The following is a 61,290-nucleotide window of genomic DNA, read 5'->3' on the forward strand; positions in this document are numbered from 1 at the left end:
AGATATACCTGAGAAATTTTCAGCTCCTTCCTTGCACTTTAGATTTTATTGTAACTGCGCATTGAATGGTGTAAATTAAAACATTAATTTAGAGGCATATAACAAGAACTGTTCAAGTCTCCTTTTATTTGTACTTTTATTTGCTCTATCCAAGAATATTTCTTGAATACGTCTCTTTAAAAGGAACTGTTAATATTATTAAAATTATTTTTTTTAAAGTCTTTTTAAACTGATTCTTTTAGTACAAGTGAATGTTAGTGTACTGAACACTGGTCCACAAGGCATTTTCTCAGGTGCTCAGCCGACTAGTCACAAATAGGGCATGGGACTCAGGAATCGGGAGCAAGGAGTGAAGGGTTATTCGAATAACCCAGGAGGTAGAATTGTGTTAGAATGTGAAGTGTGGTCTAGTAAACATAGTTACATAGCTGAAAAGAGACTTGCGTCCATCAAGTTCAGCCTTCCTCACATTTGTGTTTTGCTGTTGATCCAAAAGAAGGCAAAAAACCAAAACAGTTTGAAGCAGTTCCAATTTTGCAACAAATTAGGGGGAAAAAATCCTTCTTGACCCTAGAATGGCAGTCAGATTAATCCTTGTATCAAGAAGCTATTACCCTACATTGAAAAAGTATATCCCTGAATATTCTGTTTTTGCAAGTATGCATCTAGTTGCTGTTTGCACATCTGTATGGACTCTGATAAAACCACTTCTTCGGGCAGAGAATTCCAAATCCTTATTGTTCTTGCAGTAAAAAAGCATGTTTTTTTTTTTGCCTTAGACAAAATCTTCTTTCTTCCATTGTTATTGGTAGAAGTGGAATGTAGGGGGCATTATGAAAAAATATAAAAAATATATATTTTTATATTTATTTCTTCTATTTACAGAGATAGGTATAGTAACACTATTTGTAATATACAGGTCTTTGCAAGATGCTATAGCAGTCCATCTTCCCTCCGCCCCCGTCCTTGCTACCTTGCTATTAGAATGCAGCAGTAAAGTAGAATGTTTACTGTGTAGGAAGAGGAGTTGCTATATGTAGTCCTTCTGCAAAAATGCAGAGGGATAGGGTGGAGCCTTTGCAGATAAATATTTTTTTCCACATTTGGACAAAATTTATATTATATATATATATATTTGTGGTTAGGGAAAAAGGCACAGAAAGAGTGTAAGTCAGTTGTGGTGTGCTGAAACCAACGTTCGGGTAGGCCTGTAAATAAAGAGGGCCCACGAAGATGTAATGTTTAAAGGGACACTATAGTCACCTGAACAACTTTAGCTTAATGAAGCAGTTTTGGTGTATAGAACATGCCCCTGCAGCCTCACTGCTCAATCCTCTGCCATTTAGGAGTTAAATCCCTTTGTTTATGAACCCTAGTCACACCTCCCTGCATGTGACTTGCACAGCCTTCCATAAACACTTCCTGTAAAGAGAGACCTTTTTAGGCTTTCTTTATTGCAAGTTCTGTTTAATTAAGATTTTCTTATCCCCTGCTATGTTAATAGCTTGCTAGACCCTGCAAGAGCCTCCTGTATGTGATTAAAGTTAAATTTAGAGATTGAGATACAATTATTTAAGGTAAATTACATCTGTTTGAAAGTGAAACCAGTTTTTTTTCATGCAGGCTCTGTCAATCATAGCCAGGGGAGGTGTTGCTAGGGCTGCATAAACAGAAACAAAATGATTTAACTCCTAAATGACAGTGAATTGAGCAGTGAAATTGCAGGGGAATGACCTATACACTAAAACTGCTTTATTTAGCTAAAGTAATTTAGGTGACTATAGTGTTCCTTTAATAAAGGGAGCAGTGCGTGGAATGAACCAAACGATGATGGCCCCATGGGCGGGGTTCCCTGTGTATAAATAGGCTAGGTAACCCCTTCCACAATTCCAGACTCTGCCTTAACATTTGTTGTCAGGGGAAAATGCTGAGAGTGTAAGGTGGTTGTGGTGAAAGTTGGTTGTGGTTTGCCGAAACCGACATTCGTGTAGACCTGTAAATAAAGAGGGCAAAAAGGTTTTACGATGCAACACTTTAGTATATATATGTTACATTACATAACTAGATCCTTAAATGCTCGTCTTAGTTCCCTCTCTGGTAGAGGAATATATTTGTTATATGCATTGGATTTCCATCTTCCTAGTCTTTTAATTATGTGTACAGGGACATTCTTACTAGATTCTGAGGCTGCCAACTCAAAAGAATGGCCTTAAACCGATTTAGGGTCACAGTCAAGTCTTACAAATTGGCTGTGACTGACGTATAAGATATAAATTTTGATGCTGTGGGTGGGTTTCCATGTAACATTAATAGAGGTGTATTCACAAGATGGCCTGTAAGTGAATGGCAAAACTGTTTGAGTATTTTCACTTGGCACCATTTATTGTCGGTAGGATATGGCTGTATGTCTGTAGGTGGTCCGATTTCATTTCTTATCGACCCGTGCAGGGTAAGGGTATAATGGTCCCCTGATTTTTTTTAAGATATATAACATTGTGCAGAAAGTATAAATGGATTGTACTTTTTTGTAGTTTGTAAACCTGGAATCTGGCCCTCACCGAGGATGTGCGCAGTCATTTGCAGGTTATGAGATATATATCTAATAGTTCAATACACAAAATCCAATACTGTCAAATAAATTCCTTCTTCCATACAGTTTAATTATCGTGGAGCTCAGATTAATTGAGCTAGAGCGGTGACAAGTAGACCATTATTCCAATATTTTGATCATTCTAGTGGAAACAGTGTCACCTAGTGGAAAAGTACTGATATTATTTATGGCCAACAAATGCTATAGAGCTCTGCAAGAAGATGGGTAGATTTGTTTAGCAGTATTTGCTTAGCAGTGATGTGATAAAAGACTTTTAAAAGCTTTGGCTAAATAGGCCACATACGCAAAGTGTCTTCGCCGTAGTTGAGCGCTGGAGCCTGGAGATTTTGCAAATCAGCTGTCAACTCATTTCAAACATCTCTCATGAGTTATTCATACATTATGGGATTTGTCAGAAATTTACCAAGGAATCAAACAAGCCAAGACCACCAAGCTAAAGCGATCCTAGGGAAGGAAGAGGAGGTGGTGTGATGGGCGCCACGGGGAAAGAACTTGGGCATTCGCTGTTGAAAACATTTTAACACCATACCATAAGGCAAGATGATGGCCAGGTCCTCCAAGCCCCTTAAAAGGAAACTACAGTGCCAGTAAAATAAAGTTGTTTTCCTGGCACTTTAGCTCCCTAAATGAAAAATCCCTTCTGTCACTTACCTGATTATAGCACCGATGTCCCTTGGCGCTGGTTCATGCGCCGCCTCTGTTTCTCCCCTGCCAACGTCAGCCGGCGGGGGGACGTAATGCGCATGCATCAAGCATGGAAGCTCACTGAGCAGGACCCTTAACCCCTCTGTTCCTGTGCGTCCAACTTGTCTGATTACAATTACGTGTCTGTTAGTCCACCCATTGTACAGCGCTATGGAATTTGCTGGCACTTTATAAATAATAATAATAATAATAATAATAATAATTAGGACTTACCCCATAGCAAAAAATTATGCAATGCTTTCCTATAGGGTTTCAGGTGACGCTGGATGTCTGGTAGACAGCCACTAGAGGTGGAGTTAACCCTGGCAGGTAATTATTGCAGTTTATTAAATACCGCTGCAGGGTTATGGGACCTGGGACACTGCACCCATACCACTTCAAGGAGCTGAAGTGGTCTGGGTGCTTATAGTGAAACATAGTAACATAGAAACATAGAATGTGACGGCAGATAAGCGCCATTCAGTCTATCTAGTCTGCCCAATTTTCTAAATACTTTCATTAGCCTCTTATATCTAGGATGCCTATCCCACGCATGCTTAAACATCTTCACTGTGTTAACCTCTACCACTTCAGCTGGAAGGCTATTCCATGCATCCATTAGTGTCCCTTTAACAACTTCTGTGAGATCAAATTCATTGAATAAGAATCAGAAGGTAAATCTGGAACACATTGATTTATTCGACTGTAGATTAAAATAAATGTATTTTGTTTGTACCAGCTGAAAATAAATTGTGCACAAGTCTTGTCATTATGCCTTAGTCAATTAAAGGCAAACAGGATGTGTCACAAGGAAAATAAATTATCTTTTCACCATAGGTGACTATAGTGTTCCTTTAATAAATATTGTGCAGAACCTCTAAGTGCCATGCTTGTATCTTGTACGGATTGTTGTCAATATGCTTGTCATGGCTATTGTGGCTTCACACGGTGTTATCCTTGCACAACAAAAAAAAAATATATATATTTATAAATTACGTCTGTTGTCAGCGCACACTGCACGCAAACAGATGTAGAATCTTCCACTTCCAGGCACAGAGTCTGCAATGGGAAGCTAGCTTTCCTCTTTTACCTTATCTGCCACATTGTGCTCCCTCCTGCCTCCCTCTGTGCAGCATTGGTTATTTAATTTTTTTTTAAAGATCGGTGTAAAAGGACAGCTCCATGTCCTCGAACCTGTACGGGGTCTTGCCCCTTATTGCATTCATGATGGCAGCCTTGTCCTGGCAGTTCTGAAATTCGACCAGTAGATCGCTGGTAGTTGAGGACGTGTCTGTTGGTGGCTTTGGAAGTTGGAACATGCCTTCGAGTATTATGAATTTAGCTTGTTTGGGAGGCAATACAACGGAGAAGAGCTTGCGTAGTAAATGTGGCATTTCTGCCGCGGTGACGCTGTCAGCGAGGCCCCTTATCTTAAGGTGTTTCCAACGCCTTTTATCCTCCATTGCTGCTACTTGATGGCTCAGGGTGGCATGTTCCGAAGCAAGATCTCTGTCCTGCTGCTGGAGCTCCAGGACTTTTGATGTGTGTGTTTTAGAGGTTTGTTCAACTGTGTTCAGGCGTGCATTGAATCTCCTGACATCCTCTCTGACCTGTGATATCTCCGTGGAGAGGTTTTGACGGAGGTCTGCCAGGAGGATGGTTAGTATTTCTGTTGTGACAGGGGAGGGTAACCCCACTGGTGGTTGTGTGGTTTTGGGTGGCCCCTTGTACCTCAAATCTTCGATATTGTGGAGAGAGTAGACCTTCGAGAAAGGTCCACCACCATTTCAGGCCTCACCGCGCCATGCGGCATTCTCAGCAAGTCTCCAATATTGGGGGTTAAGCTTGGCTGATCCGGTCTGTTTTTTTTTTGTCTTGCACCCCGTAGCATGAGTGCTCCCTCGGGTCAGGTAAGCGGCAGATTGTGCTCCATTTTTTGTGTTTTTTTTAGGCTTTTTAGTGCCAAGCCGACGGAGCTCTGTTTTCATGCGGCCGACCTCCTGCCTTTAAATATTTTATATATGACGAGTGTGTACTCGTTTTTTTTTTCACTTTACAAAAAGTGCAGATTTCAATAGAAATTGTCACTTTTATAAATTTACCTTTTTGCACCCTCCCCATCGTCAATCAGACAAGAGGTCCTGTTACTTCCTGGTTTGTTTAGCTCAGTGGAACTAACTCAAGAAGCAGCAATTGTTCAGAGCACCTGCCTTGCAAAGACTTCTCATTGAGCTGCATTGGGAAGACAGTGATTGGACAGCCACAGAAAGTGTGGGAAAGAAAGGGAGGGCTTGCTAAAGGCTGCCAAGTGGTGTTTTGTTCCAAATCAATTTATAAAAATGTCAAAAGAGAAATCTTAACTTTTACGAATTGGTGCAAACATTTAGCTCAGGAGCTTTACAGGCATGGAGTGTTTATAGTAAATTGTTTGGGATACAAAGTAAATTTCTAATTTTAGACCAAAATAGGAAAAAAGAATTTGGAATTTGGAATTTAGAATGATTTCCTAACAATTCACACTTAATAGTGAAACAATTATCTAGTGGTTAGGCTAGAAGTGCTCTAGTGAATGAAACAACAGTGAGTGAGAGCCAGGGCCGGCGCTTCCTATAAGGTGAACTAGGCAGCCGCCTAGAGCGCCATATAGGAGGGGGCGCCCTGCGCCCCCATCGCCGGCCCTTTAAATGTTGCAGCCGCCTGAGCGCTCTATAGAGAGCGCTCAGGCGGCTGCCGCACTGCCTCACCTCCCCTGTAGCGTGGCCGAGCTCCTCTCTGGTCCGCAACCCGGCCGGACTGACAGGAAGTGCACACTTAGTGTGCACTTCCTATTAGTCCAGCCGGGTACAGGAAACAGAAACTCCTGTACCGCGGACCAGAGAGGAGCTCGGCCACGCTACAGGAAGGGGAGGTGAGGTTAGGAGGAGAACTGGGGGAGCGGGGGGTTAAAAGAACTGGGGGAGGGGTTAAGAAGAACTGGGGGGGGTAAGAAGAACGAGGGGAGGGGGGTAAGAAGAAGAGGGAAGGTGGGGGAGTAAGAAGGAAACAAGGGAGGGGGGAGTAAGAAGAAAACAAGGGAGGGGGGAGTAAGAAGAAAACAAGGGAGGGGGAGTAAGAAGAAAGGGGGGAAGGGGAGTAAGAAGAAGACAAGTGGAGGGGAGGAGTAAGAAGAAGAGGGGAGGGGGGAGTAAGAAGAAAGGGGGAGGTGGGAGTAAAAAGAAAGGGGGGAGGGGGGGTAAGAAGAAGAGGGGAGGGGGGAGTAAGAAGAACACAGGGAGGGGGAGTAAGAAGAACACAGGGAGGGGGGTGAGGAGAGGGGGAGGCGAGAAGAACACAGGGAGGGGGGAGTGAGAAGAACACAGGGAGGGGGGGTGAGGTGAGAAGAACACAGGGAGGGGGGAGTGAGAAGAACACAGGGAGAGGGGGGTGAGGAGAAGGGGAGGTGAGGAGAACACGGGGGTAGGTGAGAAGAGACGGGGGTAGGTGAGAAGAACACAGGAGAGGGGGTGAGGAGAAGTGGAGATGAGGAGAAGGGGAGGTGAGGAAAACACAGGGAAGGTGGGTGGGTGTGAGAAGAGACCCCCAGGGGAGGGTGAAGGGAGAGGAGAGACCACTAAGGGGCAGGGGAGAACTCTAAGGGACAGAAGGGAGAGCTCTTTCACACTACACGCACACACACACAATGCATCCCTATACATACACAGAAACACACAATGCATCCCTTACACACACATGCAAACACACACACACACTGCTTCTCTTACATACACACAGAAACAATGCATTTCTTACACACACTCAATGCACACACTTACAGACACACACCTTGCATCCCTTATGCATACAAACACAGATTCACACAATGGATCCCTTACACACAACCACAAACACACACTGCTTCCACTACACACAAACACACTGCATCACCTACACAAACTGGTATGCCTATACACTACATTCCATAAGCACACACATTAGATCCTCTACAATAACACATAACACATCCCCTACACACTACACTCCCTGTGAGCGAATTTAATGGGTGGAACATATAGGTGGACTTATGGGTGGGCCTTATGGGAATACTCACCGTCAGGCCCTGGGGCCCAGACCTTGAGCTGCTTCCTGTTCTCCCAGAACATTGAATTTTGTGACCGCAGTTACAAACAGCCTCCAGAGATCCGGTTCTACACCAGACCAGTGGAGCGAAACTGCAGCCAGAGCCCATCACCATCTTCATCTGGTTGCAAGTAGGCAATCTAGAATATTATTAGTGACACTAATCTCTAATTAACCTCACATTAAAGGGACACTATAGTCCCCAGAACCACTGCAGCTTAATGAAGTGGTTCCGGTGTCTATAGCGTGTCCCTGCAGGCTTTTTAATGTAAACACAGTGTGCAGCACTGGCGTTAGTTCATATGGCAGATCATATGGGTGGGGCATTGTGATGTCACATGGGGGGGCGGCAAATTTTTCTTTTGCCTAGGGCGGCAAAAATCCTTGAGAGCCCTCAGTGAGTGACACTAATAGTGAGTGAGAGCCCTCAGTGAATGACACTAACAGTGAGTGAGAGCCCTCAGTGAGTGACACTAACAGCGAGTGAGTGCCCTCAGTGAGTAAAACTAACAGTGAGTGAGAGCCCTCAGTGAGTGACACTAACAGCGAGTGAGTGCCCTCAGTGAGTGACACTAACAGCGAGTGAGTGCCCTCAGTGAGTGACACTAACAGTGAGTGAGAGCCCTCAGTGAATGATACTAACAGTGAGTGAGAGTACCCTCAGTGAGTGACACTAACAGTGAGTGAGAGTACCTTCAGTGAGTGACACTAACAGCGAGTGAGTGCCCTCAGTGAGTGACACTAACAGTGAGTGAGAGTACCTTCAGTGATTGACACTAACAGCGAGTGAGTGCCCTCAGTGAGTGACACTAACAGTGAGTGAGAGCCCTCAGTGAGTGACACTAACAGTGAGTGAGAGCCCTCAGTGAGTGACACTAACAGTGAGTGAGAGCCCTCAGTGAGTGACACTAACAGTGAGTGAGAGTACTTTCAGTGAGTGACACTAACAGTGAGTGAGAGCCCTCAGCGAGTGACACTAACAGCGAGTGAGTGCCCTCAGGAAGTGACACTAACAGTGAGTGAGAGTGGCCCCTCCAGTGAGTGTCAGCCCCAGAGCTGGGGAGGTTGTTGTTTCCGGGGGGAGCGGTTTCAGTGTGACACTGCCGCACTGTTTGCAGGAACGTTCAATGCGGCTCTGGTTTCCGGGCGGAGCTCACAGCCGGTCCCAGCAAGATGGCGGCGCAGCAGGAGGAAGCGGTGCGAGAGTTCATGTTAGTGACCGGGTCTGAGGAGGAGAGAGCCCGCTTCTTCATGGAGTCCGCGGGGTGGGACCTGCAGGTACCGGGGGCTGGAGGCGGGGTGGACGGGCTCTGGGAGGGAGAGGGACTCGGCGGGAGATCATGGATGGGAACGCAGAGTCATCCTGCCTGGTCCATCCCAGAGAGCAGCCCAACCGCACCCAACCCGGGACACAGCCACCCGGGACACAGCCACCTCCCCCCCCCCCCACCTGGGACACAGCCACCTCCCCCCCCCCCCACCTGGGACACAGCCACCTCCCCCCCCCCCCCCCCCACCTGGGACACAGCCACGTCCCCCCACCTGGGACACAGCCACCTCCCCCCCCCACCTGGGACACAGCCACCTCCCCCCCCCCCCCCCCCACCTGGGACACAGCCACCTCCCCCCCCCCCCCCCCACCTGGGACACAGCCACCTCCCCCCCCCCACCTGGGACACAGCCACCTCCCCCCCCCCCACCTGGGACACAGCCACCTCCCCCCCCCCACCTGGGACACAGCCACCTCCCCCCCCCACCTGGGACACAGCCACCTCCCCCCCCCCCAACCTGGGACACAGCCACCTCTCCCCCCCCCCCCCACCTGGGACACAGCCACCTCCCCCCCCCCCCCACCTGGGACACAGCCACCTCCCCCCCCCCCCCCACCTGGGACACAGCCACCTCCCCCCCCCCCACCTGGGACACAGCCACCTCCCCCCCCCCCCCACCTGGGACACAGCCACCTCCCCCCCCCCCACCTGGGACACAGCCACCTCCCCCCCCCCCCCCACCTGGGACACAGCCACCTCCCCCCCCCACCTGGGACACAGCCACCTCCCCCCCCCTCCACCTGGGACACAGCCACCTCCCCCCCCCCACCTGGGACACAGCCACCTCCCCCCCCCCACCTGGGACACAGCCACCTCCCCCCCCCTCCACCTGGGACACAGCCACCTCCCCCCCCCACCTGGGACACAGCCACCTCCCCCCCCCCCCACCTGGGACACAGCCACCTCCCCCCCCCCCCACCTGGGACACAGCCACCTCCCCCCCCCCCCCCACCTGGGACACAGCCACCTCCCCCCCCCCCCCCACCTGGGACACAGCCACCTCCCCCCCCCCCCACCTGGGACACAGCCACCTCCCCCCCCCCCACCTGGGACACAGCCACCCGGGACACAGCCACCTCCCCCCCCACCCGGGACACAGCCACCCGGGACACAGCCACCTCCCCCCCCACCCGGGACACAGCCACCCGGGACACAGCCACCTGGGACACAGCCCCCCCACCTGGGACACAGCCCCCCCCCCCCACCCGGGACACAGCCACCTGGGACACAGCCCCCCCACCCGGGACACAGCCCCCCCCCCCACCCGGGACACAGCCACCTGGGACACAGCCCCCCCACCCGGGACACAGCCCCCCCCCCCACCCGGGACACATCCACAGCACTCCCACTGTCACCTCCTCCATCAGGGACACATCCACAGCACTTCCACTGTCACATCCCTCACCAGGGACACATCCACAGCACTCCCACTGTCACATCCCTCACCAGGGACACATCCACTGGGACTCCCTCTTCCACCTTCCCCATCAGGTACACATCCACAGTACTCCCTCTGTCACCTCTCCCATCAGGGACACATCCACAGCTCTCCCTTTGTCACCTCCCCCACTAGGGACACATCCACAGCACTCCCACTGTCACCACACCCACCCGGGACACATCCACAGCACTCCCACTGTCACCTCCCCCACCCGGGACACATCCACAGCACTCCCACTGTCACCTCCCCCACCCGGGACACATCCACAGCACTCCCACTGTCACCTCTCCAATGCGGGACACATCCACAGCACTCCCTCTGTCACCTCCTCCATCAGGGACGCATCCGCAGCACTCCCTCTTCCACCTTCCCCATCAGGTACACATCCACAGTACTCCCTCTGTCACCTCTCCCATCAGGGACACATCCACAGCTCTCCCTTTGTCACCTCCTCCACCCGGGACACATTCACAGCACTCCCACTGTCACCTCCTCCAAACGGAACACATCCACAGTGTTCCCACTGTCACCTCCCCCACTAGCGACGCATCCACAGTGTTCCCACTGTCACCTCCCCCACTAGGGACGCATCCACAGTGTTCCCACTGTCACCTCCCCCACTAGGGACGCATCCACAGTGTTCCCACTGTCACCTCCCCCACTAGGGACGCATCCACAGTGTTCCCACTGTCACCTCCCCCACTAGGGACGCATCCACAGTGTTCCCACTGTCACCTCCCCCACTAGGGACGCATCCACAGTGTTCCCACTGTCACCTCCCCCACTAGGGACGCATCCACAGTGTTCCCACTGTCACCTCCCCCACTAGGGACGCATCCACAGTGTTCCCACTGTCACCTCCCCCACTAGGGACGCATCCACAGTGTTCCCACTGTCACCTCCCCCACTAGGGACGCATCCACAGTGTTCCCACTGTCACCTCCCCCACTAGGGACGCATCCACAGTGTTCCCACTGTCACCTCCCCCACTAGGGACGCATCCACAGTGTTCCCACTGTCACCTCCCCCACTAGGGACGCATCCACAGTGTTCCCACTGTCACCTCCCCCACTAGGGAGGCATCCACAGTGTTCCCACTGTCACCTCCCCCACTAGGGAGGCATCCACAGTGTTCCCACTGTCACCTCCCCCACTAGGGAGGCATCCACAGTGTTCCCACTGTCACCTCCCCCACTAGGGACGCATCCACAGTGTTCCCACTGTCACCTCCCCCACTAGGGACGCATCCACAGTGTTCCCACTGTCACCTCCCCCACTAGGGACGCATCCACAGTGTTCCCACTGTCACCTCCCCCACTAGGGACGCATCCACAGTGTTCCCACTGTCACCTCCCCCACTAGGGACGCATCCACAGTGTTCCCACTGTCACCTCCCCCACTAGGGACGCATCCACAGTGTTCCCACTGTCACCTCCCCCACTAGGGACGCATCCACAGTGTTCCCACTGTCACCTCCCCCACTAGGGACGCATCCACAGTGTTCCCACTGTCACCTCCCCCACTAGGGACGCATCCACAGTGTTCCCTCTGTCACCTCCCCCACTAGGGACGCATCCACAGTGTTCCCACTGTCACCTCCCCCACTAGGGACGCATCCACAGTGTTCCCACTGTCACCTCCCCCACTAGGGACGCATCCACAGTGTTCCCACTGTCACCTCCCCCACTAGGGACGCATCCACAGTGTTCCCACTGTCACCTCCCCCACTAGGGACGCATCCACAGTGTTCCCACTGTCACCTCCCCCACTAGGGACGCATCCACAGTGTTCCCACTGTCACCTCCCCCACTAGGGACGCATCCACAGTGTTCCCACTGTCACCTCCCCCACTAGGGACGCATCCACAGTGTTCCCACTGTCACCTCCCCCACTAGGGACGCATCCACAGTGTTCCCACTGTCACCTCCCCCACTAGGGACGCATCCACAGTGTTCCCACTGTCACCTCCCCCACTAGGGACGCATCCACAGTGTTCCCACTGTCACCTCCCCCACTAGGGACGCATCCACAGTGTTCCCACTGTCACCTCCCCCACTAGGGACGCATCCACAGTGTTCCCACTGTCACCTCCCCCACTAGGGACGCATCCACAGTGTTCCCACTGTCACCTCCCCCACTAGGGACGCATCCACAGTGTTCCCACTGTCACCTCCCCCACTAGGGACGCATCCACAGTGTTCCCACTGTCACCTCCCCCACTAGGGACGCATCCACAGTGTTCCCTCTGTCACCTCCCCCACTAGGGACGCATCCACAGTGTTCCCTCTGTCACCTCCCCCACTAGGGACGCATCCACAGTGTTCCCACTGTCACCTCCCCCACTAGGGACGCATCCACAGTGTTCCCACTGTCACCTCCCCCACTAGGGACGCATCCACAGTGTTCCCACTGTCACCTCCCCCATCTTGGACACATCCACAGCACTCCTACTGTCACCTCCCCCACCCGGACACATCCACAGCACTCCTACTGTCACCTCCCCCACTCGGGCACATCCACAGCACTCCCACTGTCATCCCTCACCCGGGACACATCCACAGCACTCCCACTGTCACCTCCCCCACCAGGGACACATACACAGCACTGTCACACTCACAGGAGACACATACTCAGCACTCCCACTGTCAAACATGAGACACATTCACAGCGCATCTGAAGTCACGTCACAGCAACATCAGCACTGTCATACCCACCTGAGACACAGCCAGAGCACTCCAACTGTCACACCCACCTGAAATACAACTCTTGCAATGTCACATCAACTGACACTCTGGATGAGGGATACATAACCTACATGTCCCTTAAGGTCTAACGCTGGCCACGTTTCCTTTTATAGTTGGCTTTGGCCAGTTTCTATGAAGATGGGGGTGATGATGACATCATGACATTACCGCAGCCTCCCCCTGGTTCCACCTCTCGAGGTTCTGGTCCTGGGTAAGAATTATAAAAACTTGCAATACATTTTGATCAATGGAGTACATTCATTTCTGCTTCCATGTATAGATTTTATTTGGGAATCGTGTTGTTTGTAAATTACTGTATGTCGATAAACCATGGTTGATTTATAAATACCACTATACACATCAGTGGTGAAAATTACCTTAGTGAGCAATTTTTCTATGATAATACAATATTTACTGCCCCATTTATTAGATGTATCCTAATGTTAGAGAGGTCTCCTTTGCCATGAGAAAGGCAATACTGCTATAGTGGACAGCTTCATCAAGCCTTACAAACATGATGAGTCTGAGCGAATGCAGCAGACTCGCCAAGACCCGGTGATTTAAAAAAAACAATTAATTGTATCTGTGTTTACAATTTGAGCGTCATTAAATGGTTTAACTGTTGTCTCTTTATTCAAACCTGTGCAACATCATTACAGCTCCATTGAGGATGCTTAAACCACAACTCTCATCTTCCTTGCTAAGTTTATTCAGCCAGAGAGTGATAGGATTTATAGAATACAACATTTCTGTTGCCCTTGTTATTATAACAGAATATCCTCAAGGGTTACAGAACAGGAAATCTCAATGCACCCGACCTAAAATGATGTTTAATATTCTACATTTGCTTTTTAGATAGATCAGTTTTGTAAGTGAATCTGTATATGTGCGAGCATGCTGCTGTGCTTTATATGTGATGGGAGCTCGCAGAATGAATGATAATTCATAGTAATAGTACTCTCCTTGATCTGATTTCTTGTATCACAGTGATCACAGGGTGACTTCATTCAGAGACTTGGTTCATGCCCAGGAAGAGGAAGAGGAGGAAGATGAAGGCCAGAGGTCAGTGTCCATGTATTGCATGTCCTTTACTGATATCAAAAGCAGTGTTTTCACTTGGATGATTGGTATGTTAGAATAACTAATCATGCCAAGGCTGAACAGTAATTAGGGTGCTGTATAATTCAAAAAAAATTTTTTAAAGCAATTTGGTTTGTTTAATTTGTAAACCAAACACAATTGCACAGAAAATTAATAACATGTACCTATTGGCTACAGTTTGTATGATAGAGGAAGATTTGTAAGTCTGCACTAGTACATTTGCTGTGACCTACATGAGATCCACCTACACTGTATGATAATGTCCACTTGTAACGTGTGTGTGTGTTCTTTAGTGAAGGTTTGTATTCACTTCCATATTCCTGACTTTTCCACCTATCTCATATGCATTAGACAGTATGTGTTTGCACACTAGGTGTGTCATAGAAATCTGACATATGTTGAATAGACCAGTTTGTTTTACTTCAGATTTCAGTCCTGTCTGTTGTTGATGTACACATCTGACCTTCGTGGCGATCGGATGCATATGAGCAGTCACAAACGCACTCATTGACTGAAGCTTACCTATCTCCCTATCCCCACATAAGTCCCACATAAATAATCTGTTTTGTGTAAAAGCATGGTGTGGAGCTGGTGGGAATATGATTTATTAGAGGTCCCTTCATCTTTCTCAGATACTGCATGTGAAATCTTAGCTCACCTTTAACGAAATATAAAAGGTACATAATGCTACAATCACTCCGGTCCACTCTACAAACAGATATCTGCAAATTTACCGCGGTCCTCCTTAAGGAACTCAAATATCTAGGTGACCAGATGGCACATCTAGATGGCCAAATGGGAGGTTTGTGTTGCTCACAATGAGCTCATCGACTGTCGTACAGGGAGAGGACTACCTTCTATCTTATCTGGCGGCTCACACCATGTATGCCAAAAGATGACTGATGCCTAGACAGGGCACACAGGCTGCCAAAAGGGCCAAAAGATACAATAGTTTGTCTTCACGGTTATCAAATTAAAAAGGCCTTGATGGTGGCTACTATAAAATTAAAAGCATTTCCTGAATCGTTTCAGACTCTCTCACTGTGTGCCGACCATTCGGCATCCACTTTGTCAAGGAGGAGGGAATTTGACAATATACCTCCGGTCTCCTATTGCTGGGGTTATGCCACCAAATTGCTAATTGGAGGAACGGAGTCCTACATTCGATAAACACCTCAGCTGAGGTTAGAAAGGCTTTGGGACTAAAACAGGAAATGCCAACATCACCTCCATCCCCAGCAGGCTCATCGCAAAAGACACTTGCTGCCAAATTGTCATCCACTTCATCGCCCCACAGGGATTTGTCCAACAGTGATGTTTTATTCAATTACACTGATGCTTCATTCTATAAAACCAACCTTGGCAAAATGCAAGCCCTGCCTATCAAACTGGAAATATGCAGGTCTCCTAAAAGGCAGTGTTTACATGAAAATGCCTGCAGGGACTGACTATAGTAACCAAAATAACTACATAACTAGTTGTTCTGGTGACTACAGTGTCCCTTTAAAGGCTACCATAGAGTCCTGGAGCAACTCTCTTGGATGGGAAGAATAAACTCCTTCAAAATGTAAATCCCACAGATTATACTGTACTATTTCTGAGCAATACATTTAGTCACCCCAACTGTTATCAAACAATATCAAGCACTGGTAAAGTTATATATGGAGGAAGCGCCTTCCCCGGGTGTCCCACATTAACTGCTGGCACCCCAAACACTTGACATACTTGACATACACAAATACTACATGGCTACTGCTATAGCTAAAACAATAGATATGTTTCAAACCCCCGTAGCTCGTCTGTGGTCACAAAACAAAAAGGATTATATGTACTCTATTGATCTGATCCAAATTTTAAGGCTACATTTAGCCGATGACGAGAAGGAGGAGGAGAGCCCCCCCGCCCGGCGCTGGAGAATGAGCTAAATTTAACCCCTTCCTCACCCTAGAGCCCGGCGGGAGGGGGACCCCGAGTATGTTTTCCTGGCACTATAGTGGTCCTTTAAGGCTTCTATCTCCAGTTTAACCCATTGTATCCTGGAATAAATACCAGAGTAAGGGCCATGGAGGGCCCCTCCAGAGTGAAACCCTTCCCAAAAATATTAAAACATACAACCTACTCCTTAGTGGTAAATACATACCTCAGTCATAAATATTCTACTCCGACACAAACTCCAATGTGTAAACCTCAAATGCTGTAACAATTTTGAAAAACTATTTCTAATACAAGGCCAATGTGCACATGTTCTTAGCATCATTACACTGAGGCATAAAACATAAATATGTGTTACATTGGGAAAAGGAAATAAATAGAAATGTTAAGCTGGAATCTTGGTCTAGACTCTAGAGCAGGAATAGGCAACCTTCGGCACTCCAGATGTTTTGGACTACACCTACCATGATGCTTTACCAACATTATAGCTGTAAACGCATTGTGGGAGACGTAGTCCACAACATCTGGAGTGCCGAAGGTTGCCTACCCCTGCTCTAGAGCTTTAAATTACATCCATTATACCTTAAGAAATCCACACATCTCCCAGAAATTCATGTAGGCCTCTCTAGACTTTAAACCACCAGGAAATTTAGGTTGTGTAGTAACCTAGGCAGGATCTCGCATATGTGGCAAAAATTGTTTCTTGAGTGAAGTGCACCTATTCACAACATCAACGCAAAGATTGTCCTCCGACTCCCATGTTTCCTTTTCCGTTTCCGCTTTTATCAATCTCTTTACAACCAGCTACTGAATTTTAGTTTTAGAACAGTTTGTCTTCTTACCTGCTGTACCCTGGGCACGGCTTCCTACCTCCTCTACACAGTGAGAGGGCTCTCTTGAGCTAAGCTCTGCAGTGAGTGCTAATTGAGCTTGCCAGCTGATGGTCTTCAGCCAATGAGCTAAGCCCTGCACTTGCAGGTCTTAAGTCAGTGAAGAGAACCTTTGCTCTTACTGAGCAGTAGTGGAGGTAGGGTGTGAAGCAACATTTAAAAATTCAAACTGTTCTTAAACTGTTTGAATCCTTACAATAGAGAGGGTGACAGGGCACTCCTGGCCCCTTAAAGGGATACTATAGTGCCAGGAATACAAAGCCGTATTCCTGGCAATATCGCTCGCCCTGCCTCCCACCTCCCTTGCCCCCCCTCCCGAGTTAAAGGGTGAAAATCACTTTGTTTACTTATCTGATCCCAGCGCCAATGTCCCTCGGCGCTTGATTGACAATTGCCAAGCTCGCATTTGACCTTCTCATAGGAAAACATTGAATCAATGCTTTCCTATGGGGAAAAATCTGACACTGGCTGTCCTCATGCAGAGCGTGACTACGTCCAGCGTCAGATACCGGACCAATGATCCGTTTGGATGCAGGAAGCACCTGTGGGCAGACTTAGAGCTGCAATGTAAACATTGCAATTTCTCTGGAACTGAATGTTTTACATTGCAGCACTAAGTGCAAACGGGTCACAGCACCCAGACTACTTTAACGAGCTGAAATGGTCTGGGTGTCTATAGTGTCCCTTTAACCACTTCAGCAAACTCTTGTAGTTATGGTGCACTTCAGCAAACTGTTGTAGTAATGGTGCGTGGAATGTTCCTTTAAGATGCATTGTTTAAAATTACATTTTCCTTCCAAAATTGAATCATTTTCTTATATGTGGCATAGATAAAAATTACAAAGTGCCTTGCTTTACCATCAAATTACTCAGTCTAGGTTTCTGTGTGACTAGCTTGCAGGTTTCATAATTGGAGTATCTCGTACACTGAGCTCCTTTAGCATCTGCACATCCCTTGCTCCCCAGTGCAACTCTCTGCTGACGTGTAAATCCAGTCCATGCAGAGAGTTCCTAAGGGCACATAAAACCATACCTTAACAGAATACTTTATTCAGACGTACATGGCTCACGTCCAAAGCCTGCAAACATTTCACACAAAAATCTATTGCCGTAATGAATCTGGGGTTTTAGAGAACAAGTTTCAGTTTCTTTTCTACATGTTGAACAATAATTCTGTTTTGAAGAGAACAGTTATTCAGGGGGATTTTGTGCTTTCCAGGAATGTGATAGTGTCATCTTTCTGGTAATAATAATTAAAGAGCTCTCTGAAATAAATGCAATAAAAGTATATTTCCCAATATTCTCCTAAAATGAAATGTTTTACGGACAAGCTAATATTTATTCAACAAAAAGTCTTAGTGGGGAAGAAAATGTAGTTGTCTAATTTAAGAGAACATTTTGTAATAAGTACGTTTTATTTACATTAAATTATTGTAGGGTTTTAGGGGAAGGGGAAACAGGCTTGCAGTCAATGGTGATAATCATAAGAGGTTAAAGTTAAAATGTTTAGACACATAATACTTTTTTGTGTATTTATCTTATATTGGGATGTTTCCTAAGGCTGTGATTTAACACGCACTGCTCCTGGACTTGTATTTAGAAGATCTCATATTATTTGTGTCTTACCTGTGCCTTTGGTGCTGGCTAGTCGGGCTGCATTATGCTGGCTGCCTTTTAAGCCCACTTTCTAGTTAATTTCCACATTGGTTTGATCTGAGATGTACAAAGTCATGTGGGTTTGATCTCTTGCAGGTTTTATGCAGGAGGTTCAGAAAGGAGTGGACAACAGATTGTCGGACCACCTAAAAAGAAGAGCCCCAATGAACTGGTAGAAGACTTGTTCAAAGGTGCCAAAGAGCATGGAGCGGTGGCTGTGGACCGAGCTACAAAGAGTCCAGGAGAAAGCAGCAAATCATTGGTGAGCAAAGACTCATGGAAGGGGCTTAAAGAGGCAGTCTGAGAACCCAAGCCAATACATTTCAATGCCCAGTGTACTTACCATTGTCCAGTTCTAGGTCAAACCGGTTGTTGTTTTTTTCGCAGTATGACCAAAACTGAGGGACTCCAGTTCCCCTGTACACTGGAATACGGGTGTACAGTGCCGATTGGCTAATATAACCATAACAATGACATCAGTATGTAGTGGTTCTGGTGCTTAGGCTGCTTCTTTAAAGCATGCAACAAAGACCGATTGTGGCATTTATTTCAGACCCGTAAGCCAGAAATCAGTGGTGGCATTGATCAGAATACGATGTAATAACATTAAAGGGGAGCTGTCACTGGTGGAAAATACACCAATGAGTAAAACATTGAAAATTGCCTATAACTTGTGTTAACATACTTTTATTTTAAATATGTATTAACAATTCAGCAACTGGTATAACAATGTAGCTTAGTCCTGGCATTCAGCAACTGGTATAACAATGTAGCTTAGTCCTGGCATGGCCAGGGCACACATTGCTTGCTGAGTGAGGAGGAGAAACCGAAATATTGTTTTTCTCCTCCTCTTCAGTTGATCTCTGTGCTAAATTAACAGGTTCAGAGTTTATAAGCGTGATTGACAATCACTGTTGTCTGTAAATCTATTCATAAACAGGACTATACATACAATAAAAAAAAAAAATTACCTGCGCACTAGCCTAAACCCCGTCAAGGCAAACCTCTTAGTCCTACACAAACTATTCACCTTGCTTCCTTCAGCTTCAGGCAAAGATATCTCCGAGACATACTTATTAACCCTTAATAGGGAACACATTGGGTGGGTGATACAAAAGTAAATACAAATACACACTATACATAGTACATAAGGTCACGTATTTGTACTGGACGAAAGGCGATTTAGTCCAAGACAAAGGAAAGGGTTTTTACAGTTAGAACAATAAGGATGTATTTATTTATATCAAATGTTTTAACCAGGAAAGATACATTGAGATTTCTCTTGTTTTCAAGTATGTCCTGGGTCCACAAAACATTGCATTGATACATTATGGTACAATAAAATACAAAAACAATATAAACAAAATTTAACATAGAACAGGTAGGAAATATATAACCAAACTTGACAGGTGCATTCTGTTTTGCGATATTTAGAGCGGGAACTATAAAAGAATTTTAGGCTGGGGGAAGATTTGAAAGTGTGCGGGAGGTCGTTCCATAATTGTGGTGCTCGGTAGGAAAAGGAGGTTGTAGCGGAGCTCCCTGTACCGCGGCTGGCTATCTCCGCCAAAGGACCGCTTCCTAGCTGGAACAGGGGACAAACCGCAGCACGTCTGCCCACCTGTCGCCGTGGCTGGACTGGTGCCCTGGAACCGCTCCTTCCCGGAGCCGAATGGGGAATTAGCTCTAGTCCTTACAAGGACTTTCCCTGTTGAATCTCCTGTAAGCTGGAACAGCAGACAAAGGAGCAAGCCTTCTTTCCCTTGAAACACTCCTGCAAGCTGGAACAGCAGACACCGGAGCAATTCTCCTTTCCCTCCAATAACAGAACAACAAAGAGATTTGGAGTGTAAGCAGGAACAGAATGAACTGAGGCTTTATTGTTTCTTATATACACGTTTTCCCACAAGGTTACCACCCACGTGGACCTTGGGGTACACAGGACACAAAGTTACAAAGTCCAATCAACACAATACAGTACAGTCAGACACTCCCAGCTAATGCACACAAACCCTCCCATCTGCCTGTGATATAATTACTAAACACAATGGGCTAACTTAATTACTACAGGCAGAAAATATACAGTTTTACCCAAAACACAAACACCCTAAAACAGCAACATATCCCCACAAATCATACATCCCTGGATAGCTCTGATCTGGGCTAACAACATATCCAAAAATCACCCAGGTCAGAGCAGGGGTTCCCGAATTCCATGGAAGTCATATTTGACCGACCGCAAGCATGGCTTTCATGCCCAAAAGAGTTCCATAGATTTAGGCTGTGCGGCTGGTCTATCTTCTCCTTCAAATAAAGTACAAATTGCACGAACGGATCAGTTCGGGCATAGCTTCATTGTAACTGTCTTGTTCGTCAGTTTATTCCCTTAAAATAGCGCTCCGTTCGCATGAATTTAGCCGAACGCACGGAAGGTAGAAGTCTCCGTGGTGTTCGTGGAAATAGTAGCCGAAAATAGTTCCAGGCGTTCAGCGACAAAACTCAGCTGAGCGCGTTCGACTAAACAAAATGGCCACCGCCACGTGTTCGTTCATACGAACGCCTATCACCCAGCCGTTCGCCAATTAAGCTGCGGTTAACCACAACTTCTGGGTGGTTAACAAGCTGAACACTCCGCATGCAGGGTGGTCGGTCGTTCGCCAGTTTGTTCGTCTGTTTGTATAACAGTATCCTGGCTGTAATAGAAGTGTAATTAGCCGAACAAATCTCAAAACAAATATATCAGGGAGAGTATAAAATCCAAGCCAATAAGGAGAAATAGGACATCCAGTGCATAAAGGTCTTTCACAAGTGCCTTAAAACCCAATAAGTCACAGGGGCCATAATCACAGGGCAAGAGGCTGGCAAGCAGGCCTCTCCAAAACCCAGTGACAAGGTCCCTTTCGCCACAGAGGTAGACTAAATAAAGTGCTGCTACTGGATCAATAAGGATATGGAATTCTCTGCCTGAAGAGGTGGTTTTATCAGATCCTGTACAGATGTTTAAACCGCAATTGGATGAATACTTGCAAAAAACATAATCTACAGAGATAAAATGTTTAATTAGTAAAGTAATAGTTTCTTGATCCAAGGAAAGCTGACTTCCATTCTGTGGTCAAGAAGGATTTTTTTCCTAGTTTGTTGCAAAATTGGAAACTCTTCCAACTGGATATTTTGCCTTCTTTTTGATCAAGAGCAAAAACAAATGTGAGAAGGGCTAAACTTGATGGAGGCGGTTCTTTTTTCAGCCATGTAACTATGTAACAAATTGCCAAGATAGAAGTACTCACAGAGCTAAATACATAATTGAGGAATTCTACATTTAATTATATTTTTCAGTTATCACAAACACACTTGTTAATATAAGGGATAAGTAAACATCATGGTATAAATGCTGAGGAGAGGCACTTCTTTAACTAGTTCTGGATTCTAAAAAAACTAATCTGTGTTTTGCAGCCATTTGGAGGTGGAGGGTACCGCCTTGGGGCAGCTCCAGAAGAGGAATCTCCGTATGTTTCTACAGGACGTAAGAGGGCCTCTGCTCAAGACGTATGTGCTAATTGTATATTTGTTTTGTGTATTCATGTGTATATATCAAGCATTGAGACAGGACTACTAAATCTAAACTCAAACCTTTTCTAAATGAAGATTTCATGGATGTAGAGCTAGATATGGGTCTACCACTAGGAGTGAATGTTATATAACTGGATATAATATGAATGTATATAACTGGACCGCTGTATCTAGAGCTATACTGAGTAAATATACCTGGACCGCTGTATCTAGGAATATGAGCGAATATTTAATATATACACAGTACTCTTAACCAGGAAAAAACCTGGCGACGAGTACAGAAAGGGTTACAGGAGTACTAAAATGTTTGTAGAACATACAAATAAAAAGAAAAAAATAAGGAAATGAGGGGAAAATACTCCTTTATACAAAGAGGAAGCCAATCCCATCAAAACCAGTACCCCCTTCAGAGAAATATATAAAAACTTGCAAAAAACTCTCAGACACGGCTCAAAAAAATAATAATAAATAAAGTTTTATTAATAGTAAATAAACGTTAAAAATATTCATCAAGTGTTTATAAACACACACCAGACTGCTTAAAGGGACCCTATAGTCACCTGAACAACTTTAGCTTAATGAAGCAGTTTTGGTGTATAGAACATGCCCCTGCAGCCTCACTGCTCAATCCTCTGCCATTTAGGAGTTAAATCCCTTTGTTTATGAACCCTAGTCACACCTCCCTGCATGTGACTTGCACAGCCTTCCATAAACACTTCCTGTAAAGAGAGCCCTATTTAGGCTTTCTTTATTGCAAGTTCTGTTTAATTAAGATTTTCTTATCCCCTGCTATGTTAATAGCTTGCTAGACCCTGCAAGAGCCTCCTGTATGTGATTAAAGTTCAATTTAGAGATTGAGATTCAATTATTTAAGCTAAATTACATCTGTTTGAAAGTGAAACCAGTTTTTTTTTTTTCATGCAGGCTCTGTCAATCATAGCCAGGGAAGGTGTGGCTAGGGATGCATAAACAGAAACAAAGTGATTTAACTCCTAAATGACAGTGAATTGAGCAGTGAAATTGCAGGGGAATGATCTATACCAGTGATGGCGAACCGGGCCCTCTCTGTGGGCACGCGGCCTTAGGGTTGCCATCACTGCAGAGTAGGCACCTGCCTGCCCAAAACGGCAGGTGCCTACTCTGCTTCCGTGTCGGGAGGACCGGAAGCAGGGGGGAGGGATCGAGGAAGCAGCTCTCCTGTCCTCCCTCGAGCTCTGTGCAGCGTTGCCGCGCGTTACCATGGCAACGCTCCACACAGCATCGTGCAGGACGACAGGAGAGCTGCAGGACCTGTCCTGCATACCACCACCGGACCACCAGGGATGGCTGTGTTCCCCCCCTCCCCTTCACCAAAGGTAACAAGAAGGGAAGGGGGGATACTGATTATAAATATAAATATTTTAATATGTAAAAAAAAAAAATGCATCTGCAACTCCTCCCACCTTACCCCCAGCACCCCTACCCCCCTTACCCCCAGCACCCCTACCCACAGCACCCCTACCCCCCTTACCCCCAGCACCCCTACCCACAGCACTCCTACCCCCCTTACCCACAGCACCCCTACCCCCCCTACACACAGCACCCCTACCCCCCCTACACACAGCACCCCTACCCCCCCTACACACAGCACCCCTACCCCCCCTACACACAGCACCCCTATCCACAGCACCCCTACCCCCCACACACAGCACCCTACCCCCCACACACAGCACCCTACCCCCCACACACAGCACCCTACCCCCCCACACACAGCATTACACACACATACACTGCACCCCTCAGTGCAGTATGTGTGTGTTCAGCAGTCTTTATGTATTCAGCAGTGTGTGTGTGTGTATTCAGCAGACTGCGTGCGTGTATTCAGCAGACTGTGTACTCAGCAGTGTGCGTGTATTTAGCGGACTGTGTGTATTTAGCAGTCTGTCTGTGTCTCGGTGTGTGTATGTATTAAGCAGTTGGTGTGTGAATGTGTTCAGCAGTCTGTGTGTATGTATTGCATTTGTTGGAGATACTAATAAATATAAGCTTAATTTATATAATTATTTAAAATTTGTATAATTTAACTCTCTGTTGTGTTCTTCTTTTAAAACAAAAGTTGTTAACTGTACGAGTAGTTTTTTCTAAACGTAAACCTCAGTATTCAGGTTTAATTGCCATGTTGGCACTTTGAGGGGGAAAAAAAGTTGGCATGTATTGCGGTTTGGGCACTCTGGCTCAAAAAGGTTCGCCATCACTGATCTATACACTAAAACTGCTTTATTTAGCTAAAGTAATTTAGGTGACTATAGTGTTCCTTTAACCTATAGCTAAATATGGATAAATACTAAGGGATACAGAGCTGCTAAACTCAAATAGCTCGCAACAAAGTTACGATAAATGCAACTTAATACCTAATATGTAGCTCAATCTAGTAAAGAGTGATATGGTAAGGAATGTTGCAACATAAACAGCCTAACAGCAGTGGATCAAACCAATCTCCAATAATCACAGCATAAAAAATATTAGCTGTTATAATAAACCCAAATTAATCCAAATATAATAAAGTCATGTTCATATATATATATGGGAAAACAATATTCCCTGTTTAACTACCGTACTTACTGTACCTAAAGTCCTTAAAGATCCTGTTGACTTAATAAATACTCTGATCGCTAATACTAAATCAAGACTCGACCAAAAGATGAGTAAATCGAAAGGCCTGGAAGATACAGATAACTGAAAATAAAGTGAGTAGTATAGAGAATACTGTATTAATCACAACTCGATATAGCTATATAATGGTAGAGACTCAGCCGGCCAGAAGAGTCCCTAAATTGGTGTAGCGTGTTATAACATAACAGGCTAAATATAAAGCAATCTGCAAAAGTGAAGAAAACCCACAGCCCGACTCGCGTTTCGGCGCTAATAATCGCCTTTATCAAGGGCACAAGTAAGCAAGAAAAGTCCACTTACCCCCTCCCCCACCCCCCCCTTTTATATAACTGGCGCCAAATCCTACTTACAATTAGTGGGATGTGTCTCGATCTAGCCCGCCAATGAAGTTCAACGGTGGGAAGTCCCAGAAGCAAGTACTCTGCATAAACCGAGCAAGCAGGAATGGCAATGAATCAGAGCACAGAAAAGGATGCGCATGCGTATGTCGAGTTGGTCGCGCACAGCACAATCCAATTAATTATGCAAGGGTATTAGATGAGAGCTGTGCAGGCCTTGTATCAGAACAGTACGCATGCGTCCTCACTATTTTCACCAAACGCCCCCTATAGGTAAAGAGATGTAAAAGCATGACAGTAAATTGTCTGTGTATAATCAAAGCAGCTCAACATTGTCATAAATTCATTAAGGCATATCTTGCCAAATGACAATATTAGAGTTGCTCATAATGTATAAAATAACCTGGGGAATAAAGGAGAGGGAGAGGGGAAAAGAGAAACCTAAACAGTAAATAATAATAACAGGCAAGTATAATTTAAAGTAAATGGTATCAATCGTGAACCAAAGATCAAAGTAATGTAGACCCAAATATCTTTCAAGATATTTATTATGCTGTGATTATTGGAGATTGGTTAGATCCACTGCTGTTAGCCTGTTTGTGTTGCAACATTCCTTACCATGTCACTCTTTACTAGATTGAGCTACATATTAGGTATTAAGTTGCATTTATCGTAACTTTGTTGCAAGTTCTTTGAGCTTAGCAGCTCTGTATCCCTTAGTATTTATCCATATTTAGCTATAGGTAAAGCAGTCTGGTGTGTGTGTTTATAGACACTTGGTGTATATTTTTAACGTTTATTTACTATTAATAAAACTTTTTTATTTTATTTTAGCCGTGTCTGAGAGTTTTTTGCAAGTTTTTATATATTGCTCTGAAGGGGGTACTGGTTTTGATGGTATTGGCTTCCTCTTTGTATAGAGGAGTATTTTCCCCTCATATGAGTGAATATACCTGGACAGCTGTATCTAGGAATATGAGTGAATAAACCTGGACAGCTGTATCTAGGAATATGAGTGAATATACCTGGACAGCTGTATCTAGGAATATGAGTGAATATACCTGGACAGCTGTATCTAGGAATATGAGTGAATATACCTGGACAGCTGTATCTAGGAATATGAGTGAATATACCTGGACAGCTGTATCTAAAGCTATACTGATTGAATATTACCTGGACAGCTGTATCTAGAGGTATACTGAGTGAATATACATGGACAGCTGTATCTAGAGGTATACTGAGTGAATATACATGGACCGTTTTATCTAGAGGTATACTGAGTGGATATACGGATAGCTGTATCTAGGACTATCGGTGGATATACCTGGACAGTTGTATCTAGAGGTATACTGAGTGGATATACCTGGACAGTTGTATCTAGATGTATACTGAGTGAATATACCTGGGCAGCTATAATGAATAAATATGGACATGACAAGGCAGCTCAGTCTATATCATAAACCTGAGTGAATACAGAGTTAGTATGACATTGCAATATCCAGAACAAAGTTCTTTATCCAGCACTACGCACAGTGGTTGTGACTTGACAGAGTACATAGCTGTGTATCCAGAATTACTGAGGTGGTGTCATATTGCGTCATTATGTGTTCTTAAACTGCTTTGTTTAATAAGACATACCGAATCTGCTAGATCTTGTGTGTCTAGTCTATAAAAACAAAACAAACATGTTTTTCTTGTTGATATGCTGCAAATTCAGAGAATTGGCTTCGCAGTGCATGTTTATACATGTTTAAAAAAACATTATAGTATAAGTGTGTATACGGTTTAGGCTACTAGTCTTCCTTTTATTTTGCCAAAACTGTATATGAGCCAGATCAATGCTTCGTTCTTCATTCAGTCCTCTAGTTTACAGTCTGAGCTCTTCCCTCTGTAGGTCCATGTGGTGCTGAAGCTGTGGAAGAATGGATTTAGTCTAGATGACAGTGAACTTCGCAGCTATCAGGACCCCGGAAATGCCCAGTTTCTGGAGGCAATACGCAGAGGGTACGTGAGGACATTTGAAGCTTATTTGAAGAGAAGGCTCTTCTCGGTGGTGGGGATATCTTGCAACATTTATGTCGTCATGCACTTTAGGGACTTTGCTTTTTGCTAATCTAGAGGGGCCCTCCTCTGTCTGTAATTTATGTGTCTCCTCCATCTTTATACAGGGAGATTCCTGCAGAGCTACGCAGGTTGGCTCAAGGTGGCCAGGTGAACCTGGATATGGAAGATCATCGCGATGAAGACTACCTAAAACCCAGAGCTTCTTTCAAAGCGTTCACAGGAGAGGGTCAGAAACTGGGCAGGTGAGTCTTCCAGCGGGGTGTTTAGGCATCAGAAGACCTGCGTAGACTGGGTGCGGATAGAGATGATCAGTCTTTTATTTATATCAGTTTTTATAAATATATATATATTTATATATATAGTGTGTGAAGACAGATATATATATATATATATATATTGTATTTTTTCATCCAGCACAGCCCCGCAGATCTGCAGCACTGTGACAGCATCCCAGCAGGCCGAAAATGAAACCAAAGCCAGTTCCTCTGTTAACATTGACGAATCTGAACCCACCACCAACATCCAGATCCGACTGGCAGATGGAGGTCGTCTGGTCCAAAGGTTTAACCACAGCCACAGGTACAAATCATTTGCCTCCATCTTTATAACATTTTACACTCTTAAAAGCAGACTTCAAGCACCAAAATCATTTCATCTTAATGATGCTGCCCGTTCACCCACACCAATCAAAATAGTACCATTATTCAGAAAAATAGGGGCTTTAGACTAAAATAGATTCAGTAATCAAATCCATTTTACATCTGGCATCATTGCACGCTCTTAGAGAAGCTTTGGGTTGATGGGTCTCCGAAATTGACGAGCATGTGCTGGTTTTCTGTAATGCTTCTCTCTGAGAAGTATTGGATTCGACAAAGGATCTCAATATTGGTGCCTTCAACAAAGAAGGATCGGGGAGGAGTAAGTCTCAGGGCTGGATTTACAAGTACATAGGCCCTGTAATCTAAAATAATATTGTAACATGGGTCAACATTTTTTTTTTTTAAATAGTGCTCTTTTAAGAAGACATAGGGTTTCATTCATTGAACTTCTAAATGGTAAAGCATAGGCTAAAAACATTGTAACTGGTTAGAGAATTTTTCCAAATAGTGACTACATTTTGGGACTTCTGATTTAAGTTCCTTTTAACTCAGACTTTAGTAAGTAATACCATAATGGGGGAAAAAACACGTTGTTTTGCTTATGTTTTATTTTGTTTGTAGATTTATAAGGAGTTCTGCATGTCTGTTTTTAAAATATTTGACATGGACCTGTCATTCATACATCATGTGGTTGTATACATGCATTTTTTTAAGAAACCTATGTAAAGTTTTTTGCCTCTAAAAATATTGTAGAAAACTGTCCCACTTTCATTTAAAGTGACAACTGGCAGGGGACGCATGCTTGGCAAATCCACATAACAGCAAATTATAATAGAGAAAGGGGAGAATAAGCACCCGGATATGTTAGAATCCAGATACAATTCAAAGTATGGACTATGACCAGACATTGCAGATTATGGTAAATCTTCTATAAAATACAGACTTCATTGAGAAGAGAGTTAGAAAATAGTTAAGTTTAATAAAGTTGTCTTATGGATTTTAACAAAGTGACCATTTTAATAAATTGTACAAATTAGCATTGACTCTAATACAACACTGCACAGTTGCTACCACCTTTAAAGGTTGACATCTAGTCACCCAAATTTTGACTTCTCCACATAAGCTGTTTTGTATAAAATGTATGTTGAGTCTTAACTGTCTTTGTGTTCTCTGCCATATCGGTGTTTCTTTTGTGCTTAAGTAGTTTGTCTAATTCGCAGAATCCGTGATATCCGTCTGTTTATTGTGGATGCTAGACCAGCGATGGCGGCCACAGGCTTTGTTCTGATGACTACGTTCCCAAACAAGGAGTTGACCGATGAGAACCTAACTCTTAAAGAAGCCAACCTCCTAAATGCAGTCATCGTGCAGCGGTTTGTTTGACATCCCTGGCTCTCGACACTCTTTCCCGCAGCTCCTCCTCCCTCTGCTGGTGACATGGAGTCGTTCTGTCTTGTAATCCTGGGTTCCCGCTGCTTTTGGTGGACTTCTTATTTCTCTAGACGTTCATTTTGCAGGATTTGTAATAAGCATTGGACTTAACCATAAAATAAATAGGAGAGGAAAACCATGTCCTGCAGAGTATTGTTTGTGAGATGCCACAAGTTTATCTTTCAAGAAACTTGAGAAGGTTCCATCGCTTCTGTAGCTCTTTAATGTGAGGATTCTTTATCATGCTAGGGTTGGGTAACCACCACAATCTAACATTTGATTTGTTCATGTTGTGATAGATAGTTCTAATGGTTTACTAGTGAAGTGTCATTCTTATTTTGAGATGAAATACTCCATATATATAATTCTAGGAAAGCTGGAGTTTAAAGAGGGAAACCAATTATTGTTTTAGAGGTGTGCATTTAATCCCTCAACATTGAATTCAGACATCACCAGTCTGTTCTTCATTTACACAGATCAGATTCCTAGTTTTCAAGTGCATTGTGCTGTGGCGATGGTGTCTTTATGAATACTTTACCATGCTTGCTGTATGAACAATGGTTCTTTGAAAACATTATGAAGGCACAAGCAGGAAGGTGTGTGTCTTTTTCATTTCCTGACTGGAGTTCTGCCTCCCCAAGTTTAAGCAACATAACCTGTACACTGAGATGTAATGACATGGAGCCGTAGTGTTTAGGTTTCCTAAGGTCTATATCTTCACTAAGCTGCATTTAGGAGTAGTTTGACAACAAACTGAGTCTGTCTTCAGCACCCAGACACTGCCCCCTTGTCAACTACACTGTTAATGTGAATTATATACGTATTTATATCGGTATTGTCCAACCTGATTGGTAGTGATATAGGACTGGGGGTGGCGTAAATGTTTCCAAAAAGTAAATGCAAAATATGCTCAAAAGATATAGATCTCATTTAACATTTATACACCAGATGCACGTTGTGTACAGATCCTAACTGTACTTACTTTTTCCAGTAGTTTTATTGACAAAGTGGACTCTTTAAAGTACAATAACCAGTTCCTTGGGCGTGTTTTGGCGCAGGAACCTCTCTGTCCCTTCTTCCTATTCCTAAGAGCTGCAGCTGTCTGTAAATAATATAGCCGCTATTTGCCCCATGCCCCACTCGGACTCAGATGAGTTTAGTCACATTCATGTCTGATAATAAATGCAAATCAGTTGTATGTGCTGATGGTGGCTGCTTTCATCATCGTATGGCCTTTTCTTATGCATTCTCCTCTTTTAAATTTTGCATAAAAATGCAGATACCATGAATGGCTGCTAACAAAAAGGGCAAACTTTCATTGTGGATGTAAACTAAAATTCTGTCTGTGTCTTTCTGAACCTTTTTATAGACCTACTTAAAGTGGCTGTCACCTCACCTTTCTCCTATTGATTCCTCTTCTCTCCCTCTTTCAGAATCTGATCTTCTTTTCTTTTTTCTGATCGATTTCTCTTTAAAGCATGAAACCAAGTAGGGGCTACTTTGACTTGTGTATTTTGTTCTTGACAAATGGTGGAACTTAAGGCAAGCTTTGTTAGATTGTTAAGTGAAGTGGAGCTTGCCTTAAAGGACCACTATGGTGCCAGGAAAACAAACTTGTTTTCTTGGCACTATTGGGTCATTAGGTCCCCCTCCCGCTGGGCTGAAGGGGTTAAAACTCAATGCTTTCATATGGATATCCAGCGTCTTCTCATTGTGATTTTCACAGTGAGAATCGCGGAAGCTCCTCTTGCGGCTGTCAATGAGACAGCCACTAGAGGCTGGATTAACCCTCAGTGAAACATAGAAGTGTCTCTGAAACTGCTATGTTTACAGGTGCATGGTTAAAACTAGAGGGACCTGGCACCCAGACCACTTCATTGAGCTGAAATGGTCTGGGTGCCTATAGTGGTCCTTTAACCCCTTAAGGACACATGACGTGTCTGACATGTCATGATTCCCTTTTATTCCAGAAGTTTGGTCCTTAAGGGGTTAAGCTCCATCCTTTTGTCACATTTGCCAGAAGTAGGAAAAATACACAATACAAAGTAGTCCCTACATTGTCTTCTATTTTAAAGAGAAATAAAAGAAGAAAGAAAATAGGAAACCATTCAAGAAATGTAAGCTTGGAGTGACAGAGCCTCTTTAAGCAATTCTTACTTTACTTTAAATATATCTTCAGCATTGCACACACAGTTCTTTAACGAAGGATTATGTCAAATGTCGTCAAAAGTGATAGGATTTCTTTGAGATCTTGGGAACAAAATAGGTACCCCCACAATGCACTGGACTTGATGCAAGTGTATTACTTATATTACCGGTACCATGCCTCACTTATTCTCAAGATACCATGTGATCTGTACCATGACACATAGGATGTTCAAGAAATCCATCAACAATGCAATCTGATATATGTATACAGTCTTCATATTGCGTATGTATAGTTCCTATTGTTGACATTCTATACATGTTGTACCCATTCAGGTAACATTCTATAACACCACACATGCACACAGTCAAACATGGACGTAAATAATATCTGATAATGCTGTGTGAATATTTTTATAACTGGGTACAATTTCTGTCTGTGTAAGAGGCTCAACATGGCAGGTTTTATGTATTTTAGAATTCCCCTAGCTCTAGACTTAGTTTGTAGTTTAGATTTGTTTATCTATATTGATTCTAGTATGTATACAATTCCATATCTCATGGCATATCAAAACTTTCAGTTTTGTATCTATATGTATATTTCTTAGCTTAAAGGAAAGATATCTGTGTTAACAGTTTAAATTGATCTGTCATCTCCTATACAAGGAATATTTGAGATATGCTTTCATGGGATCCTGATAATCCCTCGTAGTGTGCAAGTGAGAGTGACCTGAAAATAAGCATTAGACTATATAGTAATGCAACCAAAACTATAATTCTCTTAAATGTCCTGGGAGAAACTATACTATTAGGTGACCGATGCTATAAAGCAAAAAAAAAAAAATTAAATAATTATAAAGTGTAGTATTGTAATAAGTATTGAACTCATAGGCATGCACTTTATTACTAAAGTATTTGTTGGTACAGAGAGTAAGCAACACTAATAAAATGGCTAGTGTCATTGGTATTCAGATATTACAGGGGAGATTACTAAAAGTGACCCTAACAGACTGCAAAATGTTCTACAAGTGGTAAAATCACAATGGAAACCAGTTTAATGGTGTTTCTATGGTGATGACTCCTCTTCCCCGTTTCCCTCCGTACATAACTTTTTACAAATTTAGCAATTTTTTTTTATCTGTGCAGTAAAAATTAAAAATGAAAAAGAAAATTTCAAAAAAATACATCAAAGATACACTCCACTAAATGTGTCTTCTTTCTTGCAAATCGGAAAAGAATTGGCTGAGAATATGTAGCCACTGATTTCATTGGTAGCCCTGGTCATATCCCTTAAACTCATACACAGTAGGGCTTTATAGAGTATGCAGTCTAGGAGTCACCACAAACTCTGATCCTATTGGCCTATCTTTATTTGTGGTTTTTGGAGGGTCTGTTTTTTTATTTTTTGAATGAATCAAGTTGCTGACTGGCATGTATGCAGCTGTAGTACAGGCTCTCACATCGAAAATTATAAACAAGCCCATACAAGTTATTAGTATATAAGTATTTGTCACTCAGAAGTTACCATGTAGTTTAATTTAGCATAGGTGTAATACTCAAACTGACACACCTGTGCTGTGTCCTCGTTATCGTTAAAATCTGGACTGAGATTTCAAAGATATTTCAGGGAGAGTTTGATAAATTACTTGCTGATCCTTAATCCCAGACACACTCATTCACAGAAATACAAAGTCATGTTAATTATTTTTCTTTTAATTTCCCTTTGTCACATTCGTCATTTCCTCTTAATGCACATCAACTTCTCCCAGATCATGCATACTTAGCCGGCTTTTACTGTGGCATTAAGAATGTGGCCTCTTGTATGGTGTGTGTGTATATATAAAAGCATTCTTGTAACTGAAAATGGGTTGCACTGCTTATTGTTCTGAATGTACCAAAGTGATCATTTACAACCTCATTGGTTTGTGAAATCAGGCTCCAGCTTCTTGCATTGGGAAAGAAAAAAAAAATCCAAAGAGGTAAGTTTTCACCAATTTTTTATTTATTTTTTTTATTTTTTTATTAGTTGCTATAAAGCGTGGCTACATCTGTCATAAACTGGGGATGCCTACAATTGTCTGTACCTGTATCTTCAGTCCATCTGAAGTTTTCTGGTTTTGCAGATTCAACATCATTTTTTATTTTTTTTTATGTTCCTGCAGTATCCTAAACTGATATAGAGCAAATACAAATTATTGTCCAATATGTTTTACTATCTGTAGTGGCGGGTTGAGAACTCGTATACAAATTTAAACTAAAACCCAATATTTGAATCCCAATCAAAAAAATGTCCGACTTTTGGTTGGTATCGAGTGTTTGCAACGTGATCGCAAACCAAATGTCACGAAATATATTAATGTCAGTAATACTGCTATAGTCCAAAAACTTTGTTTAAAACAAGCTTTGAATTTATTTTATTTTCATAGTTACAGTTTCTTTTTTAGCTGAAATGCTGCCTTTAAATTTTCGACAATTTGGAGTTAAATGAATAATCATTTAAATGTTGCACTTTGATTTACTACATGTTACTATAACTGTTAGTGAAAATGGACACACATAGTAAGACACTGCAGTGCTTCCAATAGGCAGATCTTGGTAATTTTTGATAAAATATTAGTTTTGATTAAATACTTGGAAAGTTCAGATTCAATCATTAATGCTGAAGAAGTGTTTGAATATTGCTGACGAGAGATTGGGGTGTGATGCCAAATAGTGATGGGAGAGTGAATGGGGTGTTGTCTAATGGAGGTCCCTCACAGGCCATCATTGGGCATAACCCCCTCATTGTGCCATCACCATTGAGCATTAGCTCCCGCCTTCCCTACTTGCCATGATACCTGGGGATCTGGAGTCAGTGGTTATGGTAGTACCTCTCTCCAGTTGTGTTTTTTTCTCTGTATACTGATAGCCACAGTTACGAAACCTAGTCCTACCATCCACTTTTTTTCTAACATGTATTGGACTCTAAGGGTGCCAAGTCTATGGAGTCAGTTTGCCACATGCTCCCTAGTTTATGCACTCAATAAAGCTGCTGAATAAGCCTATATAAACAACAGCATTACATTCATTTGGCATGTGCAGTTCCTTGGTGCCTTTGCCTTATTTCACACTGAAAATCACTTATAAGTTGCGCTCAACTTATTTTTTAAAAATTTTTTTTAAGGGGACACTATAGTCACCAGAACAACTACAGCTTATTGAATTTGTTCTGGTGAGTAGAATCATTACCTTCAGGCTTTTTGCTGTAAACACGGTCTTTTCAGAGAAAATGCAGTGTTTACATTACAGCCTAGTGATAACTTCACTGGCCACTCCTCAGATGTCTGGCAGAGATCCTTCCTGGGTCATGGCTGCCTAAAATGTATCCAAACATTCAGTGTCCCTCTGCAAGCAGACACTGAACTTTCCTCATAGAGATTCATTGATTCAATTCATCTCAAGGAGGAGATGCTGATTGGCCAGGGCTGTGTTTGAATTGTGCTGGCTCTGCCCCTGATCTACCTCTTTGTCAGTCTCAGCCAATCCTATGGGGACGCATTGTGATTGGATCAGGCTACCACTTCTGCTGATGTCAGCAGGCAGTGGGCAGGTCAAAAGGAAACCGGGACAACCAAGCAGCTCCAGACTTGAATACCAGTAAGATTTTACTATATTTAGGGGGGACCAGGGTAGCTATATGTTGGTTTTAACACTATAGGGTCCGGAATACATGTTTGTGTTCCTGACTGTATAGTGCTCCTTCAATGCGATACTCTATCTTGTTTAAGAGGTAAAAATGTGTAGGGTTATTTACTGAACACTGAATTGTAGTAAACTGAAATCAGAATAGCAAAATTAAGGACAAAGCAGCTAGTCTGTAAAAATTCTACAACTTAAGTATAGGCACAGTTTGGCTATTTCGGCCTAGATTTTGTCATTCAGTTTATAAATCACCAACGTATGGAGTTTTGTGTGAGCAATTATTGCATTACAGTCTCTAAAGTGTTGTATACATAAGCGCAGACGCTATATAGTTGTTAAAACAATTTTACCACAAACATACTTTTATAAATAACAACATTTCTGTTTCTCATCCTCTATCTATGCCTTCACTGGGCTGGATGACAGGTGCCAAGGGCAGAGGTTAGAGGCCAATTGAAAGGGAGCCAAGATGGCGGCACCCAGTACCAGGATAGAACTAAATAGAGCATTGTGGCTTTTCACATTTAATGTTATTTTTTTTACAGACCAAACACATATCTGTTAAATTAGAGGTGACAAGTTAACATAATAGTACAAATATATCATGTTAAGTGGCAGTTTCCCTTTAAGGACCTGTTTATTAAACCATTCCTACGGGCTTTGTTTTATCCATCACACAATGTCATTCCCTTTCCTTCCTCTACTCTTGCAACAAAGGACTCCCCTCCCTTGAATGGCCCCAGGGTTCACATAGTTTAAAGCCATCTTTAAAACGGGCACTTTGTGCGAAGAGTTAATCGGCTTGCCCACAGTTAAGATTGCCTCCGCACCTCCATACGCCTTTCGTCACTATGATGACGCAGATCGCTACACACTAGAGCAGCAAATGTCGGCGACATCTTGGTGGAGACGGACCAACGAACTCGAGACAGTTGTTAGACGGTGTATAAAGGGCCGTTGCTCTGGAACCCATTTAAAAAGCATGTTTGGTTTAGTGATCCCGGAGTGTGGAACGAGCGGCTCTATCTGTTTGTTGTTTAGAACTCTTTAGTGGGCGGGGTCGCTTCGGCAGCCAATGGAAGGCGAGCAAGGGCGCGGCGCGCGCTGCCCCGGATCTTTGACGTCACTACGTCCAGCGTGCCGCTATCGGAGCATTCAGAGCGACCAGGATGGGAGTGCGGAGAGATGTCATCACCCCCGGCGACGGTACGACCGCCTCACACCACCACAACCGCGTGTATAATCATTAACGACCTTCCTCTAACACAGCCATTTAGAGGGGTCTCTCTCTGCGCCCCCTCCCCCCCACCTTCCTCGGAGGGAACCCCCACACACACCTTCATGGGAGGGGGCCCCCCTCTACACTCCCCCACCTTCCTCGGAGGGAACCCCCACCTCTACCCTCCCCCCACCTTCCTCGGAGGGGACCCCCACCTCTACCCTCCCCCCACCTTCCTCGGAGGGGACCCCCACCTTCCTCGGAGGGGACCCCCACCTCCCCCACCTTCATGGGAGGGGACCCCCCTCTTCCCTCCTCCCCCCCACCTTCATGGGAGGGGACCTCCCTCTACCCTCCCCCCACACCTTCCTGGGAAGGGTCCCCCTTTACCTGCTCCTCGTCCTCTGCCCTTTCTCCCTTCACCTGTCTGGGTGAGGACCCCCCTCTACACTCCCCACCTTCTTGTGAGAAGACCCCTTTCTGCTCTCCCTCCCACACCTGCTTGGGAAGGCACCTCCCCCTCTGCCGCCCCCCCCCATCTCTTGTCTGGGAGCAGACCCCCCCTCTGCCCTCCCCCCCACCCACACCTGCTTGGGAAGGCACCTCACTCTGCCGCCCCTCCCATCACTTGTCTGGGAGGAGACACTCTCTACCCTCCCCTACACCTGCTTTGGAAGGCACCCCCATCACTTGTCTGGGAGGAGACTCCCTTTGCCCTTCACCTGCTTGGGAAGGCACCCCCCCCTTCTCCTCCTCCCACTTGTCTGGGAGGGGACCCTGTCTGCCTTCCCCCCACACCTGCTTGGGAAGGCACCTGCCCTCCCTACCCCCCACCTGTCTGGGAGGGGGCCTGCCTCTTTTTGTAGCTCCAACCTTCCTAGTGAGACAGCTGGGTGGGATGCCCGACCACCCCACAGATGGTCTCTGGATGGTGTCCCTCTTTACAACAGCTTAACAAAGGGATCACAGGCATTCTCTCTAATTAGCTTTTAAAGCCCTTCCTCCCACAAAATCCAGAGACCATAGATTCTCATATTATCTATATGTTTTTCTTGGGACCCCTCTACAGTCTCCTCTAAGGGATCATTATTCCTGTGTATTGGTTGTGTGTTTACCCAGAGATCACTTAATTCTCCTGAATTTTGGTGTCAAAATATGATGTTTACGAACACTGTGAGAGTTAATCACTGTCTGAATTGTAGTAAATTTAGTGTTGACTAAAGGTAGCTGATCTGGAGACATTCTCCCACTTGACTTGGATATATTTCCAGTTTGACTGTTCTATCTATAATTTTTAAGTTTCAAATAAAATGTAATCCTCTATTCTGTGTTAATATATAAAATACATGCAATACTTCTATCCTCACACAGGCCAGACCTTTCCAAAAAAGGGGCAGCTGACGTCTGTGCATTACACAGGTAAGTGCGTACATCCTTTTACCCCCTCTCTTTTCACTGATATAAGACTTCTTGGCAGTGTATGTGTGTCACATTTCATGTAGAAAGGATCCTAGAGCATGTGTTTGTAGCCTGAAAGTTGTGAGATCTCTTGATTTGACCCTGACACTGTTTGGCAAACACAGGACAATTACTGTCTGTAATTACACTTTTCTACTTTATCTTACAACCAAGAAAAACAGACTGTAATACGGTGTATATTTTGATCCTCCCATGCTTCTTTAACAGAAAACTGATACTTCTATGGCAATAACACAATTGAATAAAATGCTGAAAATCTTTAACTTTTGTGAAAGGTAAACTCCAAACACTATTACCACTACAGAGCACTGTAGTGGTTATGGTGCCAGAAGTGCACTGCAGGGCTCAGCTCAGGAGAGCCCACAGAAACTCCTTAGCCGGATGTTCTGGCTCTCCGACTGATTGTTGTAGAAGTGAGGGGTGACAGGACACTCCTGGAACCTTGATCACTACAGTTCACTTTAACATTGGTCATAGCCACCATAAGCATTGCAGAGTGCCAGCAGTATGTCAGTGCTGTTCTACTGCAAGTAGTCAAATCATTTTCAAAGTATTTGCTTACCTTAATCCTCCAGACACTTCCAGTTAAGCCACCTCTTCTGATGAAGTTACCTTTCTACATTAGCTGTGTCAATTTCATACAAACACGGGCCAAATAGACATCACTAATGGAGAAGTAAGTACTTCCACATTAGTCATCTCAAGATGAGGCTAACCAGAGGTTATTTTACCTAAACGGACCCTTTTAAACTGGAACTGTCAGTTCAGAGTTGGTGGAACAATAGATGATCTAAATAAAAGTTGTCTATGTATGTATGTTTTGTGCAAAAAACAGAGTTGTGGGTTTTTGTTTTGGGTTTCAGAATAGTGGATCTATTTTTTTATACATATTGTTACACTTGTTAAGAGTAATCAAAAGGTGTTAATGTTGTGTTAGTGTAACTTATTATATAGGTTATCATTCATGAAATGTTACTACCGCTGTAACCAGAAATAGTGTTTTTTGCCCGCTTCTCTCTGTGAGCACATGCTTGGTCCTTTTCAAAGACAGGATGTGTTCATAACTCATCCTTCCTGGCGTCTGGGATTTATCCTGCTTTGCCAATTCTAGCAGTTTATACTCATCCTTTATGCAGGTCTTTGTGCTTATACATTGTTGTACGGCTCCAAATTCCCTGCTTTTTCCAAAACATGTACTCTTGATAACTGTTGCAAGTCCTTTCCACTAACTAGTTTTTTCGTGTTTCCTGATCCCCACCTACATGCTCTCTGTCTCTCTCTTGGTTTAACTCTTTATGGACCAATGATAGCCTGTGGGCATTGCTTATTTAGCATCTGCAGCTCTGTGTAGAGTGTTTAGTGTTGTCGTAGGTAGGACTCAATCTCCTTTTTAAATGCATTACATAGATAACAATTTTAACAAATGTGCAAAACGCCATTAGCAACAAAATACAAAGCTCCCTGAATATTCTGCAAATCGATGGGGTTACTGCTTCTCACCAAACCAGGAAGTGGCTCAGGCAATACTGATGCTTTCATGACTTTCTTTGGGAGTTCTGCATTGGCTATTCTCTCGTGCTTTAGGGGTTTTTATGTTAGCAGTTGAAGAGCTGTTGGTTGTCTGCTCCTAGATTACATATTCTGACTCCAATAAATGTAACACTCTCTTTCAGGGACCCTTGAAGATGGAAAGAAGTTTGATTCTTCCAGAGACAGGGGGAAACCATTCACGTTCCGAATGGGGCGGCACGAGGTTATCAAGGGCTGGGAAGAGGGAATCTCACAGGTGAGATGGTTTTCATGACTTCATATTTCGGGATCAGATCAACTCGCACAACTTGGTTATCCACTAAAGTGTGAATTGCAGTCTGTATACCTTAATGGCAAAATAGCCACCTTTCAAATTTCTCTTTTGTGACCTAACATTTCAAATTCATTTTTAATTTACTTGGTATTCTAGTAAATCATTATGTGATGATTCTGTCATCCAGGTTAGAACTGGACCAAGTTTTCAGTTAAATTCTTTGAGGGTCTCTTTTTTCAGTATTCTCCCACCAAACTGCAACCATTTGTTTTTATGTTGATTGATTGTTCTCTGTGTGGTTAGAGGTCAGTGCTCTGCATCGGAACTTTCAGAAATTCTGACCTAAAGTAAAAGTGTAACTGAAGGGAATTCTGACTGTTTGTTTACGTTCACAGATGAGCTTGGGGGAGCGGTCACTTCTCACCATCTCCTCTGACTTCGCCTATGGAAGCAAAGGACATCCTGGCATTATCCCTCCACATGCTACCCTAAAATTCGATGTAGAATTATTGTGTTTGGAGTAAGGGCATTGTGCCTCCCATCATGGGTACGTAGGAGTCTTTTTTATTTTATTTTTTTTTTTATGGTCTTTATGAGCCAAGTCTACCTGCACGTTTTGAATGTGTTCTGATCTGGTATGTCTTTAGGTGCGGAGAGGGGTCTGCTCACAAGGTCGCATGGTCACTGGAAATGGACACCAGGGCCAAGAATGGACACATCCTGACCTCCCTTTTTTCACTCTACTTCCCACTCAGACGTTTTGCTTGACAGTTTTTGACCCCTCCCTGCTTCTCATCCTCCTGACCAGCAGGGTAACTTTGGGCAATCTCACAGCGGATGACATTCTTGAGGCAGGAGGTGGTTGTGATCATACCAGTGATGCCACCGGATGTCTCGACTCTGTGCAGAAGGCAAACCTGCACTGTTCCTTATTCACCTGGTGTGAGAATTCTTCATCTGTATACATGCCCTTGGCAGGGGTTGAGAAAGCACTATGATGGTTTGACTCTTTCATGGCTGTACACTGCAGAGATTTGTGTTTAACCTGTGGGGTTTTAAGCCAATTTGTACTTCAGTGGTGCAGCTCCTCCCCTTCCTGCCTGCACAGCGTGATCCCTTTCCACCTCCGCACTCTTAAATAAACCGCTTTTCTCTACCTCTGAGTCATGTTTTTTCTTCATGCACAGTGTTCAATCTAACTTGTGTTTCTTCAACTGCTTGGGTCTGCCACTTCATCCACCCCACTCTAAGATTAGTGTATTTAGTGACTGAAAGATAGCGGACAAACACAGAAACAGACTCTGCAAAATATTCCTGTTACACTACATGCAAATATCTGCTGACTACATGCACAGATCACTTACAGCAAGCATGTGGCCTACAAGGACCATCTTTGCGGCCCGGCGAGCCGCAAGTACATGGTGTTATAGCAGAGTAGGCACCTGCTTTCCCCACATTGCAGGTGCCTACTCTAACGCTTACCCGGCCGGGGAGGATGGCCAGCGAGGGCGCTCAGTGTTCCAGCTCCCTCGTGCGCGCTGTCTGTAGTGGTGCCAGAATATTACGTCATATTTCGGCACCTGGCATCACTACAGTCAGCGCAAGGGAGCAGTGAGGCGCAGATAGAAGATCCCCACACCAGCTCCCAAAGGTAGGGAACAATAAATTAAATGATGTGAGTGCAAGAATGTGTAAATGTCAGTGAGTGTGTGTGTGTGTCTGTCTGTCAGATCAGATTTGGCACAGGGTACTGTGGTTTAGTAGAGGGGATGCTGTATTTTTTTTTATATATATATATATATACTGTAATTTTTAAAATAAACCTACGTTTCTATGAAAGATAAGGTATTTTTTTTTTATTTATTTTTTTATGTAGTTATTTCATTAATGCCTTTTATGGGTGTCACTTCTTTATGCTGGTGGGCCTCACATGAAAAGTGCATTATGAAGAATTCTTAATGAATACATGACTTGGAGTCTGAGAAAAGATGGTGAATCTGGCAAATAATCCCAGTTCGCCATCTGACCCCTTCCTTGTTCAGTTTCTGTCTCCATATTCCACCTTGTGTGCACTTGCTGTGCTCTCCCTACTACTTCCTGAATTGGTTCCTGTTGTACAAGGTGTGGCTCTGCTAGTTATACCTGGTGTAATCACGGAAGTTCCAGTGTTTAGTTAGAGCCAGTTATGATGTAATTTATCTTTGTTAACCTCTGCTGCATAATATTGCCTGTCAGAATAGACATGATCTGTACAGATCTTTACAGAGTGGTTCCTTGAAGCCCCATCCAGTTGACTGTCGTGCCTCCATGATGTTTGCCCTAGTGTCAGTCCGGGCCAGCTTATAATATTGGATTTGAAGTTGTACTGTACGTTCCCTGAATGTTTTATTTATCTAGGGTTTTCACAGGCACGTTTTTTCTAGGAATATTTTCTCTGACTTAAGGGGATCCTATAGTGCCAGGAAAGCAAACCCATTTTTCTGGCACTATAGGCTCTTGGAGAGTGTCATTCCCCGTCCCCTTGGCGCTGAAGGGGTTAACCTCTCCTCCCCCACCAACGTTGACTCCCGAGTGGAGCTGAATACACGTGTGGCCAGAGGCACGCACGCATTTAAACCCGCCCAGAGAAAAGCATTACTCAATGCTTTCCTATGGGAATATTTTTTGACGCTGGTCTCCATGAGGACGTCCAGCGTCAGATAAGTGCGATTTACTCTGTGTAAATCACAGAAGCGGCCTCTAGTGGGGCTGTCAATTTCTTTGAAACTGCTGTGATTGCAGCTGCAAGGTTCAAACTAGGGGGACCTGGCACCCAGACCACTTCATTTTCCTGAAGTGGTCTGGGTGCCTATAGTGGTCCTTTAACACAGCTCAAACCACTGGGCCAGTGCTGGATAACCTTGGCTCCCAATATGTCTGAACAGCATGTACACCATCAAAAGTCTAGTTGACAAACATAATGGTTGACCCATGGAGTTCTGGATTTGGAGTCACACTCAAAATTAAAGTGGAAAAACACACTACAGGCTGATCCAACTTTGATGTAATGTCCTTAAAACAAGTCAAAATGAGGCTCGCTAGTGCCCACTAGAGGCTGACTTAAACCCAAATGTAAACATAGCACAGGCTGCTCACTGTTTAACCCCTTAAGACCGCAGGACGTACTATGCCGTCCTTATTTTGGTGGCTCTAAAAGCCGCAGGACGGCATAGTACGTCCTGCGATCTTATGTACTTACCCGGTCGCCGGCGATCGCGGTATGGGGGACTTACCTGGGAGCCCAGGGAGTCCCCCTGCGTCCTCTTCAGCCGCCCAGGGCCATGTGATCGCGAGGTCCTTGCGAGGACCCCGCGATCACATGGACGGCATAACCGTCCAAGGCATTGCCAGCAGGGGGCGTGCCTGTAATGACAGGTACTCCCCCTGCTGTCTGAAAAAAAAATAAAAAATGTTAAAACAGTGTAAAAATAAATTATATATACTTAGATCATATATATATATTTATTATATATATGATCTAAGTATATATATATACACACATATACACACATACACATAAATATGCATACACTGTCTACGTGTATTTTAATATTAATATATACATAATTATATATATATTAATATCAAAATACACGTACAATGATATTGATTAAATATATATATAATTTTCATTATATATATATTTATATATAATAAAAAATAAATAAATATATAAATACGTTAAAAAAATAAATAAAAAAATAATTAAAAAAAATAGATAAAAAATATATAAACATGCGTAATTTCGTTCTAACTGTATTTTAAAATTAATATATATATATTGATATCAAAATACATGTAGAACGAAATAATATATATATCTATATACATAAGTATATACGTATATATCACTATGTATATACCTATATATAAATAAAAATAATAAAAAAAATTATATACATATATATACACATATATATATATATATATATATATATATATATATATACACACATATATACACACATATATATATAATAATTCTACGCATATATTTATGTAATAATTTTACATAATTAGGTCATTTTATTAATTACAATTTGCAGGACCTGCCTGCCAACCCAGGCCAAAAGTTCAGGGAATTACATTGTCTAGCACTATATTTAACTCTGTAACTTTCCAAGACACCATGAAACCTGTACATGGGGGGTACTGTTTTACTCGGAAGACTTCGCTGAACACAAATATTAGTGTTTCAAAACAGTAAAATATATTACAACGACGATATCGTCAGTGACAGTGACATTTTTTGCATTTTTCACACACAAATGGCACTTACACTGACGATATAATTGTTGTGATACGTTTTACTGTTTTGAAACACTAATATTTGTGTTCAGCGAAGTCTCCTGAGTATAACAGTATCCCTCATGTACAGGTTTTATGGTGTTTTCAAAAGTTACAGAGTCAAATATAAGGTTTGCGTTTCAGTTTTTTCACATTAAAATTCGCCAGGTTGCCTTTGAGACCGTATGGTAGCCCAGGAATGAAAATTATCCCCATGATGGCATACCATTTGCAATAGTAGACAACCCAGGGTATTGCAAATAGGGTATGTTCAGTTTTTTTAGTAGCCACTTAGTCACAAACACTGGCCAAAATTTGCGTTCAAATTAGTTTTTTGCATTTTCAAATATTAACACTAACTTTGGCCAGTGTTTGTGACCAAGTGGCTACTAAAAAAGACTGGACATACTCAATTTGCAATACCTTAGGTTGTCTACTTTTGCAAATGGTATGCCATCATGGGGGTAATTCTCATTCCTGGGCTACCATACAGTCTCAAAGGCAACGTAACCAATCTGGCGAATTTCAATGTAAAAAAACTGAAATATGTAACACGCTATATTTGACCCTGTAACTTCCCAAAACACCATAAAACCTGTACATAGGGGGTAATGTTTTACACGCGAGACATCGCTGAATACAAATATGTGTATTGTATTGCAGTAAAAGCAAACAGTATTATGACATTCACAGTTAGAATGTCACGTAGAACTAAACATTTTTTCAAAATTCTTATTTTCTCCCATTTTTTAAATATTTTTTTCATATTAAATTATGTTCCATACCTAAATATTTGATGTTAAACGAAAGCCCAGTTTCCCCTGAATAAAATGATATATAATAATGGGGGGTGCATTTAATATGAAAGAGGTGAATTATGGTTGGACAGACATATAGCGCAAATGCCAGGTTTTGTTTAAGTTTTTTTGGATCACAACTTGTACATTTGGCTGCGGTCTTAAGGGGTTAATACACATGCCCCTACTCGCAGTATAGCGAGTAGGGGCATAATTTACTAATAAGTAATTTTTACTTAGTATTAGTAAATTTGTCTGAAAGACCTTTTAGTAGATAGCTCTCTAATACCGTGGGAATTAGGGAGTTATTTACTTATTCATTCCTGTCATTACATTGACTGGCCAAGTAACTTACATTTTATATAAATGTGTGTTACTTGATTGTTGTAAGTGTTGCAAATGCTTACAGCTGAATCCTGGCTATGTTTGTATACTTCTTATTTAAAGGAACACTGTAGTCACCTAAATTACTTTAGCTAAATAAAGCAGTTTTAGTGTATAGATCATTCCCCAGCAATTTCACCGCTCAATTCACTGTCATTTAGGAGTTAAATCACTTTGTTTCTGTTTATGCAGCCCTAGCCACACCTCCCCTGGCTATGATTGACAGAGCCTGCATGAAAAAAAACTGGTTTCACTTTCAAACAGATGTAATTTACCTTAAATAATTGTATCTCAATCTCTAAATTGAACTTGAATCACATACAGGAGGCTCTTGCAGGGTCTAGCAAGCTATTAACATAGCAGGGGATAAGAAAATCTTAATTAAACAGAACTTGCAATACAGAAAGCCTAAATAGGGCTCTCTTTACAGGAAGTGTTTATGGAAGTCTGTGCAAGTCACATGCAGGGAGGTGTGACTAGGAAAGGGATTTAACTCCTAAATGGCAGAGGATTGAGCAGTGAGGCTGCAAGGGCATGTTCTATACACCAAAACTGCTCCATTAAGCTAAAGTTGTTCAGGTGACTATAGTGTCCCTTTAAACTTGTATACAGTGTATCATTCTTCCACTGGGTAAGTATATTAGTACTTAGGTAATACCGTACTTGGGCACTTTGACGCTTTGGAACTTCAACACTTCGGAAATTCGTCAATTTCGGGACTTTAGGAATTCATAAATTCAGCTATTCGGAAGTACCTGAATGTCCGAATTGCCCGAAATTGGACCGAAACTAATTGCACATGTCTAGTGTAAATGATGGTTTTCTGCACAACTGTCAGGTCAGCAGTCTTCCCCATGACTGATTCCTGCTGAACCAGACTGAGAGACCATTTAAAGGCTCATAAACCCGTTGCAGGTGTTATGGCTTACTTAGCTGATTAGAGTGGGACACTGTGAGCCTAGAATATTACACCCTTTCACAATATTCTAATTTACTGAGATTGTGGATTTGGGGTTTTCATGAGCTGTAAGCCATAATCATCACCATTATGACAAATCAAGGCTTGAACTATCTTGCTTTGCACGTAGTGCATCTATCTCATATATTAGTTTCGCCTTTTACGTTGCATTTCTGAAATAAATTAACTTTTGCACGATATTCTAATTTTTCGATATCACCTGTATATGCAGGGAGGCAGTGTGTTTGAATGGTGGGGTGTATATATGCAGGGAGGCAATGTGTTTGAATGGTGGGATGTATAGAGGTAGTGTTTGAATGGTGGGGTGAATATATGCAGTGAGGTAGTGTTTGAATGGTGGGGTGAATATATGCAGAGAGGCAGTGTGTTTGAATGGTGGGGTGAATATATGCAGGGAGGCAGTGTGTTTGAATGGTGGGGTGTATATATGCAGGGAGGCAGTGTGTTTGAATGGTGGGGTGTATGCAGGGAGGCAGTGTGTTTGAATGGTGGGGTGTATATATGCAGGGAGGCAGTGTGTTTGAATGGTGAGGTGTATATATGCAGGGAGGCAGTGTGTTTGAATGGTGGGGTGAATGCAGGGAGGCAGTGTGTTTGAATGGTGGGGTGTATATATGCAGGGAGGCAGTGTGTTTGAATGGTGGGGTGTATGCTGGGAGGCAGTGTGTTTGAATGGTGAGGTGTATATATGCAGGGAGGCAGTGTGTTTGAATGGTGGGGTGTATGCAGGGAGGCAGTGTGTTTGAATGGTGGGGTGTATGCAGGGAGGCAGTGTGTTTGAATGGTGGGGTGTATGCTGGGAGGCAGTGTGTTTGAATGGTGGGGTGTATATATGCAGGGAGGCAGTGTGTTTGAATGGTGGGGTGTATGCTGGGAGGCAGTGTGTTTGAATGGTGAGGTGTATATATGCAGGGAGGCAGTGTGTTTGAATGGTGGGGTGTATGCTGGGAGGCAGTGTGTTTGAATGGTGAGGTGTATATATGCAGGGAGGCAGTGTGTTTGAATGGTGGGGTGTATGCAGGGAGGCAGTGTGTTTGAATGGTGGGGTGTATATATGCAGGGAGGCAGTGTGTTTGAATGGTGGGATGTATAGAGGTAGTGTTTGAATGGTGGGGTGAATATATGCAGGGAGGCAGTGTGTTTGAATGGTGGGGTGTATGCTGGGAGGCAGTGTGTTTGAATGGTGAGGTGTATATATGCAGTGAGGCAGTGTGTTTGAATGGTGGGGTGTATGCTGGGAGGCAGTGTGTTTGAATGGTGAGGTGTATATATGCAGGGAGGCAGTGTGTTTGAATGGTGAGGTGTATATATGCAGGGAGGCAGTGTGTTTGAATGGTGGGGTGTATGCTGGGAGGCAGTGTGTTTGAATGGTGGGGTGTATATATGCAGGGTGGCAGTGTGTTTGAATGGTGGGGTGTATATATGCTGGGAGGCAGTGTGTTTGAATGGTGGGGTGTGAATATATACAGTGAGGCAGTGTGAATGTGGGGTGTTAGTGTATATACACACCATTAATTTATGTGTGCGCGTGCACGCATTTTACACCCCCTCCCCCTTCTCTCTGCACCTCTCTTAACTGTGCCGAACTTCCCATTATCCCCCCTCTGGTTTCTGACATTGTAACCGCTAATATCCTCACATCTACATCTTCTTCTTGCCCCCATCCTAACATCCACCCACCATCAATAGATATTATAAATATAATTTCCCCCCCACCATCCTACCTGTCACTGTGTAGCATGGCCGAGCTGTGCATGCAATATTTACTGGTTTTTGCTCTGCCCAGCCGCCATGCTGCACCTCTGCTGTCTGACTGCTCTGTGAGGGAGAGCAAGGCAGGGACATGACATCATACCGGTCCCACCCCCTCCATTCTGCTGGCTGCTCTGTGAGGGAGAGTGAGGCAGTGATATGACATCATAGCGGTCCCACCCCCTCCATCCTGCTGGCTGCTCTATGAGGGAGAGTGAGGCGGGGACATGACATCATAGCGGTCCCACCCCCTCCATCCTGCTGGCTGCTCTATGAGGGAGAGTGAGGCGGGGATATGACATCATAGCGGTACCACCCCCTCCATTCTGCTGGCTGCTCTATGAGGGAGAGTGAAGCGGGGACATGACATCATACCGGTCCCACCCCCTCCACCCTGCTGGCTGCTCTGTGAGGGAGAGTGAGGCGGGGATATGACATCATAGTGGTCCAACCTCCTCCATCCTGCTGGCTGCTCTGTGAGGGAGAGCGAGGCGGGGACATGACATCATAGCGGTCCCACCCCCTCCATCCTGCTGGCAGCTCTGTGAGGGAGAGAGAGGTGGGGATATGACATCAGAGTGGTCCCACCCCCTCCATCCTGCTGGCTGCTCTGTGAGGGAGAGCGAGGCGGGGACTGACATCATAGCGGTCCCACCCCCTCCATCCTGCTGGCTGCTCTGTGAGGGAGAGAGAGGCGGAGATATGACATCATACTGGTCCCACCCCCTCCATCCTGCTGGCTGCTCTATGAGGGAGAGTGAGGCAGGGATATGACATCATAGTGGTCCCACCCCCTCCATTCTGCTGGCTGCTCTATGAGGGAGAGTGAGGCGGGGACATGACATCATACAGGTCCCACCCCCTCCACCCTGCTGGCTGCTCTGTGAGGGAGAGTGAGGCGGGGATATGACATCATAGTGGTCCAACCCCCTCCATCCTGCTGGCTGCTCTGTGAGGGAGAGCGAGGCGGGGACATGATATCATAGCGGTCCCACCCCCTCCATCCTGCTGGCTGCTCTGTGAGGGAGAGAGAGAGAGGCGGGGATATGACATCAGAGTGGTCCCACCCCCTCCATCCTGCTGGCTGCTCTGTGAGGGAGAGCGAGGCGGGGACTGACATCATAGCGGTCCCACCCCCTCCACCCTGCTGGCTGCTCTGTGAGGGAGAGTGAGGCGGGGATATGACATCATAGTGGTCCAACCCCCTCCATCCTGCTGGCTGCTCTGTGAGGGAGAGCGAGGCGGGGACATGACATCATACCGGTCCCAACCCCTCCACCCTGCTGGCTGCTCTGTGAGGGAGGGAGAGAGAAGCGGGGACATAACATGCTTCTGGGCCCACCCTCTCCACCCTGCTGGCTGTGAGGGAGCGGTGGGGAGTCTGGGACAAAACATACTTCCGGGCCCACCCCCCCTTTACAGACTTTGCTGCCAGCCAGAGAGCACAAGTTCTGCAGAGGCTGGCTGGAAGTCATTGTGACTGTATCAACTTGGCAACGCTACAGATTCATGTGGGAGAGGTGGGGTAGGAAGAGGGAAGGACGTTTTAACAGGAAACCATGGTCTTAGGACCCCTTAATGCTGAATACCCGGTTGGAGAATTCTATTCACATTACTTCTCAACAGCAGACGGGTCCCCAGGAGCCTCGATCCATGACCGAAATGTCTGAGTGCCCAGTCCGTCCCTGACATAATAATACAGTGTCTCCTATATAGACCCTAAATCTAGACTCGTCCACTGCAAAAAAAATTCTGTTTGTACGAATCGATTCATCTGGGAAAAAAAATAATTATATATATAGATTTGATATAACCAAATAACAAGCTAAAATGGCGCAATGTATCTCAAGTGACTAAAAATTGTATATACTAAATAATAGCAGCACCTTATAAGTGTAAAAGCTCATAAAACACTAAAATACAAATAGTTCAAACATAAAGTGCGCTGTGCCTTTAAATAACTGTGCGTTCACAAATCTGTGCAAAACACAACACTCATAAAAAGTGCTAAAGTGTCAAATGTGCTAAATCCCAATGTTGTGACATATATCATATATACCATCAATTATACAATTTATTTAAAGTGCAAAGAAGAAAAATTATTCTGTTTTAAGAATATTCCTATTTTTAAAATTAAGTGCTAGTTTGTGAATCAGTGTAGTTACTTAGGTATACAAACCCAAATTTGATAAAAACAACTTGACTCTCCACATGTAAAACAAAAAGAGACAAAAATGCAATAGTATAATATTGTTTTGATGTTAATAAATATTTAAAAAAAAAATGTGATGAACACTCACAAACATGGAGCAGGTAAAGAGACTGCTCAGGCTATCCTCGCTTTCTCACTGTTACACAGTGTCTCCAGGAAATGAACTGCTTACAAATTCCACTGGGGAAAAAACGATCGGGCGGCCGTCAAGTATAAAATAAATTTTATTGGTAAAACTTTCCACAGATTTTTGCAGGTTAGATTTGAGATCGCTCAGACTTCCATTCAAACAAATAGTAAAACATCCGGACACCGGTATCTCTGGATATCACAAAACTTGTCCTTCAGTCTTTCGAGCGTCCAATCTCCCTCACGTCCTGCGTGCTAGCGTGATTACGCTAGCACGCAGGACGTGAGGGAGATTGGACGCTCGAAAGACTGAAGGACAAGTTTTGTGATATCCAGAGATACCGGTGTCCGGATGTTTTACTATTTGTTTGAATGGAAGTCTGAGCGATCTCAAATCTAACCTGCAAAAATCTGTGGAAAGTTTTACCAATAAAATTTATTTTATACTTGACGGCCGCCCGATCGTTTTTTCCCCAGTGGAATTTGTAAGCAGTTCATTTCCTGGAGACACTGTGTAACAGTGAGAAAGCGAGGATAGCCTGAGCAGTCTCTTTACCTGCTCCATGTTTGTGAGTGTTCATCACATTTTTTTTTTTAAATATTTATTAACATCAAAACAATATTATACTATTGCATTTTTGTCTCTTTTTGTTTTACATGTGGAGAGTCAAGTTGTTTTTATCAAATTTGGGTTTGTATACCTAAGTAACTACACTGATTCACAAACTAGCACTTAATTTTAAAAATAGGAATATTCTTAAAACAGAATAATTTTTCTTCTTTGCACTTTAAATAAATTGTATAATTGATGGTATATATGATATATGTCACAACATTGGGATTTAGCACATTTGACACTTTAGCACTTTTTATGAGTGTTGTGTTTTGCACAGATTTGTGAACGCACAGTTATTTAAAGGCACAGCGCACTTTATGTTTGAACTATATATAGATTTGAGTTTAATCTGTGTAGCTGTTTGGATTAAACAAATTTTATTAAAATAAAGCAATTAAAAAATAAAAAATAATTTAAAAAAAGTAAATGTCGTGAGAAATCAGCCAATCAGTGTTAGTGACGTGCATTTGCCCATCATTTAGTCCACAGATCAAATGAGAAGTAACCAATACAACTGAAAAAGGAGGAACATTAAAAAATGTCTATATATTCTTTATTTAACATACAAATCTAGATTTCTTTATATTATAATCCTTCTTCCCTTATATCCCCCCCCCCCCCCCTTTTTTAGGCATTCTTCAGGCTCGGGTAGGTACCTGGTTTGTTATAAGCAGTTCTGGGGTCGGTCTGAGTGACTTCCTTGGCCACATGTTAGAGCCGCTCTCACAGGTTTTGTTGGCTAGGCCGTGGACCGCACTCTCCAGGTACGAGTTCTGTTTATTAAATCAGAGACAAGTTTTCGGCATGGGGTAATGTAAGAGAAAGCAACTGGAATGCATGCTGGGATGGACTTGCATTCCACTGTGATCCACAGCGGAAATTAATGAAATCTGGGGGATTTAAAGCGCCTTCTGGTCCAAATGTGTATCCAGGTGTCTGCCCAGACACAACTCTCAGCTCGGTAAAGTTAAACCTTATCCTGCCTAAGCCATATTTAGCTTTTGGGGAGAAATCCAACCTAATTAATATAGAGTGAGATAAAGCAATCACCACTGCTCACGTCTGTCCAAGAAGAATTTGGATTTTTCGTCTCAACATTTATTGAGAAAAATATAGGAAATTTCCTTTAATTGTCCCATTCCAATCATAAGGCGATGGAGATCTTTCATTTAATAGTGTGGAATCTGAAAGAGAAGTTATAACGCAGGGCCTGGACTTAGAAGTTAAAGATATATTTTTACAGTCTAGAAAGTCTTTAACTAGGAACATTATCTTTGAATGTGGACAATACTCTCATCGTCTTAAATAAATGTTCTTTAGACTTGTTAAAGCAAGAAATCTTTGGTTCTGCTGAGCTATTTTTTTCTAAAGATCGATACATTTTCAGTCAACTACAATTGTAGATTTATATAATATTAATTGTCTTTCCCTCTATTGGTCACTTCTTACTTGATCTGGCCATTAGTCACCTCTCCCCTGAGTATGTTTGTCATTGCAAGTTTAGGTCCACGTTTAAGTCCATAATTAAGAAATTCTGCCGAACACCTAATCGGCCCAAATTGCTGTTCAGTCTGAAACAAATCTCCAAGACTAATGTTCTTCCTCTGCTGATTTTCCCGTTATCCTAAAGTACATACAATTAGGTTTTGCAAAGGGATTTTAACTAGCTACATTTAAATAGACACTCCTCTGCAAATATACCATATATATATATATATATATATATATATATATATATATATATATATAAATAAATCTCTGTTTAGTAGATATAACTCAGATGAAAACATGCATGAATGTAATTATGCATTTTTAATTGGGGTATTTAAAAAAAAAAAAAAAGCTTGCAGATCTTTTATCTGCAGCGTTTTTAAGCCCTCCCCTTCTTCCCCAGCCCAGACTTTTTGTGGCTGTCCAATCACAAACTTGTACTTTTTGTAAAATGGAAAAAGGACACACTCTTCACACAAAGCATTTCAGCAAGTTAGTGTTTAAGGGGTATGAAATGCCCCTCTAGCCTACACAATGTAGCAGTTCATCCTATTATCATTCACTGTATCAAGCTTTGTCCAGAATGACACCCTGGACGTTTAGAGACACTTTCTCCATGGGACCTTAACTTAGTTTTGTCAACGTTGTGTTCACAATCTGAGCCACTTTAAGATTTTCCTCTGAAGATCCTCAAGCATTAAGACAGAATTCTTAGTCTTGTCGACACATTAGTGGTTAGACATCCCAGCCACAGCTTTTTGATGGAAGGTCCTTCATTCTGTGATAGAGATGTAATAAATGTTTTTCAAGATTTTTAGTCTACATCCATTTACTTTGCATCTGGAGTGTCTGCATTTTTTACATGGTGAAACCACTGATACCATTTTCCTCCCTCTTGTTGGTTTGTCCATGGTGGGTTTGGTTAATATTCTAGTTTTCCATATGTTATAGACAAAGGGGAAGAGCGAGGAAAAGCCCAATTCTTTATTATGGTTTATAGGCTATCTGTCCAGCGTGCGAGGAAGAGCCACCGATTTCCCTATGAAAAAAAGAACCATACGGTAAGTAAAATATTTAAGTTTAGCATTTTTACCGAGTGCCGTTCTCACAGGTATCCCTTAATAAATCAAACCATTTGCAATAATCTGCGACGTGCTTAATGAACTCTGTACTCACTATAAAAACGTAATCTAATTGAAGTTATTATAGTGCCTATAGTAGTTCCTCACTTTTCTATTCCACAAATAACTCTTATTTTAGTAGTTAGGAGGCACGGAAGCCGGCTTCGAGCCACACATCCAAACCACCAGGGCAGGAGAGCCCAAGACTGTTACTTCCCGGTTCTCATACCAAGGCACATTGTGGCGTTACTTGTGCAGTGCCATCATGGTCTGTGATGCATGCAATGACTCTCTACAACAGAATCAATGACATAATGCGGTGAGCTCCGCGCATGCACTTACGGTCCTTAATGATCCTCATAGGAGCATTGGATTAGACCTTCATCCAGGCTTACATCACTCGAGAAGGAACGTGTAACCGTGCTGAAGGACACTTGTAGCTGGAAAAAAGGTGTACATTTAAAATATATATATATATAATTTTATTTTTTTATAACAGTGCATGCGATGCCGGACATCTAATTAGCTAGAGACAGGAAGAATATAGCATTAGGAATACAGATATGTATCTCTAACGCTATAGTGTCCTTTTCTCTCTGATATATGTATTTATTCAGAGTAGGTGATTAAATATCCAAATTCTCTTACAGACAATACTGGATTAGTGTAAAAGCTTGGCCTCCTGCCAGCATGTTATGTTTTTGCATTTTTTTTTCTTTTTGTCTCAGTGTTATATTTTATCTCTAAAGTAATTTTTATTTTTCTTACACGCACGATATTCATCAAAAGTCAAGACTTGGGGAATGTGGTGTCTCGTGGGGGTCGGGTATATAAAACTGCACCTTTAAGAAAAGGAAAACAGACAGAGGCTACGCAAGGAGGACAGGTATATTTGTGATGGCGGTCATATCTCAGACAATTATAGGGTTAAAGAGTCACTCTAAGCATTGTAACCATTTTGGATCATTGCAAAATGGTACAGAGAGGATCCTCCACTTGCTCTGCCTACTGTGAGTGACTTAGAACCTCATCCATCACTTAGTCCTGATGCACGAAAAGAGGAGTTTTACTTCCTTGTTGTCAGTTTTAGTTTCACCCAGTTTTCACCCTTGTGTATGAGGTGTGCACATACTGATTGCAGATGTAAGAATCTCTTCTTCTGCCTAAGAACACCTCTAGTGGCAGTCACACAGACGGTTCAATGCATCTCTGAGCATTGTGCCACGCATGCGCAATAGCCTCTAAACTATTTCCTACGTTTGATGATCTCAGCCAAAGGGAAGAGCGCACTCACAGGACTTCAAAATAAACATGAAATAACGTCATTTTGTTTACAGTTGTGCAACAGCATACATTCGCCATTTCAGTCCCATTACCAAACGTTTCTTAATATGTCAAGGTTGGACTGAAACATTGGTTATATGCAAAGGCACGTCTGCTTAAAATAAATACACTCTTTTGTTTATTGTGAAGCCCTATGAGTGCTTTATTTCACGTTTGAGTAATAGTTTTTATTTTTCAATTTTAAGTTACCTTTTCGTTCCCAGACTGGCCCTGAGTACAGGTCACTGAAAAGTAGGAATTCAGGCACGGACGAGCTTAATGGAGCGAATGGGAGAAGAAGGAATCTTCCTTGGCTGTCTGATTGAGTGTCACGTTTATAAACCGTCATGTCTCCAGACACATATAGCATTCCAGCAAGCAGGCCCTTTAAAGGCTCACTCTAAGCACCATAACAACTTTGCATCATTGTACAGTCTCTATGCGTAACTGCAGCAATCAGTTAAACTCTGTGCAGCTAGGATTGCCCCCCCTACCCATCTCTCAAAGGTGGAATTGAATTTACTCTTTTGACTACCAACCTGAGTCCGTCACTGTAGTGTGCATGCAACATAACTTGGACAGACGACATCTCACATCAAGCCGTGTCTGAGTTTGACAGCTCAGCAAATAGCTGCGTACAACCTGTTCACAAGCTCTCACTGGTATGGGCTAACTCTGCTGTTCCTCTAAATCTAATCTATCGAATAACTGTAGTTGCTTCTAGGGATACACTCCATATCTCATAAATATATTTAAATAACGTGATTTTAACCAATAAGGCAATTTTTCTATTTTTGCCAGTAGCCTTTCGTATAGGAAGCACTCCTTTTTTGTCTATATTTAGAGTCAATATTTTTGGGTTGGGCTCAGTAGTTGCCCTTTCGAACAATCGCTTGACACTACTTTAGGTGTTAGGATTTGTTGTATCTCCACTTTAGCTTCCCGAAGTGTAATTAAGAACGTGTCCCGTTTTTTTTTCAAATTTCAGTAGAATTTGGTACTTTTTTTAAAATTAACCTTGTTACACCCCCTGGCTGTCAATCAGTCAACCAGTCATGTTACTTCCTGGTTTGGTTAGCTCAGTGAAGCTAAACTCAAGAGGCAGCAATTGCCCAGAGCTCCTGCCTTGCAAAAACTTCTCCCTGAGCTTAATTGGGAAGTCTGTGATTGGACAGCCACAGAAAGTCTGGGTGGGGTTAGAAGGGGAGGGAGAGAAGTCTTTGCTCTGAGCAATTGATGCCTCTCAAAGGAACACTATAGTGACAGCAATACAAATATGAATTCCTGCCACTATAGTTATGAAAACACTATATAGGTGACCGGCCCCCCTGTAAGCAATTTAAAAGGTGAATTAGTTCACCTTTATTTCAGCGCCATGCGGGTTTGCTCGTGGCTGGCTCCACCCCTGCTCCCTCCCTTGGCTGAGATCCCAAAATTGCCAATTTCAGCCAATCCATGTTTTCCCATAGGAAAGTATTGGGAGGCTATTGCGCATGCACAGCGCCAATCAGCATCTCCTCATAGAGATGCATTGAATCAAAGTCTTAAATGTGCAGAATTTGTACAGCATGTGTGTGGCTGGCGGATTATTATCTGACCAAGAAAAGTCCCCACAAATTAAAAGCCTCTCATTCTGGGGTTTGTTCTGTTTTTCCATTTTTTCCATTTTTTTTTTATTATGCCATTAATTATTTTTTTTTTTTTGAATTCTTTATTTTTGCAGTGCATATGGTGGTAACATTCAGGCACGTGGTGCCCCAAAGGCAATCCGCATGCATATACAAAATAGAGTGTGTAACATGGAAAGCATTAGGGTATAGTAGTATAATGCACTATTTTATAATTATGAACATGCTTAAATCCTGCTATTTAGGATTGTGACATTACATTTTCAGCTTACAAAGTAATGGGAATCTGTACTGTATAAAACAAAACATAAGTGTCAGCGTCGCTTATTATATAATCCCATGGAAGGACTGTCACATTTTGATATTATATAAACACGGTAATACAGGTTGGGTACTACTATTGCTGGAGATTAATGAGGAAATACGTTTGCTGTGCCTCTTGCCAGATATAGCTAATTCAGTTAACACGTTATTGACGGTATAATGTAAGCTTGTTAGTGTAGTACAATTACAAAGAGATGCGTGTGCCATGCTTTTTGTTAAGGACGCTTAAGAAAGTAAACATGTTACATGGTACAAGCAAAGTTAGAATAATTAACATTGTTGATCACAATGGAATGAACAGGCTTGCATCATTAAACATACACACGTTTAAACATGTAGAGATAGGCTGACAAGAGTAAGAAGAACATGGATGAACAGACGTGGATTGACTGTGTAGTGGAAATGTCAGGCTTATGGGCCACCTTAGGACACAGTCCGCTATGTTGGGGGGGTATTCACAGTTGTGGGGACCCCTTGGGGGGCAAGTCCAACTTCAGCATTGTCGGTGCGATTCCCCCTGGGTGCCAGTCCGGGTGTTATGCTCACTTACTGGCTGAAGCGCAATTCACGGCCGGTTTGTCAGCCGACTCCCCTGCGTGGCTGTGAGGATGCTGGTGCTTGCGAGGAGATTGCAGCCGCTTGGCTCCTTTGCCTTCCGCCCGCTCTCTCTGCTTTGCTGGGATGGTTACTCCGAGTGTCTGCAGGGCTCGCCCGAGATCTTCTGGGAGCCACTGGCCCAAGGGTGCGCATGGGAATGACCTTCTTGCCCCAGGTCTGTGTGAGGTCTTGCATCCGTCGGCCACAAACTCTGTGCGTGGTGCAAGCAGAGTTTCCTCCACGTGGGAGAGTAATAGAGGGCTTGGCAGTGTGCTTTTGCTTGCGCTGCTTGGGCCTCCATTTGTGTGGTTGATGCGGTCGGGTGTTCCCCAGTCTGACCTTCAACCCGGGTGGGCTCCGTGGCTTGGGATTAATTGGGGGCAATGTCGCTGTGCCCAAGGCCTTTCCCCTCACCTCCCTCTGCCCGTGGCTCTGCTCACCATTGATCTGTGGGGTGGTCAGTGCGGGCTGGGCTGTGAGATGCCGCTCCCAGAACTGGTCCCAAAAGCGGTTGAAGCTGTCCTCTATGCATCGCATGGTGTCTTGGTGCAGCAGTGCCGCCGTTTCAGCCGCCATCTTGGGTGCGCCGAGCATAGGTGAGTTGCGGTTTTGCTGTGTGTCTTTAGGCAGGTTGATTGCTCCAGACCTCCAGCACGGACCGTGATATCCCCCATCGGTCCAAAGGGGGGGGGGTAGGAGGTGAGTATATAGAGGGGTCGGTATGCGCAGGTGCCGGTGCGGAGAGCGGCCGCCTCTCCCCGGCCTCATGGCAGGTAGGCCCCATGCTGTGTGTGTGGGTTCCCGGAGGTTGTTTGTGTCGGTTTTGGTCTCGCTGTGTTCCTCCGGGTGTGCCCGTCGTCGCTGTCACTTTCCAGGCAGCATGTGTGCCACTATTCTGGGGTTTTACCCCTTGTTTCGGTGGTTTGTGCCAGGAGCTGAGGGCTAGCACGTCCATCTAGCCCGGAAGTTAGCTCCGCCCCCCCATGCCATTAATTATTATTCGGAGTGTTCCTTAAACAAAATTAAACAAACCAAAGTGTAATCCGTAATATTTGAAAAATCTAGGTTTGCCACTTTGGGAGAGTCAGTTATCACCTAATAAACAATAAAAACACAAGCGATTCTATCTAAAAACTTATTTATTTTACAAATTGATGTGTAGGTGCATGGCATTGCCTTCCAGCAGAGGTGGTAGAGAGTTATAAAGTAAACCGGATGATGATTATTCTAAATAGACAATCTGCTGCTCTGTACAGGAAGGGAAATGAGAAATAAAAAGCCTGTGTATTGAGAAGGGGAGTGGGTGGAACAGAGGAAACAAATTCCTTTGTCTTCTATATAAAAATCGATCAGGAATATTTACTAAAGTGAGAATTAAAATTTAAGGCCAAAGTAGTCGATCTGAAAGCACAGATGACTCAGGGAATGTTTCTAATTCGGCTATTTTGACCTTAGAATTCACCTTGAATTCTCACTATAGTGAATAAGTCTATGTTTTTCTGGAGCGTTCGTGTTTTGTTTTTGTGAGATTCCTGCCACACAGCATCCCATCCCACGTGTCCAGCCTGCACACTGTGTATAATAACAAACCGATGTTTGCATTCATTTTGTGAAAGTGAACGGATGCGTTTGTTTTGCAGGATGTGGTGCAGAGTAAGAGTGGATATACAGAGTGTGAACTGAGTCATTTCTTTACAACGTGAGCTTAGTAACTTCGCCACAATCGTTCGTGGACTATTGGTTCTGTCGACATTATTTCATTTGTCAATTCTGTGGTTTTAAATCTCCTTTGTAAAACTGCAAAGCACTGTGGTATTCATTGCTGTTATATAACTTATATAAGCTATAATAAAGTAATAGTTGTGATTTCCGAAGGATTTTTATAATGCAGGACTGTTCGTTCTCTGGAAGTGACCTTGTCTCCTCACTCCAGCGTTTACTGGCATGAATAAAGCAGCAAAGGTAAGTAAAATGCACTTACCTGCTTTGTACTTTTGTTTGGTTGGTGACTTTGAGGACCCATTTTCCCTCAGACGCACTCATACATCTATAGAGAAATGCTGTACGACCTGTGTGTGTGCTCGGGCTTTCCTTCCGCAGGGCTGTGTGCACTGCAAGGGGTAAAATAATTTACATTTTGTGCCCTGGGCACGGCATGTAAAGTAAAAATAAATGAGAAATTAAAAGGACACTAGACTACCCAAATACAAAATAAAATAAAAAATCACTGTGTGGTAGATATACAACAACATGAAAAATGTGCCTGCTTTTAATTATGTATATTTCCATTGTGGTTATATCTAAAAACAACTTGCAAAAGCTGCAGACCTCTTGTCTACAGCTTTTACAAGCCCTCCCCTTCTAACCCCGCCCAGACTTTCTGTGGCTGTCCAATCACAGACTTCCCAATGCAGCTCAATGAGAAGTCTCTGCAAGGCAGGTGCTCTGGGCAACTGCTGCCTATTGAGTTTAACTCCACTGAGCAAACTAGAAAGTAACAGGACTGGTAGTGTGATTGACAGCCAGGGGGTGTAATAAGGTTAACCTGTAAAATTGCCAATTTCTATTGAAATCTGCAGTTTTTGTAAAATGAAAAAATAGGACACACTCTTCACACATAAAGCTCTTCAGCAAGCTAAAATGTTTCCAACGTCTGGAGTCACCCTATAATATCAGAACCATAGGTCATAGTTAGTAAGCAATTCTGTTAGGCATAAATCTCAATAGTGACAGCTCCCCTTCAGTCCAAGCACCATAACTACTGCAGCCCTAGTAGTGTTTGAGTGTGCACAAGTTTGATAATGTGTATAAGTATTAAGTAAGTACACCCCAGCCCCGGTGTCATAGGACAAGTGTATAATCCCTACACGTCAATTTCCCCATAATAAATAAACATATGATGAGTTGTTTTTTCCACGTTTCCATGTGATTGAGTAACCGCTCAAACCGCCTGAGTGCAGCTGACATGTGATGTAATTACATGAGATATCGCTTTGGGTGTGTGTGACCTTTGGTTAAATAAAGCTTTCTATTATTAGTTCCATATCTGAAGTCTATTGTGTGTCCAACTTCACATACCATAAATATTTGTACACCTGTACACCGTGGTGATATTATTTATAGTTATTTTATAATCCTATAGCCTGAGCTGCAATATAGATGGTTGGTATATTTTTTCAGGAAAAACTGTTATCTTGAACACATCTAATACATGCCAAGAGTCCTGGAATTGTATGGACAGTCACTAATTCTGACACTTTTTTTTAAATGTATTTTATTTTCAGTTGTTGGAGTATGGCATTGAGTACGATTTTAATGCTGCTTTAAACAGTGATGTCCATTGGTAGGTATCCAGCTATAACTACAATCCCCATGATGCATTGCCAGGCTTACGTTTCCCTTCCTTTTGGTAACCCTAAGACATGGGTAGGAAATCTTTTGGCACTCCAGATGTTGTGGACTATATCTCCCATAATTCTCTACAGCAGGAGTTCCTAACCCGTGGTATGCGTATACCAAGGGGTACATGAAGAAATGGTGGCAGTGTATCCACGCCGCACAGGTTTGGAACTGCATTGTGAGCGGATGCGAAGGGTGGCGTATGCCCGAAGGGGCCTGATCTTGTGCTGTGATGCTTTAGTAGCGCGACCAGGCCCCTTCTAATGTACAGAGAATGCTGGGAGGAAGCGAGAGAGAGCTGGGCACTTCATCCCAGCTCAAACAGACATAGCCATGCAGGAGAAGCGGCCCGCAGGCTGCGAGGGGTGTGGACCTGGAGAGAAACAAGCCCCCAACTCCTAACAGCCCCAGCCAGCAGAAGCCTGTGACTTGTATGTGGGTTTGTCTGTATATGTATGTAAGTAATGTTTGTATCAGTGTGTGCATCTCTATGTGTCAGTATGTGTGTCAATGTTTGTATCTGTGTGTCTGCACATCTGTATGTGTGTCAGTACATCTGTATGTGTGTCAGTGTTTGTATCTGCATTTATGTCAGTACGTGTATCAGTGTGTCTGTGTTTCTGTGTATCTGTATGTGTGTCACTGTTTGTAACTGTGTCTGTATCTGTATGTGTCAGTATTTGTATCTGTGTGTCTATGTATCAGCATGTGTGTCAGTGTGTGT

General features: G+C 43.6%; 2 protein-coding genes across 2 annotated transcripts; both read left to right on the forward strand.

Moving 5' to 3' along the window:
* Positions 1-8,530: 8,530 nt before the first annotated feature.
* NSFL1C (NSFL1 cofactor) lies at positions 8,531-29,299 on the forward strand. The gene is made up of 9 exons (XM_063459498.1): positions 8,531-8,689; positions 13,041-13,138; positions 13,915-13,989; positions 18,603-18,768; positions 21,960-22,052; positions 26,961-27,070; positions 27,235-27,372; positions 27,545-27,709; positions 28,950-29,299. Exons 1-9 carry the CDS (start codon positions 8,585-8,587, stop codon positions 29,110-29,112), a joined length of 1,113 nt encoding a protein of 370 aa, XP_063315568.1. The 5' UTR covers positions 8,531-8,584; the 3' UTR covers positions 29,113-29,299.
* A 6,791-nt stretch (positions 29,300-36,090) lies between these two features.
* Positions 36,091-40,644, forward strand: FKBP1A (FKBP prolyl isomerase 1A). The gene is made up of 5 exons (XM_063425620.1): positions 36,091-36,192; positions 37,577-37,624; positions 39,358-39,470; positions 39,884-40,035; positions 40,136-40,644. Exons 1-4 carry the CDS (start codon positions 36,156-36,158, stop codon positions 40,010-40,012), a joined length of 327 nt encoding a protein of 108 aa, XP_063281690.1. The 5' UTR covers positions 36,091-36,155; the 3' UTR covers positions 40,013-40,035; positions 40,136-40,644.
* Positions 40,645-61,290: the final 20,646 nt, after the last annotated feature.

This window comes from Pelobates fuscus, chromosome 6 (assembly GCF_036172605.1).
Source record: "Pelobates fuscus isolate aPelFus1 chromosome 6, aPelFus1.pri, whole genome shotgun sequence".
Lineage (NCBI taxonomy): Eukaryota > Metazoa > Chordata > Amphibia > Anura > Pelobatidae > Pelobates > Pelobates fuscus.

Bases quoted from the DNA above. Each gene is read 5' to 3' on its own strand.
- NSFL1C (XM_063459498.1), top strand. From the start codon at position 8,585: ATGGCGGCGCAGCAGGAGGAAGCGGTGCGAGAGTTCATGTTAGTGACC. The intron at 13,139-13,914 runs GTAAGAATTATA...CTTGTATCACAG, and splicing joins TCTCGAGGTTCTGGTCCTGG to TGATCACAGGGTGACTTCAT. The intron at 27,373-27,544 runs GTGAGTCTTCCA...TTTTTCATCCAG, and splicing joins GAGGGTCAGAAACTGGGCAG to CACAGCCCCGCAGATCTGCA.
- FKBP1A (XM_063425620.1), top strand. From the start codon at position 36,156: ATGGGAGTGCGGAGAGATGTCATCACCCCCGGCGACG. The intron at 36,193-37,576 runs GTACGACCGCCT...ATCCTCACACAG, and splicing joins TGTCATCACCCCCGGCGACG to GCCAGACCTTTCCAAAAAAG. The intron at 39,471-39,883 runs GTGAGATGGTTT...TTACGTTCACAG, and splicing joins GGGAAGAGGGAATCTCACAG to ATGAGCTTGGGGGAGCGGTC.